The sequence below is a fragment of the Hyperolius riggenbachi genome, chromosome 2, assembly GCF_040937935.1.
Source record: "Hyperolius riggenbachi isolate aHypRig1 chromosome 2, aHypRig1.pri, whole genome shotgun sequence".
Lineage (NCBI taxonomy): Eukaryota > Metazoa > Chordata > Amphibia > Anura > Hyperoliidae > Hyperolius > Hyperolius riggenbachi.
The window spans coordinates 329967397-330039485 of NC_090647.1; the positions used below are offsets into that span (position 1 = coordinate 329967397).

The 72089-nt window shown below is 45.3% G+C and overlaps 1 protein-coding gene across 1 annotated transcript; it reads right to left on the reverse strand.

Annotated features, from left to right (window-relative positions):
- Nucleotides 1-1314: 1314 nt before the first annotated feature.
- Nucleotides 1315-40549, reverse strand: C2H3orf85 (chromosome 2 C3orf85 homolog). The gene is made up of 4 exons (XM_068265496.1): nt 40327-40549; nt 18312-18445; nt 12254-12342; nt 1315-1475 (listed from the first exon to the last, which is right to left on the reverse strand). Exons 1-4 carry the CDS (start codon nt 40373-40375, stop codon nt 1403-1405), a joined length of 345 nt encoding a protein of 114 aa, XP_068121597.1. The 5' UTR covers nt 40376-40549; the 3' UTR covers nt 1315-1402.
- Nucleotides 40550-72089: the final 31540 nt, after the last annotated feature.

The window sequence follows — 72089 nt, forward strand, 5'->3', positions numbered from 1 at the left end:
TTGGCAGATGAGCTTTTTGTCCCTAGTGTTGTATGGCGGACAAGGGGACACGATTTGCGTGTGGAGGAAAAACGTTTTTGCCATCTATTTAGAAATGTAGGGTCCTTCACAGTATTTCTGCATTTAAAGAGGGCTTGGATGCTTTCATTTCATTGAAGGGCATCCATGGCTATAATTGTTAAGGAAATTCCCAGAAGAGTTGATCCAGGGATTTATCTGACTGCCATCTGGACTCGGGAAGGAATTTTTCCCCTTTAAAGGCTAATGGGCCCAGGCCTTGTGAGGTTTTTTTTTTGCCTTCCCCTGGATCAACTGGGATATGTGCAGGTTCAGGTTTATTTATTTTTTTAATTTATTATTATTTTATTTTTTTCTGGTTGAACTTGATGGATGAATGTCATTTTTCAACCAAACTAACTATGTAACTATGTAAGGTCATATGAAGACTTATTTCTGAGGTGCTCTATAGGATCCAGAGCCTTCCCTGTCCATAGGTAAGTATCTATCTTTTTTTTTGGCTTTACACTCACTTTAAATATACACAGTTTTTGAAGTAAATTTGCAGAATGAATACATTTACAATCCATCTCTAAATAAAACCCATGGCTAGATAAGTGCAGTATAAACATGGATTCTTAGTTCCACGTATTACAGCAAATGTTAAGCTTGTCACAGGGATCTCCTTAGATCAGGCTTTCTCAACCAGGGTTCCCTGCAACCCCGGGGTTCCTTGAGTACACTGCAGGGGTTCCTTAGCATTTTCCTCCATCATGGGGAAGTATGAAAGAGCACATTTAAATAGGGGATACTGTAAAAACAAGCACTAAATTGGGGGTTAAAATAATAACGAGCACATAAATAAAAAGCACCAGAATAAGGAGACTGTATAATGAGGGACATTGTGATAGGTGGTAGTGAAATAAACAGCCACACCTATTTTTAATGTCCATGCCTCTTGCAAAATAAATGCAGGGGTTCCTTGAAATCCCAAAAATATTTGCAGGAGTTCCTTGAGATCAAAAAATATTGGCAGGGTTCCTTTAGGTTAGAAAGGATTGAGAAAGGCTGCTTTAGATACTCATAGAAAACAATACAATTATAAAAGCATACAGTCAAGTTAACTGACTCCCCCTAGAATTATCCTTGGATTAATACAGGGGCATATGATTATGGTAGGGATTAGATTGTGAGCTTCTCTGAGGGACATCTAATGAAAAGACTTTATACTCTGTAACGCTCTGCAGAACATGTCCGCATTGTTTAAATACTATATAAAAAACGTAACTAATAAAAAAATCTCCAATGACAAAAAAGTGCATTCGGTGTCAGAGTACATTTATTTATTATAAATTAGCACAACTAAACACAACTGATAAAACATACAGCTATTGTTATTAATTGGTTAGTGTTTACATGTCTTCTCGTATTTGTTTTCTGAAGGCCAAAACGCGCCAATGTAAGCTTTCATTTTCTCTCTGTGGGGAAAGTAGAATGCATTATTACAATGTCTCCACAATCAAATTTGGACAAGTTTCAAAGAGAACATAATATGTGGCATCAATTTAAAGTGTACCTTAGGCGGCATTAAAAAAGGAAATAAATAAGAAGAGGGAAGCCTCTGGATCCTGGCCTCCTATGCCCTCCTGCTCCCCACCATTGGCACACGTGGGCGCTGGAACATATGCTACAAGAGCTTGCCAGATTTGTTACGTGACCACACACCTTTCATGCATGAGCATAAAGGGTGGCTGTACTGCGTCTGTGCAGTGAGCTGGAGCTGTTCATCCATGATATAGCAATGCTTGTGCATGAAGAGAGAGAAGCACATGATCTTGGGCAGCGGGGGTGGTCTGGAGGAGGACTTAGATAAGTATTGCAACTCGGGTTTACTTTAAAAATATCAGTTGCCTGGCTGTCATGCTAATCTTATAGCTTGAGTTACTTTTGAATAACTTACTAGGACTCCTACCCCAGCCAGCACTGATAGGAGCAACTTTATCAAACAACCTTTTCTTTATTTTTATATTGCATCTTCCCTCTATTTTCCCTCTATTTTCCTCTGTGCTGGTGAATCCTGATCTGCCGTTCCATGTGCCTCTAGCTTACTTCAGTGAGTTCATTAATTATCAGTGCGGGCCGTTTCAGCACAGGATGAAGCCGAAAAACGGCTCACCATTCTCCTGCACAAACTCTGGGCCCGCACTGATTACTATTCCCCCTCTGAGTTGTAGCAAATCAGGGGGACACGTAATTCAGGTACCGTTCACTTTAACCCACTGGATTGACAACTAAATCTAACTGATACTCACCTTTCATTATCTGAGTTTCAGCTTTGGTGCCCAATCCACCACCCCTTTGTCAATAATCTTCTCACCTGAAGAACTGGAGCCCAAACCACTGCTGTACTAAAATGACAGAACTGTAGCTGAGGCCTTCATTGTCTGGTGTCCATTCTTCCTGCAACTCCTACTAACCTATTGTACTGTGTTAGCTAGTGGTTGAAAAAGTCAAATGAAGAGCTAAATTATACATTTTACTGTCTAAGTAAATGGATTACAATAGGAAGCATTTGAGACAGCTCAGGTGTATTGCACAGGAATGTGATCATCCATCTTCAAAATGTTGCAGTTAGCCAATAAATGTATCATTTAACTCTTCAGTTTCTAATCTCAGCGCAGAACTGGTCACGCTCCATCTTTATCTACAGTAGATATAAAATTGAAATCTCCTGAAAACAATTGATGCTTGTTGGCGTTAAAAGGGTAGTTTAAGAATTAATTCACTTAAAAACAAAATTGAATAACCCTGCAGCTATTTTGTAATATTGTAATCCTTTCCTACATTAGGGGAGTCTGCTAAGCACTTTCTTTATATGGCAACAGTCTGAATGAAACTGAGAATATTTTCTGCTGTTTATCATCAGCATCTTCATTTATATTCAAAGTAAGCAGCTGTTACAGAGTTCTCATTAGAATATGTGTTGCAAATTGATGGGTGTTACATTAACATTACTGGAACAATGATACAAGGGCATTGCAGCTATTCCTAAGAATAAACTTCACATACTGCTTTCTTAATTTTACCACAGCTCATTACATGTGTCCATATATGTTATTATATGTATAGAAATGTCAGTATGTTCTTAAAGGGAATGTATAGGGATTTTCTTTTGATCTATGTTTTATTGATTAGGTTTCATATAAAAAATATTTTAAAACACGTTTTACAAATGACATATTGCAAATGAAGGCTTTACTGTTAGGGATCCACCAGCTGGTTCAATTGGCACATTTTTTTTCTATAAAACATTTTTGATTTAAAGAGGGATTGTCAGCCACAACATCAAATTCCACTTACCCACTGCTCTGTGTTTATTATGCAGCCTACAACCTTACCCTGCATTGCAAGCATTTCAATCTATCCAGAAATGTTTCTGCTGTAATAAATCTTATCTCAGTCAGCCTGGCTCTATTTGGTAGATTGGTGATGAGTAGGCAGCTTCTCATCTGCCCCCCATATTCCTGCTCCTCACTGATAACCTGAGGGCAGTTCAGTGAGCTGCTGAAATAAGATCTATGCTGTGTTCACATGTGTCTACAAAGCAAGATAACTATGACAGTGCAGTTTCTAGAAGAAAAAACATAAGAGAGGAAATTACATCAGGATTGCCTTCAGTCAGAGGGAGTTAAGATGGAAAATTATTTATGTATTTACTGTATAAAATTCACTGGAATCAAAACGTGGACAGTACAATACATCTTTTATGTAAGTAGAACAATTAGTTATCTACTTATATATGTTTTTATTTCCTTGGATACTATGGCTGTCTCTACTGCTTTAAAGCTACATACAAAGATTTGATGTAGTCAAAGTAAACAAAACTTTTCCTGACACCTTAACAGAAGTTTTGGAATCTGTAGAGACCAGGGTGCTTTTTAACTTAGACAACCTGTCAGTCAAACCAGCAGGTGAGATAAAGGAAGCAAAAGAAGGAGCATTTATCTAAAATATTTTAGATCTTCTTTTATTTTATATATATATATATATATATATATATATATATATATATATATATATATATATATATATATATATATATATATATATATATATATATATATACTGTATATATTTACAGTGGGATGCAAACGTTTGGGTAACCTTGTTAATCGCCATGATTTACCTGTATAAAGCATTGGTTGTTTTGATAAAAAATGTCAGTTAAATACAGGAGACACACACAGTGAGATTTGAGAAGTGAAATGAAGTTTATTGGATTTACAGAAAGTGTGCAATAATTGTTTAAACAAAATTAGGCAGGTGCATAATTTTGGGCACCACAAAAAATAAATGAAATCAATATTTAGTAGAGCCTCCTTTCGCAGAAATTACAGCCTCTAAACACTTCCTGTAGGTTTCAATGAGGTCTGGATTCTGGTTGAAGATATTTTGGACCATTCCTCTTTTCAAAACATCTTCAGTTCATTCAGGTTTGATGGCTTCCGAGCATGGACAGTTCTCTAACTCAAACCACAGATTTTCAATTATATTCAGGTCTGGGGAATGAGATGGCCATTCCAGAATGCTATACTTGTCCCTCTGCATGAATGCCTTAGTGGATTTTGAGCAGTGTTTAGGGTCGTTATCTTGTTGAAAGATCCAGCCCCTGGCGCAGCTTCAGCTTTGTCACTGATTCCTGGACATTGGTCTCCTGAATCTGCTGATACTGAGTGAAATCCATGCGTCCCTCAACTTTGACAATATTCCCAGTGCCTGCACTGGCCACACAGCCCCACAGCATGATGGAACCACCACCATATTTTACTGTAGGTAGAAGGTGTTTTTCATGGAATGCTGTGTTATTTTCCTCCATGCATAACTTTCCTTGTTATGCCCAAACAACTCAATTTTAGTTTCAGTCCATAGCACCTAATTCCAAAAGGACGTTGGCTTGTCCAAATTGCTTTAGCATACGGCTCTGTTTGTGTTGTGGGCAGAGAAAAGGCTTCCTCTGCATCACTCTTGCATACAGCATCTCAGTGTGTAAAGTTCTCTGAATGGTTGAATGATGCACAGTGACTCCATCTGCAGCAAGATGATGTTGTAGGTCTTTGGTGCTGGTCTGTGGGTTGACTCTGGCTGTTCTCACCATTCGTCACCTTTGTCTATCCGAAATTTTTCTTGGTCTGCCACTTCGAGCCTTAACTTGAACTGAGCCTATGGTCTTCCATTTCCTCAATATGTTCCTAACTGTGGAAACAGACAGCTGAAATCTCTGAGACAGCTTTCTGTATCCTTCCCCTAAACCATGATGGTGAACAATCTTTGTCTTTAGGTCATTTGAGAGTTATTTTGAGATCCCCATGTTGCTACTCTTCAGAGAACATTAAAAGAGGAGGGGAACTTACAATTGACCCCCTTAAATACTCTTTCTCATAATTGGATTCACCTATGTATGTAGGTCAGGGGTCACTAAGCTTATTAAGCGAATTTGAGCTCCAATAATTTATAAAGGTTTTGGAATCTATAAAATGACAACAGTGCCCAAATTTATGCATCTGCCTAATTTTATTTAAACAATTATTGCGCACTTTCTGTAAATTCAATTAACTTCATTTCACTTCTCAAATATCACTGTGTGTGTCTCTCCTATATGATATATTTAACTGACATTTTTATTGTAACAACCATCAATTTATACAGGAAAATCATGACGATTAACAAGGTTGCCCAAACTTTCGCATCCCCTGTATATATATATATATATATATATATATATATATATATATATATATATACCATATTTTTCGGACTATAAGACGCTCCGGACTATAAGACGCACCTAGGTTTAGAGGGCAAAAATCAGGGAAAAAAATAAAATAAACCTGGTGCATCCATGGTGCAGGAGTGTCCTGTAGAGCTTCAGACACTAACATCAGCAGCAGGTAACAATATAAATAGAGTAGTGTATATACAGTATATACTGTGCTAGTGCTCCACAGGTAAATAAACAAGGTGCTGTAGAGATAAATGGCTGCAAAAAAAAAATGTGCAAGATGAAGTGCAAGATCAACAGCTTACCCATTAGGAAGACTCCAGAGGGGCACACTACACTCGTTGCCAGATCCTGATGTACCAGGGGTGAAGCATGTATGTCTCCATCCACCACTCCTACCAGCTAGTGTTCAGAGTGGGGAGAGACATAACACAGACTTCGGGAGTGGGGAAGTGCTGTCTGCAAAAGTGGCTCTCGTCCTCAGCTTTTGACTTCTGTAGCGCTGTTACAAGTGGAAAAGCACCTCTGTATTTCCTGTGATGCATGTGTCCGCATACAGGATGCTTACTTCTGCCAAGCTTTGCCTGCTCTGCCTCTTAAATGCTGCCGCCTGAATGATGCGATCACCCTGGACTGACTGGCGATCCACTGCGGCGATCGGCGATCCCCCACTGCGCCGCTGCTGCTGACCTGATGGTTTAGAAGATGCTTAAGTGAAGTCCTGCTGGCTCCCAAGGCATTTGCCAATCATCGCTAATAGCCGGTGCCCGGTAAAATCCTCCGGCATGCAAGATACATACTTCCGTTTAGGAAGTGACTGGAGACGCATTTGATTGGTCGCGCTAGTCCTGCGGGCGGGATGAAGGTACCGCTCCTGAACCAATCACAACCCTCCTTCCCTGACACCAATCAGAGAGGAAGGATTGTGATTGGTTCAGGAACGGTACCTTCATCCCGCCCGCAGGACTAGCGCGACCAATCAGATGCGTCTCCAGTCACTTCCTAAGCGGAAGTATGTATCTTGCATGCCGGAGGATTTTACCGGGCACCGGCTATTAGCGATGATTGGCAAATGCCTTGGGAGCCAGCAGGACTTCACTTAAGCATCTTCTAAACCATCAGGTCAGCAGCAGCGGCGCAGTGGGGGATCGCCGATCGCCGCAGTGGATCGCCAGTCAGTCCAGGGTGATCGCAGCATTCAGGCGGCAGCATTTAAGAAGCAGAGCAGGCAAAGCTGGGCAGAAGTAAGCATCCTGTATGCGGACAGCCGGACACATGCATCGCAGGAAATACAGAGGTGCTTTTCCACTTGTAACATTGTACATTCGGACTATAAGACGCACCAGCTTTTTCACCCCAACTTTGGGGGAGAAAAAGTGCGTCTTATAGTCCGAAAAATACGGTATATATATATATATATATATATATATATATATATATATATATATATATATATACAGTGGTGTGAAAAACTATTTGCCCCCTTCCTGATTTCTTATTCTTTTGCATGTTTGTCACACTTAAATGTTTCTGCTCATCAAAAACTGTTAACTATTAGTCAAAGATAACATAATTGAACACAAAATGCAGTTTTAAATTATGGTTTTTATGATTTAGTGAGAAAAAAAAACTCCAAACCTACATGGCCCTGTGTGAAAAAGAAATTGCCCCCTGAACCTAATAACTGGTTGGGCCACCTTTAGCAGCAATAACTGCAATCAAGCGTTTGCGATAACTTGCAACGAGTCTTTTACAGCGCTCTGGAGGAATTTTGGCCCACTCATCTTTGCAGAATTGTTGTAATTCAGCTTTATTTGAGGGTTTTCTAGCATGAACCGCCTTTTTAAGGTCATGCCACAACATCTCAATAGGATTCAGGTCAGGACTTTGACTAGGCCACTCCAAAGTCTTCATTTTGTTTTTCTTCAGCCATTCAGAGGTGGATTTGATGTTGTGTTTTGGGTCATTGTCCTGCTGCAGCACCCAAGATCGCTTCAGCTTGAGTTGACGAACAGATGGCCAGACATTCTCCTTCAGGATTTTTTGGTAGACAGTAGAATTCATGGTTCCATCTATCACAGCAAGCCTTTCAGGTCCTGAAGCAGCAAAACAACCCCAGACCACCACACTACCACCACCATATTTTACTGTTGGTATGATGTTCTTTTGCTGAAATGCTGTGTTACTTCTACGCCAGATGTAACGGGACACGCACCTTCCAAAAAGTTCAACTTTTGTCTCGTCGGTGCACAAGGTATTTTCCCAAAAGTCTTGGCAATCATTGAGATGTTTTTTTAGCAAAATTGAGATGAGCCTTAATGTTCTTTTTGCTTAAAAGTGGTTTGCGCCTTGGATATCTGCCATGCAGACCGTTTTTGCCAAGTCTCTTTCTTATGTTGGAGTCATGAACACTGACCTTAATTGAGGCAAGTGAGGCCTCCAGTTCTTTAGATGTTGTCCTGGGGTCTTTTGTGGCCTCTCGGATGAGTTTTCTCTGCGCTCTTGGGGTAATTTTGGCCGGCCGGCCACTCCTGGGAAGGTTCATCACTGTTCCATGTTTTGCCATTTGTGGATAATGGCTCTCACTGTGGTTCGCTGGAGTCCCAAAGCTTAAGAAATGGCTTTATAACCTTTACAAGACTGATAGATCTCAATTACTTTTGTTCTCATTTGTTCCTGAGTTTCTTTGGATCTTGGCATGATGTCTAGCTTTTGAGGTGCTTTTGGTCTACTTCTCTGTGTCAGATAGCTCCTATTTAAGTGATTTCTTGATTGAAACAGGTGTGGCAGTAATCAGGCCTGGGGGTGACTACAGAAATTGAACTCAGGTGTGATAAACCACAGTTAAGTTATTTTTTAACAAGGGGGGGGGGGGGGGCAATCACTTTTTCACACAGGGCCATGTAGATTTGGAGTTTTTATTCTCACTAAATAATTAAAACCGTCATTTAAAACTGCATCTTGTGTTCAATTATGTTATCTTTGACTAATAGTTAACAGTTTTTGATGAGCAGAAACATTTAAGTGTGACAAACATGCAAAAGAATAAGAAATCAGGAAGGGGGCAAATAGTTTTTCACACCACTGTGTGTATATATATATATATATACATATATATATATATATATATATATATATATATATATATATATATATATATATATATTACATATTACAATACCCATACAGAAGGATGGGATTAAAAACATTACACATTTACATTCAATGGTAGCCCTAGTAATAACAACTAGATGTTTATATTTTGCACATACAGAGAAACATGCTCTGAAGGTGAAATGCTAGAACTTTGTGCAAGTGTCTAATTTGTTGAATTGTGCACTTTAATTCCTTATTTACCATTAGTAACTCAGGCATATTCTCTGAATCAAAGTAAGATTTCATGTTGAAGTTCTGAAGGAAAATTAAATAGCATCTACATATTTCATGCACTCCGCTCATAGGAACTGATAACTCTTGTAAATAATTGATATTTTCCAGCAAGGCAAATAATTAAAATGGCTTATAAAGTATTTAAAATACCATGCTTCCTTCTAATGGCTAAAGCTATTTCTGAAATTATAAGTCAAATATATTTTGCTGCTTTGCCTCAGTAAAGGCACAAAAAGATTACACGCATATATATATATATATATATATAGTATATATATATATATATATATATATATATATATATATACTCAATGTTTTTCAGTTTTATATTCAAATGGATTTTGACAGGGTTAGCACAATTTAATTTACACAGCATGCCTACCATTTTACACTATGCTAAATATTTTTTTTATTGTGATACAAACAATCACTATGACATTTGTATTACTGTACATTCATAGCCCCACCTCCTTCCCCAAAGTCAATACTTTTCATAGCCAACCTTTGCTGCAATTAAACCAGCAAGCCTCCTCGGTTATACCTCTATTGGCTTAGCACATTTAGTCAGTGGGATTTTTGGACATTCCTCAAGGCAAACCTGATTCAACTCCTTCAAGTTAGATGTTTTGCCATGTGTATAGAAACCTTCAAATCATGTCTCAAATTCTCAGTTGGAATGAGGTCTGAATTTTGCTGTGTCATTCTTATTGTGTCCATACACGATACAATAAAAACGTTCGATTTTCCCGTTTATTCGATATAAATGATCGAATCGAATGAACGTTGAAAATATTTTTTTGTTTTGATCAAGAAATTCATACGATTATCCTGTTTTTTCGCGAAAAATCTGATCGGACATGCTGGAAAAATCTTTATATTCGATCTAACAGAATAATCGAACTAAATTATCTAATTGAAAAAAAAATGAAAAATTGTACCATGTATGGGCACCTTTAGACATTTAAAAATGTCCTTTTACACCACCATCTCAGCAAACATTTACCAGTATGGTCTTTCCACTGATAAAATGTGAGCATTTGTCTCTGTCTCATATTTCTAGCAGACTGAAAAAAGGTTTTCCTCAAAAAATTCCCTGCATTTGGTGCCATCCATCTTTTCTTCAGCCATAACCTAATCTCCTGTTCCTGTCAATGAAAAACATTCACACTACAAATTGTACAAGCAAAGAAAATCAAAGACCATTGGGTGGTAGCATTTTGTAAATAATCTACACCTTCTGTATACTAACCGTCCTTAATCCATCCCAGTGCACTCAGTACATCCGGTAGAACAAGGCTGACAAAATAGGAAAATACATACACATCCCCAGCCTTTACCTCTCATCTCTGTTGAGAGTGAGAGAAAGAAGGGGCCTACAATCTCCTCACTTTTACTCTCCAGAAAATAATGTTCGAGATCTTGGCCAATCTCAGCACATATTAATGCGTCTGACAATAAGGAATAATTTGGTCTCCTACAAGAGTTGGTTGAGTTACTGAGGTCCAATGATGTAGCAAACAATTTGTCCAAATCTGGCATACAAATTGTAAGTGTGAAACTCTTGTGTGTATTCCCATGCTCCCATGTTATGAGATTTCCACACATCTTGAATTAGTAATCATTTTCAAATGCTTGATGTGATAAACCGGTGCTGAGTGGGAAACCCTTTAAAAATGACCCTGTTTCCAACAGGGAATGTATGTTATAAAGAGTTCTTCAGTCCCTAAAAAAAACTATGAACCTACTCTCCGGGTCCCCGTGTACTTGAGAACCTGTAAAGGAAACTTCATTATGAATAAATAAAGGTTCCCATCCCCTGGTTTTCTTTAAACAGTTGTATAATTGGCCCTTGAAAGTCCCCTGTCGAAATGTGTTGGTCACCTAATTTCAAAGTGCAACATCTGGATTAACACAATATCAGGGTTTAATCTTCAAATGCACAAATGTTCTTCTTTAGTGGCGGGCAATAAATTCCTACACATTTTCCAATATCTTTCATCCTAATGCATTTTATCCAGTATAACTAAGGAGACAGCTGAATAAATGTCCAAAACATTCCTCCCATAAGACAACCTAGTGCTGTTGCATGCTGGTACACAGAGGTATGGTCATACAGGATCCACATGAGGGCCGGTCCGAAGGCAGAGGCGAGAGAGGCTTTAGCCTCAGGGCACAGTGTGAGAGGGGGCGCACAACTCACTCAGCTATTATACCCCTATTGTGTATGAAGCAGAGAGAAATAAGAAAAGGGGATACATGGCAATAACTGCATGCCAGATAACTAGAGATTAAGATGTGTGTGTGGGGGGGGGGGAGGGGAGTTTGGGGCCCTGGGGCGCCTCTTAGTCTAATAGCAATCAGTGTATGATGGCTGGGGAGGGGGGATGGAGGGGCGCACTTTGGTGTCTCAGCCTTGAGTGCTGGAGGACCTTGTCCCAGCTCTGATCCGCATACCTCAGTGCAATGTCCCCTCCTCTGTCCCCTAGTTTTCGTAATAACTCCTTGAAAAACCTGACAAAAGTCAAATTTTTCAGATTGAAAGAGGCAGGTTTGCTGCAATGATTCCTCCTATAACCTTTCAATCCCCTCTTTTAAAGAAAATGAATGGGACGGGGAAAAGGAGAAAGGGGGAGATTGGAGTAAAATTGCCGCAAGCCTGTCTCCTGTCTGAAAGTTAGATTTTCAACAAAATACACATTTTTTCAAGGAGTGATTATGGGGAGAGGTACGGACAACACACAGAGGTATGTGAATCTAGTATGAACATACCTCTGTTCTTATCTTAGGTATCTCAGGTGTGCTTAATGTAGGTGTGCTTAATACACGGTCCGATCTCCCACCCGATCGTTTCCACGCTCGATTCTGCATTGAGGACAATTGAAAAAGATAAGTAAAACGAGCGGAAGATAAGAGAATCGCCTGCGGAATCGAGCGGGGAATCAATCGAGCGGGAGAATCAACGGGCAAAATCAAGTCGTGTATGCCCAGCATTAAATGAAATTAGAAGCTCCCTAAAGCCTAACACTTGCTTTATAAAACAAGCATAAAAAGGAATAAATGAAAAACAAAGATGAATACAAAACGTACCTGGTAGTAGGATAGTTTGATAAATCAGCTGACTCCATATTCAAGTAATAGTGTGCAGCATCCATCATTGATTTCCATGTATCACTTGCCTTAAGGTAAAGATATCCAATATGTATTAACAGTTAATGAATTTATTACATATGATTTTATGATAAAGCACTTATTCAGTCTGTGTTTCTATTTTAATTTCCTTCCAAAAAGATTTACTTTACATTTATCATTACAGTATACATTAGCTAAAAAAAGTCTTCCTTTTTGTATTTTTTAATGTATTCGGTTGTATAATTTTCTTTAAGTGAGGTGGAGTTTTCTTTCTGTATTCTACTGGCTGCCCATTTTATTGATTATAAACCTGGTACATTTAACAGCTACTAGAGTTAATGTTACAACAATAAAACCAAAAAATGGAAGACCACAATATAGAAAAGAATGGCCATTGAATGACAGCATCAAAGGCCATTGTTGTTATTGCACCATTCTGCTGACCCAGCACAACCTTGCTGTGAATTTTGAATGACAAAGATTATTTCCTTTGGAACTAGTGCCTTGGTTTTGCATTGTCTTGGTTTTTTAATCCTAATGTTCTATTTCATTGTTTTTAAAGAATTAAGGATTATTCTACTTCATAGATGTCATACGTGCAAACAATGTTGACAGAATTAGCACATATGCCTAATATATTATGAATTAAGGCATACCTAAGACCTTTTTTTTTTAGAACACCATGGGATTGATTTCTTAGACTTTCCCGAGCTGTAGAACAGTGGAGAACTCTAGAGAATATAAGTGATCCAGAAAAGCTGTACTGTATTTTTTTTTTATAGGCTGTCTTCTATTAGGCGGCCACAACTGAGCTAAAAACAAATCAATTTATTAAATGAAATGTAACAAAAAATAAGCCAATACTCTCCCGGATAACTAAATATATAAATACATGAAAATAACAAAGCACCACTCTAAGTTCATAAGGGTTTTTGCATCGTTTGCATTCACAAAGTTCATAAAGGCTTCTAAAACCAAAAGGTACCAAATGCTTGCTTACTTCAGTCCAGCTCCAGATGTGTTGTCTGCTGCCTACTAATGCAACACTCATTGGATAAACTGACCACTCAAAACTCATTGGATAAACAGACCACCTAGGTCTATAGGCACTTATGATCAAGTCACAGATCCAAGGATAACATCACCACTATGCAATGGTTCTTCTATAGTAAATTATCCTTATAGAACGTAAAAGTCAAAAAAGTGAAAGAAGAACCAATCAAAAAAGGGTAAGTAGAACCCTCATAGTGCAGATATATAAAAAAGGTCAACTGGCATTGCTATATCCACCAGACAGGATACAATAGATACAATAGATGGTATGATTTACACTTTTAACACACCTTAGGGCGTAGACCACTGGCCCCACATTGTGCCAGTTTCATCCAATACTTGGACTTGTGGGATTTGATCTTAAGTGTTTATTTACCTAGGCAGTCAGTTTATGCAGTGAATGTTGTGTTAGCGAGGGAGCACAGGACACATTGATTAATATTCAGTAAACATTATGCATCTGGTCAGGGATGTAACATTAGACCCTGCAAGGTATGCAGCTGCAGGGGGTCCAGAAGCCACAGGGGGCCCCTTGTTTATTTTCTCTGTCCTTTGTTGGGTGCGGAGAGAAAAAACTTTCTGCTCTCTGCACAGTTGTTCTAATGGCTGCATCTGCTCTGCCACTGATAACGGACAATACAAAGTTTTGCAGACAAAGTTTTGTAGAGAGTCCCTATTCAGTGTGCAGCAGGATCTTGTGTACAGCGCCCAGTCCCCAACCTCTTTACCCCTCCCCAAGTGCTCTGTAATGTAATGATGTTGGAGAAGTCTGCAGAGCTAGTTCTGCTCCATCAGAGATGAACAGAGTGAGTGTAATAACTAAGCTAAGGCTGGGAGTACACTTGTCTGTCAGTTTTCTGTATGTGTATGTTTCTGCACACCAGGGCCCATATGCAATTCACCTTTTCTCCCAAGTTTTCTCCTACGTCACATATTCACCCCTTGTCATAAAATGCCTTTTAAACCACATGCAAGTAAGAAAATACTCAAAATAATTTTGACATTACTTTTCACTTACTTTTAGATACTTTTTCAATTGGAAGGTGCTTAAAAGTTATTTTAACCACTTCACTTCAGGACTCAGCCTTTATCCCCCCCCCTCCCCCCCTCTAAAGCCCCCAGCACAAATCAAATAACAGGCAGAGTGACCAGATCGCCCCCTTTTTTTCCCCACTAGGGGGATGATGTGCTGGGGGGGTCTGATCGCTCCTGCATGCTGTGGGTGGCGGGGGGGGGGGCACCTCAAAGCCCCCTCCACGGCAGGATTCCCCCTCTCCCTCTTCTCCCTCACTGCCCCGGAGATCGGAGTCTGCACAGGAACGGATCTGTCCTGTGCAGCCTCTAACAGGCTCCTGCCTGTCATGTGACAGCGATCCCCGGCCAATCAGCGGCCATAGAAGCAATAATGCACTGCTGTTTGGCTGGAGTCTTTCTACATTATGATCAAGTGGCTATTGCCTACTGGAATACCAACACTGGCGGCCTAAATTAATAAAGTGTCAGATACAGGTTTTAATTTCAGATTTGGTCTGCCTCAAGTGGGCACACTAATGTGCTTGCACAGGGGCGTAGCAATATCCATAGCAACCATAGCATCTGCTATGGGGACCTGGAGCAGAGGGGGTCCAGGTGGTTCTTGATGTATTCACTATTAACTTTTTTTGTGTTCTTCCACACTCTCAGTGCCAATACACTATATGCAGTGTAGATTGCATGAGAATGTAAATTGCCAATGAATTCATATCTATAGGGTAGGGACAGGTGGCATAGCTAAAGAGTGCCTACATTAGAGGGCCCCATGAAAGGTTTGCAATGGGGCCCCATAATCTCTAGCTATACCACTGTGCTCACGTGTGACCTGAGCTTACACATCAGCAATTTACCATGTGATTCCTGGTCATTGCTGGGATAGCCTTCTATTTAACCATCCTATCATCTTCTGCATTAGGCTATACTATACTACATAAGTATTTAAAGGTGAAGTTTTTTTTCTTGTCTTGAATTTTATATGTTGTTTGGGTCAATGACCACACTCTACCCTTGAGATGTAGGCTTTAATTCATCAGCATACGCTAATGCTGAAAACAGCTGACTTTACCAAGCACAATTCATCAAGGTTTATTAACACATGAAAAGTTGAAATTACCAAGCAGTGAGGTAAATTACCGATTTGTTTGGTAAATACCTCAGCAAATGTCAGTAAATGTCAATTCATCAAGGTTACAGCATTTGGTAACACACAGGAATATGTTGGATCATTACCGGCTGTTCTGATTTTGCGATAACCAGCTTAGAAAGGCTTCCGTGTGGATATCCCTCTGACTGACAACTGCAGAGAACCAATAGAGACAGTTCTCTCTTCTGCAAGCCCCTGTCTCCTCCCTGATAGGAAGCAAAGGCTAGTTTCCTACCCCCCCCCCCCCCCCCCCGGCAGCAAGCAGAGAGAAAAGAACATAATATGTTTTCCTGCCACCCTTCGGCAGTGTAACCCCTGTTACTTTCCTGTTTGAATATGTGGTGGAGCTAGTGGGAACTGGTGGGGAAATGACCTAAGAAGGGCATGTGTAATGTTTCTTGGCAGTTTATCTAAGCTGTGGCAAGTAAATAGAATGTTAAGACTAGTGGGACAGATTCAGAGCAGATTCAGAGCGCATGCGCATGCACATCTAAAGGGATGTTGTGGATGCCTCTTTTCTATTGTACTGCCCTCACTGCACGGAGAAAAGCGTAACAACACAGAGACACACAGAACTGCTGTTAGCGAACAAGGATTTTGTCAATGGGCTTTGGTAAATTACCGAACATCTACTGCACCTGTGAAAATATCGATGAATTAGCACACACTAGTCTAAAATACCGAATTCTGTATTTTATCAACTTGGTTTTTGTTATCGAACAGCCTTTGATGTATTGAAGCCATAGTGTTACCCAATATGAAACTATAGATTATTGATCTAGTGGCTTTTTCTTTGCTCGTTTAGTAGTGTTTTGTATAGCTGCAACTATGACAGAGAGCACACCTGCCAATTCTTTAAGCAGGTAATCCCCTGCTGGACTACAGTAGAGGCCCATTGGCAGTCCAGTGAAGGAGATCGAAAAGGCAACAGCTTTTACCTGTCAAAGTTCATTTAGTTTACTGACACTGATTTAAGGTTAAAGTATGGTGGACACAGATAGCCAAATATTCTGAATGTACAGGATGGCACATTACTGTAGATAATTTGAACATTGTAGTTTGATGTTTAGAGTACATAGTATATTTGTAATATCCCCTCCTATATTATCAACTCAGGCTTCTAACCTAATTTATAGCTGCCATCATCTGACACCCAGGACTAGTACTATTTCCAAAGCATGTGCATCACAGCGTGAAGCTGCACAAGTGCCCAATCTTGCAGAAATAGTACCATTTCCAGAGGGCAGCCTCTAAGGCCCGGTTCACATTAGCGGTGGCTATCCGGAATAGCCGTGCCGGAGCCGCACCGCATGCTGGCCGGACGAAACGGACGCACGGCATAGCAATGTAAGTCTATGCCAGGGTTCACATGTGTCCGTTTCGTCCGGACCGGAGCCGGACCGGATCCGGACTCCGGTGTCCGTTCCAACATGCGCTATTTTTTGGTCCGGCTCCTCCGGGAGCCGTATCCGGGGCGGAGCAGGACTGCACCATCCGGCCAATGGAAACCAATGAGAACCGGAGAGCGCACAACACACTGGCAAAAAATCCGGATGTTCTACCCCACTTCCTATGAGGATTGTTGCGGCGATATTGTATCGGGGACACATGGGCAACCATTTTGGAGTGGAGCAGCACGAGCTGGAGATGTTGGCAGCATGTTGGAGGTGGAGGTGAGTGCTAAACAGCGGAGGGCCTGATTCCACAGGTCCCCCTTCTGCTGACCTCCCAGACCCCAACATTTTTTGTTGTTTTTATACAGGTTGTTATCTCTTTAAGAATCCGGATCCGGACCGCAACCGTGTTCATACCGCACGGAAACCGTATGCAACCGGACCGGATCCGGACAGGAACCGTACGGTTCAGGTCCGATCCGGCTCCGGTGCGGTCCGGACATCCGGTGCGGTTTTTGCAAAACCGCAAGTGTGAACCGGGCCTTAGTTAGGCTTGAAGCCACAGCTTAATAAGGTATTATTGGTGTTGGTCTTTTTTTTTTCTCTTTTCTTTTATGTCTCTGTTTCTCTTTCTCCAATTTTATAGTAATAAGAGGTCTGTGTAGGTTTTGGAGTACACAATCAGCTAATGTACCTAATGGTGTATTGGGGTTACCCTCTTCAAATTAGTATTGGGTGACTTGATGTGATTTTTGTATAGGTACTATGGGATTAAACCCATTGTAATAATAATGTATATTTTTCTATGTGATTGACCTAATACAAATTTTGTATACAAAAAAAAATAAAAAAAATTAAGTATTAAACGATGACACAGGTTCCCTTGCAAAAGGATCTGTATTTTATTTTGAAAAATTGACCTCTCCTTTCCCCTCCTTTTGCCTGGCATTACGCAAACTATGCCATGGGCTTGTTTGTGTAACTAGTGTTCCACACACACACAATGCATACGTTAATTATTTCTGATAACTAATTACAAGTCATAAAACATCTGGCTGAGACAAGTCCTGACAGCCAGGAATATAGAAAAAAAGCTTAGTAGGTCTTTAGTTGGGAGCTGAATAAACAGAAATTACAGAAGCACATGCCAAAGACACAGCTACATCTTTAAACCTAGATTTTATCTATTAAAACCAAAATAAAAACATAAGATTCCAGTCCTATTTAGGAAAAGATTATTATTTATCGACGTTTATTTTAATTTCAGGTTCCCTTAAAATACTGGGCAGTACATATCAATTAAGGAGATAGAAATAAAAAATAAAAGGTAAAATAAAACCTAATCTAATTTGAAATAATATTTCTCTATTTAAATTTGATTTGATGATATTACCATTTCTGCAATTTGTGAACTCCATGAACTCTCTATGGGATTTGGTTCCCAAAAGTGCTTGGAAAATGCCTGTCTTTTGAGCTTCAAGAACTGATTTGTAGCTTCCTCTGTAAAGAACGCAGCTCCTAAAATACCTAATAAGAAAATGGAAGAAGCATAAAATTAAAATCAGTTTTAACTGCTCAGACAAACCACCATTTGTAAATAGAGCTACAATAGCATTTCTCAGCTGCAGCTTTCTTTATAAGGGCCAGTTGACATTTGCGTAAAAACCGTACGGGTTCGGGATGTTTTTTAAGGTCGTTTAGAGCAGGAAGCAGATCCTAATGTTAAAAATAGGATCCACTTACACTTGTTAAAAAAGAACTGATCCGTTTGCTGCATTGCAGTAAACGGAGCGGAGAGTCCGAATGCTGCACTTTTTGTCTGGACCAGCTTGGCAAACGTATGCATTGAAAACCTATGAGAACAGACAGTGTTCATTCTCACCAGGGTAGTCGCCATGTCCACTTCGCCCGCTTTGATCACCACCGTAATGTACAGTTGTGTTCAAAATTATTCAACCCTCACTGAAATTGAATGTTTTGGCCAGTTTGACATTGATTTTGATCATTTCAGTCATCTTGTTTACAATTAAATCAAAGAGGCACTTGTAAATCAGACAAATATAACGTAACATTTATAATGAAATAACCACAAATGTCTTTTCTGTGCTCACATCATTATCAGTTTTATTCAACCCCCAAGTGACATTCATTCTTAGTACTTAGTACAACATCCTTTTCCAGTTATAACAGCTTTTAAACATTAAGCATAGCTTGACACAAATGTCTTGCAGCAATCTACGGGTATCTTAGCCCATTCTTCATGGGCAAAAGCCTCCAGTTCAGACACATTCTTAGGCTTGCGCGCGGCAACTGCTTTCTTTAAGTCCCACCAGAGGTTCTCAATCGGATTTAAGTCTGGTGACTGCGATGGCCACTCCCAAGCCTCAGGTTTGTGACGGAGTGCATCACATTTTCATCCAATATTTCCTAGTACTGAAGAGAATTCATGGTACCTTGCACATGCTGAAGCTTCCCTGTACCCGCAGAAGCAAAACAGCCCCAAAGCATGATTGACCCCCCCTCCATGCTTCTCAGTAGGCAAGGTGTTCTTTTCTTCATAGGCCTTGTTCTTCCTTCTCCAAACATAGCATTGATCCATGGGCCCAAACAGTTCTAATTTTGTTTCATCAGTCCACAGAATACTATCCCAAAACTTTTGTGGTTTGTCCACATGACTTTAGGCATACTGGAGTAGACTCTTTTTATTCTTTGGAGACAGCAAGGGGGTGTGCCTGAGAGTTCTGGCATGGAGGCCTTCATTACGCAGTGTGCGCCTTATTGTCTGAGCTGAAACTTTAGTACCTGCATCGGACAAATCTTTTTTTCACACAGGGACATTTCTCCACTTTGCGCTTCAGGTAGCGCACAGCAGTCGAAGTCAGCATCTTCTTTCTGCCACGACCAGGTAGCTTTTCAACAGTGCCCTTTGCCTTGAATTTGCGAATGATGCTTCATGTGGTGTCTCTTGGTATGTTTAACATCTTTGAAATCTTCTTATAGCCATTGCCCTTCCTGTGAAGAGAAATCACCTCTTCTCTTGTCTTCCTGCACCATTCTCTTGACTTCACCATGTTTGTAAACACACCAGTAAATGTCTAGAAGGAGCTGAGTATCACAGTCATTTTAAATCTGCCTAATTGGTGCTTATTATGCTTGATTGCTGCTCGTTAACAACCACAGGTGTTTTCAATACCTGATTGAAAACACTTGAATAAACCTCTGTTCTTAAGAGTGGTAGTCCTTAAGTAGTTGAATAATTGTGTCAATGAAGAAATCACACAAAAAAATGTAATACTGTATTACAAAAACAATTGATGTAATTTTAGTTGCATTTGGTTTTTTAAAAAGTCCTCGTAAGATTTCATTCTGAACACAATTACAAATGTACACTAAATTCCCTAAAACCCTCTACAGCATTGGGGGTTGAATAATTTTGAACACAACTGTAAATACTCACGTGTTGAGTAATACTCACGATGCTGCTGACTCCTCCCCTCAGTCCCGGGACACAGATCGGTGCTGAACAGAAGCTTTGGGATCTCCATTGGGCTGCAAAAGACCAATGGGAATCCTCAGCCACAGGGAGAATTCTCGTTGGTCCACTGTAGACCAATGAGAATTCTCTCTATTGCTAGGACTAATTAATCTATTGTCTCCTATGGGGAACCCCATTATCCTACCAGCCTCCACGGTGTGTACCGAGGAAGTGAGTGTCGGTGATTAGTGGGGAATGGCGGCAGGATACATAAGCAGTGATCACGATCAGAGTGGACAGGCGGACATGGAGACAAGACAAGACAAGACAAATAACATTTATATTGCGCTTTTCTCCTTGCGGACTCAAAGCGCCAGAGCAGAGCAGCAGCCACTAGGGCGCGCTCTATTGGCAGTAGCAGTGTAAGGGAGACTTGCCAAAGGTCTCCTACTGAATTAGTGCTGGCTTACTTAACAGGCAGAGCCGAGATTCGAACCCTGGTCTCCTGTGTCAGAGGCAGAGCCATTACACCATCAGCCAGGCCGTTGGAGCAGTTGGCACAGATTATGCAAGCAGATGCAAAATGGACAGAGCGTTTAACATGCCTGTTTTGCATCCATTCAAGTGTGAACCGCCCCTAAGTCTTCATTCACACAAAAATCTGTTGCATTCCAGTCCTGTGCTGTGAGTTTTGCATCTGTTTTTTTATCAGTTTTAATGGACTGGAACGGAACTGTACGCATTATATGTGTGAACACAGTCATAGAAAACTGATGCAAACTTATGGAAACTGGAAAACTGACAGAACAGGACTGGAATAGAACTGTACACTTTCTAAGTGTGAACACAGACTAAACCTAAACTGTTTATGAGAGAATTATACAGTGGCTTGCAAAAGTATTCGGCCCCCTTGAAGTTTTCCACATTTTGTCACATTACTGCCATAAACATGAATCAATTTTATTGGAATTCCATGTGAAAGACCAATACAAAGTGGTGTACAAGTGAGAAGTGGAACGAAAATCATACATGGTTCCAAACATTTTTTACAAATAAATAACTGCAAAGATGGGTGTGCGTAATTATTTGGGCCCCTGAGTCAATACTTTGTAGAACCACCTTTTGCTGCAATTACAGCTGCCAGTCTTTTAGTGTATGTCTCTACCAGCTTTGCACATCTATAGACTGAAATCCTTGCCCATTCTTCTTTGCAAAACAGCTCCAGCTCAGTCAGATTAGATGGACAGCGTTTGTGAACAGCAGTTTTCAGATCTTGCCACAGATTTTCGATTGGATTTAGATCTGGACTTTGACTGGGCCATTCTAACACATAGATATGTTTTGTTTTAAACCATTCCATTCTTGCCCTGGCTTTATGTTTAAGGTCGTTGTCCTGCTGGAAGGTGAACCTCCGCCCCAGTCTCAAGTCTTTTGCAGACTCCAAGAGGTTTTCTTTCAAGATTGCCCTGTATTTGGCTCCATCCATCTTCCCATCAACTCTGACCAGCTTCCCTGTCTCTGCTGAAGAGAAGCACCCCCAGAGCATGATGCTGCCACCACCATATTTGACAGTGGGGATGGTGTGTTCAGAGTGATGTGCAGTGTTAGTTTTCCGCCACACATAGCGTTTTGCATTTTGGTCATAAAGTTCAGTTTTGGTCTCATCTGACCAGAGCACCTTCTTCCACATGTTTGCTGTGTCCCCCACATGGCTTGTGGCAAACTGCAAACAGGACTTCTTATGCTTTTCTGTTAACAATTGCTTTCTTCTTGCCACTCTTCCATAAAGGCCAATTTTGTGCAGTGCATGACTAATAGTTGTCCTATGGACAGATTCCCCCACCTAAGCTGTAGATCTTTGCAGTTCGTCACCATGGGCCTCTTGACTGCATTTCTGATCAGCGCTCTTCTTTTTCGGTCTGTGAGTTTAGGTGCACGGTCTTGTCTTGGTAGGTTTACAGTTGTGCCATACTCCTTCCATTTCTGAATGATCGCTTGAACAGTGCTCCGTGGGATGTTCAAGGCTTTGGAAATCTTTTTGTAGCCTAAGCCTGCTTTAAATTTCTTAATAACTTTATCCCTGACCTGTCTGGTGTGTTCTTTAGACTTCATGGTGTTGTTGCTCCCAATATTCGCTTAGACAACCTCTGAGGTCATCAAGGAGCAGCTGTATTTGTACTGACATTAGATTACACACATGTGCACTCTATTTTGCCATTAGCACTCATCAGGCAATGTCTATGGGCAACTGACTGCACTCAGACCAAAGGGGGCTGAATAATTACGCACATCCCACTTTGCAGTTATTGGTTTGTAAAAAATGTTTGGAATCATGTATGCCACAATTCGCGCGATTTTCAGCAATTTGCGTGCGCAAAAGTCAGCGAACGGCACTTCACATGTTAACTGTTTAGCACATTCGTGCTAAACAGTTAACACGGATTTGTGAATCAAGCCCATGGTATTAACAAAAGCACTGTACAGTTATTTGTAGTATATCAAAAATTCCTATTTAGATCAATTGAGATAAATAGACCAGGAAAATCAGCTAATAATGAGGTAACCGCTGGGTGCGGGAGCGTACCGCACGCTCGGACCAGCAGTCCTCATTGCCAGTGCTCCATGCGACCAAAACTAATTGCTGAAGACCATGCTTCAACATAACAAACCTAAAAATAAGTAGAAAAAAGAGAGAAGAAATGGAAAGAAAAGACGGAAAAGTAAAAAAGGAAAAGAAGATAAGATGATATGGAGTACCCGACTCCACATCAAGAAGGAGAAGAGAAAAAGTGAGTCAGGGTGAGTCTACAGCCGAGTATCCTAATGCCGTTACTGGAAGGTGAGAATAATACAGGGGACTAACTGAGCTCCCCTTTCAGATAGATGCCTGGAAACTAGAGGCACCCCATATTTTATCAAACAGGAATTGTTTATCTGTTAGTCTGGCAGTAAGCAATTCCATCTTATAAACATGGGACAATTTAGCCAAAACCTCAGCTCTAGATGGGGTTTTAGGGTCCCTCCAATGTTTAGCAATTAAACATCTGGCAGCTGTAAGATAGTGGTTGAGAAATCGTTGAGTGTGTGATTTTACTTTTGGAATGGGAACTATTAGATTAGTATGTTAAAAAATATGTTGAATAACATCCGCCCAGAAGTTCTTAATATGGGGACAATACCAGAAAATATGAAATAAAGAGCCAGACTGGTCACACTCCCTCCAACACAGTGGAGAGATAGCTGGAAACCATTTATGCAACTTCACTGAGTCCTATACCACAACAACATTATTTTGTGTATATTTTCCTTTATAATTACACAAATAGAGGTTTTGGCTGCATTGACCCATATTTTAGACCATGTTTCCAGAGTAGGTTGAGTACCACATTCATCATCCCAATATTTCATATATTTATGACAGAAATTAACTGTTTTATGAGTAGAAGCAGGTGTATAAGCTTGAAATTAGCACTTTTTGTTGAGGGCCCAGTTCCCATATTGCCTCTAATTCCGACTTTTTGGGGAATGTTAAGGTTGGTGAAAGAGAATGAAGAAAATTCCTTATTTGCATATATTGCAGAAAATATGTATTGTCCAAATGAAGCTTCTCTTTGAGAGATTCAAATGAGAGTAATCGATTTTCCCCCTGCCTCCATGGCAACACATCGGGTATTGGTTCCCGCCCCCAATACCCCACAGGACATGATTAGTATAAGTGTTTTGATTACAGCCCCGCCCGCTGTCTTTTTTTCCTGGTCCATCACCTCACAGGACGGCAGGCTTTTGTCCTGCAAAACATTTTTATTTTTACCCCCTTGCCGGTCTCATTATGGGACCCTCGCACAGGCTGCCTCCCCTGTTGCTACCCATTACACAGGCTCTAAATGGGCCTAAACATGGGGGACCCCGTTCTGCTGGTCTTGGGGGTCATGTCCGCTCGCTCGCTCTGGATATAGAGGCCCTAACAGTGCCTGGTGGATGAGGGGCTGGAGCAACTTACTTTCTGCCGCTCTAAATGGGTGGTTTCGGCCGGCATCCATTTCCTCTTTTCGGCCTGTCGGGTTCTGCATATGGGAGTATTCATCGCAGGGTAGCGTGCGCTCCACCGTCTTGTACCTGGCGGAGTGGCCAAATGAAACGCAAGGACGAGATCCGGAAGAACGCCGGGATCGCGTCATTTCCGCCGCTTTGGATTGGCTGGATGCATGGCGGGGCCTCCGACCCGGTAGTAATGCGTCTGGTAGCGCGCACAGTCTATTTAAACAGCTGACACTGGCTACAATGTGTCTGGAGGCTGTGCGCGCAGGGGGAAAACGCCGCTGGCTATTGCGGACAGTTGGATGCAGCGCAACCCGGACGCATGTATATATAATATATATATTTTCCTGCAGAACACCAGGTGGGTTTTTTTACTTGAATGGATTGAAGTTTTTTTATATCCCTATGCTCTATAGTTTAGGGATGCTTTCTCTTGTTTTCCACTTTGATCCTTATACTGTCATTCTGTTTCCTCTTTGCAGCTGACTTTGCTGCCTAACTATGGATGCCTATAGGCCTCACACAGACCAGCAATACTATCAAAGGTAAGGGGGGTACAAGGTAAGTTAGTAAGAACAAGGACAGAATGGAGTGCTCATTACTGCATTCTCTTTTGCAGTTCCAGATCACGTAACAAAAGACGTGCTTCAAGGTCGCCTCCTCGCAACAGGGCAAGACGCAGATCGAGTTCGGCGGACAGATCAAGGAGAAGAAAATCGAAGCATACAAAGTCTCACAAAAGGGATAAATCAAGGTCAAGGTCCCCGGATTATCGGAATCAGGACAAACTTTGTTGGGCTTGTTCTCAGCCGGCAGTTCCAGGGAAGACGGTCTGCGCGGACTGTTTTCGAGAAATGGGGAAACAGACAAACGAAGAACCTATAGATGTTACAGAAATTGTTCAAAAGGCTGTACAGGAATCAGTGCAGGATTATATGTCTAAGATTCCACTACAGATGTCACAGCAGCAACAACTGCATATGCCGGATCAGCCGTCGACATCAGCGATGGAGGCGCAGGAAAACGATTTGGAGATCGGTTTCGATTTTGCTCTTGTAGAGCCGTATGTAAGGGCGGTGAGAGAAGCGATTGGGTGGGAGGACCCAGTTCAAGAACCGCAGGAAACATCAAAGAAACCGAAGAAATATTACGCACATTTATCTAAGTCTAGAACTACTTTCCCGATTATGGATGAAATTCAAGATCTAATAGATCAGGAATGGCAAAAAATAGAAAAGAAGACTCCTATTGCTAACAGGCTGTCAAAGTTATATCCATTGCCAGAAGACGGAGTAAGTTCTTTGGAGAATGCACCATCAGTAGATGCCTCAGTGGTTCGCCTGGCGAAACACGTTACTCTTCCAATAGAAGACTCTATCGCGTTTAAGGATCCGCTTGACAGAAAGCTGGACTTAGACTTAAAGAAAATTTATGTGGGCTGTGGCGGAGCTTGTAAACCAGCAATCGCTCTTACCTCTGTAGGTCAAGCCATCAGAGCATGGACAGACAACTTAGAACAGAAGATTAGAGATGATGCTGAAAAGGAAGATCTAATTACAGCATTAGAGGACCTAAAGATTACCGGGGACTTCGTGGGCGAAGCGGCTATAGACATCATCCGCTCCTCAGCTAGGTCTATGTTAGTATCTGTAACAGCCAAAAGAGCCTTATGGTTAAGATCTTGGGTGGCGGACCCGGCTTCCCGGTTGCTATGGTGTAAGATTCCATATGATGGAAAATCTTTATTTGGAGACAAAATGGATACTGCCATCACCCGAGTGACTGGGGGTAAGTCGGGTCTTATACCTCAAGATCGACGACCTATGAGGCAATTCGCACCGTCACAAGGACAGCAACAGTCGTCCAGATACAGGAACGCAAGAAACTACAAGCCCGGCAGGAGCTATAGAAAAAATTGGCAAATGGGCCAAACTAACTATGGGAGAGCTAACAAACAGAAAGCTAATTCAGCACCAACCCCCAAAAAGTCTTTTTGACAACTATCAAGGCCAGGAATGCCCGGTTGGGGCGAGGTTAATGAACTACGCTCAGATATGGAAATCTCACATACATGCCCCTTGGGTAGTAAGAACAGTGACCACGGGGCATTTCTGGACCTTCGCAAGTACACCACCAGCAAATCATTTCAGACGAACAAAGTTACCAGTTACAACGGACAAAAGGGAGATACTGGACACCTATCTGCAAGAATTGATTCAGAAAAAGGCAATAATACCGGTTCCACAGCAGCAAGAAAAGCAAGGATTCTACTCGAGCCTATTTTTCGTTCAGAAAAAGTCGGGGGACTGGCGACCCGTGCTCGACCTCAAACTGCTCAATTCATATATACGTCTAGAAAAGTTCAAAATGGAATCATTGAACACAATAATAGCAGCTGTAAGACCGGACGATTTCCTGTTGTCCATCGATCTGGAAGATGCTTACTTGCATATACCAATACAGGAATCATTCCAAAAGTTTCTCCGGTTCGCGGTAGGAAATCAACACTTTCAATTTGTATGCCTCCCGTTCGGGATCTGTACAGCCCCAAGGACTTTTACCAAGGTTCTGATAGAAGTGATTGCTCTCCTGAGACTAAAAGGGCTACGTTGTCACCATTATTTAGACGACATTCTTCTACTGGCAGATTCAGAAGGGCAGATAGAACTCCACAAGCAGTTACTAATCCAAACCCTTGTAAGATTCGGCTGGTTAATCAATTATCACAAAAGTCATCTAGCTCCAACAAAAGATTTGATATATCTGGGAGCGAGATTTATCACAGAGGAGAATGCAGTGGGGTTACCACAGGAGAAGTTACTGACAGTGAAGCAGAGAGTCTTACAGGTATTACTGGCACAGCATGCACAGGCAAGGGTATGTCTAAAAGTCATAGGGACAATGTCATCTACCATACCAATGGTGCCATGGGCACATTGGCACCTGAGAAATTTCCAACAAGGCTTTCTCCAGCAATGGGATGGTCTGAATCTGACGCAGACCATATTGTTAACAACTTTCATGAAAACAGATTTAAGTTGGTGGCTAACAGACAGCAATCTTCTGAGGAGAGTCCAACTGAAGCAAGAGAGACCGATTATTGTGCAAACAGACGCAAGCACAAAGGGATGGGGAGCATCCTGCGCAGGAACTATAGCACAGGGAGTGTGGCCTCGATTCATGAGCAGTTGGCCAGCAAACAGGCTAGAATTGAGAGCAGCCTTTTGTGCCCTGAGAGCCTTTCACCACATAGTCAAGGGCAGAGTAGTGACTCTCAGGATGGACAATATGACAGCTGTGGCATACGTCAGAAATCAGGGTGGCACTCGGAGCCACTCTCTTTTGCAGGAGGCAAGGTTAATATTCGAGTATGCAGTCAGTCATCTAGTCTCAATTTCAGCGACGCATATTCCGGGGACTCTGAACATAGTACCGGATTACCTCAGTCGTACGCAGCTATCCAACAACGAGTGGGAACTGCAAGATACAGTATTCCAGTGGATCTGTTCACAGATGGGGACTCCAGAACTGGACTTAATGGCCACGAGGAAGAACAGCAAATGCAAGAGATTCTACAGTCGATACCGGGAGCCGGGGGCGGAGGAATTGGATGCGTTGACAGCCCCTTGGAGCTTCCAATTAGCTTACGTGTTTCCTCCAGTACCCCTAATTATGCATCTCTTGAGAAGACTCAGGTCGGAAGCTGTGACGTTAATAGCAATCCTCCCACACTGGCCCAGAAGGCCTTGGTTCCCTACAGCTCTTCAGATGGCGATGACCCAGCCCCTCCAGCTGCCATGCAACAGGGAATTACTATCTCAGGGACCGATATATCATCCAGATCCGACCCGATTGAAATTGATGGCCTGGAAATTGAGAGGGGGAAGTTAAGGAACCTAGGATGTTCAGAAACAGTAATAGAGACCTTACAGAAGGCTCGGAAGCTCTCCACGAACACAACCTATCAAAGAATCTGGAAGGTTTTTTTGGAATTCTCAAGATCTCAGAGCTTCAGTCCCCTCAATCCATCGGTGAGCGACATTCTAGCTTTTCTGCAGACAGGAGTGGAGAAGGGACTAAGTGTACACTCTATTAAAGTGCAAATTTCTGCTATCTCAGCCTTGACCAGTAAGAAATGGGCAGACAATCCGCTAATTAAGCAATTTGTGTTGGCTGTGACCAAACTACGCCCTCCCATAAAACCAGTCTTTGCTTCATGGGACTTACCGTTAGTTCTAGAATATCTTACTAGACCACCCTTTGAGCCTATCGAACAATGTTCGTTATGGGACTTGACTCTGAAGACAATCTTTCTAGTTGCCATCTCTTCGGCTCGTAGGGTCTCGGAATTACAAGCATTGAGCTATCGAGAGCCGTATTTAGTCTTCTATCCTGATAGGGTGCAACTTAGGCCAATTCAGGGGTTTCTTCCAAAAGTTTCTTCCAGTCATCATCTAAATCAGGAGTGGTCACTACCGAACTTCACGCAGGAAGGTTCATCCACCCTACACTCCTTAGACGTATCCAGGGCTCTAAAAACCTATGTTCAGGCTACAAAGGAAATCCGGAAATCCGAAAGATTGTTCATCATACAATCAGGTTACAGGAAAGGACAGGCAGCCTCGAGCAGGACAATTGCATCGTGGTTAGTCCGACTAATACAAAACGCATACAAGGCACGGGGGATAAACCCACCGAAAGAAATCAGGGCACACTCGACTCGCAGTGTAGCCACGTCCTGGGCATCTCAGGCTAGAGTTATGCCTGAAAAAATTTGCCAAGCGGCAAACTGGACTAATATAAATACTTTTGTTAACCATTACAAAGTTGATACGTCAACCGCGACTCCCGTAGAATTCGGAAGGGCGGTCATAATGTGTGCATCTGCATCTCTGTAGTTTGTAGAATAAATGTTTTGCCGTGATTTGCACCTGCCACAGTCTCCCTCCCGTTGTTTTCTTATAGTTAGATCCCGATGTGTTGCCATGGAGGCAGGGGGAAAAGTGAAAATTGTATACTTACCTACCGGTAATTTTCCTTTCCCCATGCATCCATGGCAACACAGCGGTCCCTCCCACTGTTCGGTGATGTACTAGTTACTGGACAGCGGGCGGGGCTGTAATCAAAACACTTATACTAATCATGTCCTGTGGGGTATTGGGGGCGGGAACCAATACCCGATGTGTTGCCATGGATGCATGGGGAAAGGAAAATTACCGGTAGGTAAGTATACAATTTTCACTTATCTGATGGGTCCAAAAGATCTTCTATGAATCTAATATGATTTGAGTGCCATTTGGAGTTTGACATGAAAGTAAGTCCAGGACTGAAATCCGGAGAACCTAAAACAGGACGAAGAATGGAATTCGGAGTAAAGAGTTCCAACCTTTTTTGAAGAGACTGCCATAAATGGATGTTCGTGGTGATTGAAGAAAAGATCTTTGCAGAGTGGGGAATGAGTTTGGTGTTTGACCAAAGAGCAGAGCTAGGGTGCCAAGGTGCAAAATGATTAAAATCTATCTGAGACCATATTGCATGTGGATATTTAGAAAGCCAGGTTACCATCTGTCGAAGTTGAGAGGCTACATAATAATTGTAGAGATTAGGCACTGATAGACCCCCAAATTGTCTTTGGAGCAATAAAACTGATCTAGCTATCCTAGGTGGTTTATGTTGCCAAATGAATTGAAACACTTTGCGCTGAAGAGGAACAAACATATGCTTGAGAATGTCTAGAGGCATCACTGACATTACATATAGTAACTTGGGGAGAGAGTTCATCTTAAAGAAAACCATTCGACCTATCCAAGAGAAGTCTGAACAAATTCTGGAAAATAAGGGAACAATATTACACTTAATCAGCTGAGAAGTATTTTTGGGGATTGTTATTCCCAGATATTTCAGAGAGTCCTGTTGGATTCTATACTAATAGCCTGTCAGCAGGGGCGGCGCCAGGGGGGTGCTTGGGGGTGCTCGAGCACCCCCTAGAATTGTCCAAGCACCCCCAAAGCACCCCCTGGAGTGAACTGACTTCAGGCGTCTAAAAGACGCCAAGTCAGTTCACACACCGGCAGCACGGAGCAGCAGGCAGGGCTACGGTAAGATGGCCGCCCGGAGCCCTGTTCTGCAGACTTCGGGCGGCCATTTTCCCGTAGCCCTGCTCTCTGCATGCAGGCAGGAAGTCTCGTGGTGACGTCGGGAAGGAAGAGGATCGTGGGCGCGCGGGCGCTGCGCGCCACAATGAGGTCGGGACTCGGGACAGGAGGTCGGGAAAGAAGGTCTTCTGGCTGTAGGTGAGTAAATGGGTTTTTCTTTTCTTTTTCAGGTGATGCGGATTGTGCATATTGGGGTCATATCTGCTACGGATTGTGCATATTGGGGTCATATCTGCTACGGATTGTGCATATTGGGGTCATATCTGCTACGGATTGTGCATATTGGGGCGATATCTGCTACCGATTGTGCATATTGGGGTCATTTCTGCTACCGATTGTGCATATTGGGGTCATTTCTGCTACCGATTGTGCATATTGGGGTCATTTCTGCTACCGATTGTGCATATTGGGGTCATATCTGCTACCGATTGTGCATATTGGGGTCATATCTGCTACCGATTGTGCATATTGGGGTCATATCTGCTACCGATTGTGCATATTGGGGTCATATCTGCTACCGATTGTGCATATTGGGGTCATATCTGCTACCGATTGTGCATATTGGGGTCATTTCTGCTACGGATTGTGCATATTGGGGTCATATCTGCTACCGATTGTGCATATTGGGGCCATATCTGCTACCGATTGTGCATATTGGGACCATATCTGCCACCGATTGTGCATATTGGGACCATATCTGCCACCGATTGTGCATATTGGGACCATATCTGCTACCGATTGTGCATATTGGGACCATATCTGCCACCGATTGTGCATATTGGGACCATATCTGCTACCGATTGTGCATATTGGGACCATATCTGCTACCGATTGTGCATATTGGGACCATATCTGCTACCGATTGTGCATATTGGGACCATATCTGCTACCGATTGTGCATATTGGGACCATATCTGCTACCGATTGTGCATATTGGGACCATATCTGCTACCGATTGTGCATATTGGGACCATATCTGATAACGATTGTGCATATTGGGGCCATATCTGATAACGATTGTGCATATTGGGGCCATATCTGATAACGATTGTGCATATTGGGGCCATATCTGATAACGATTGTGCATATTGGGGCCATATCTGATAACGATTGTGCATATTGGGGCCATATCTGATAACGATTGTGCATATTGGGGCCATATCTGATAACGATTGTGCATATTGGGGCCATATCTGATAACGATTGTGCATATTGGGGCCATATCTGATAACGATTGTGCATATTGGGGTCATATCTGATAACGATTGTGCATATTGGGGTCATTGGACGTGTTTTTTGTTAAAATCTGCTCACATTACGTGTATTTTCTTGAGAAAACCTGCACAATTATGTGAATTTTCTGGGAAAAGGGTCACCAAAACTTGGGCCCTCTGTCTTTGCGTTGCACTTTTAAAGGGAACCCGAGGTGAGAATAATATTGAGGCTGCCATATTTATCTCCCTTTAAGCAATACCAGTTGCCTGGCTGCCGTGCTGGTCCTCTGCCTCTTATTCTTTCAACCATAGACCCTGAACAAGCATGCAGCAGGTCAGGGGTTTCTGACAATATTGTCAGAACTGACAAGATTAGCTGCATGGCTTGTTTCTGGTGTAATTCAGTTCACTACTACAGCCAAATAGATCAGCAGGGCTGCCAGGCAACTAGTATTGTTTAAAAGGAAATAAATATGGCAGCCACCATATCACTCTCACCCTGGGTTCACTTTAAATTACAGTTAGCCCCGCCCTCATCCAGTCATGACCACGCCCATTTTTTCGCCGCGGCGCGCTTCGCGCGCCGCAGGTTGTAGCCACGCCCATTTTTGGCGCAGCGCGCTTCGCGCGCCGCAGGTCGTCAGCTCCCCTGGAAATTGGTCCAGCACCTGCATAGCACCCCCTAAAAAAATTTCCTGGAGCCGCCACTGCCTGTCAGAATTGAAGTTAGTTGGCAGTCAGGGATATTTAGGGAGAGAACCTCAGATTTAGAATTGATGATTTTGTAGTTAGATAGAGAGCCAAATATGTTAATTTCAGACTTCAAAGAAGCCAACGAGATTAAGGGTTGTGAAATGGTAAGTTAGACATCGTCAGCAAATAGAGACAGTTTATATTCCTGACTGCCAATCATGATGCCATGAATGTCAGGGTTGACCCTAATTCTAGCCGCCAAAGGTTCTATAGATAATGCAAAAAGCAGTGGGGACAAGGGGCAACCCTGACGTGTGCCATTGGAGATCCCAAAGAAATCATTGGGGTCTGTATATGGGACCTTCAATGCCACTTGTGGGTGTGAATATAGCTTTTGTAGAGTTTGAAAGTAAGAGCCAGTGAATCCCATATAGTTTAAACATTGAAAGAGAAAAGTCCAATTTAACCTGCTGGGCGTTTCAATCCCACGGGAGGGTTTTTTTCGCCCGATTTTTTTTACTATCATGTAGCTAGCCTAGCGCTAGCTACATGATTCTCCCCTTCCTCCTCTCTCCCTCCCACCCTTCTGATCGTCGCCGGCGATCACGCCCATAAGGAAATCCCATTCTAAACGGGATTTCCTTTAGGCCTTCCCCAGTCGCCATGGATGGAGTGATGTCATCGACGTCGTGACATCACTGGGACTCCCGATCCACCCCAAAGCGCAGCCTGGCGGCGATTGGCCAGGCTGCGCACGGGGTCTGCGGGGGGGGGGCCCTCTTTCGCGCGGGTAGCGGCGGATCGGCGGGGAGCGGCGGCGCTCGGGGCAAACATCGGGTTTGAAAAAAAAATTATCAAAATCGGCCCAGCGGGGCCTGAGCGGTGCCCTCTAGCGTCTCTGGACTAGCACAGCTCGTCCAGAACGCTAGGGAGGTTAAGCGATCAAACGCTTTTTCCGCGTCTAAACTTAATATAAGTGATTGAATCTTGTTATGATTAATATAATCAATAATATTTATGGATCGTCTAATATTATCCCCCGCATATCGGCCAGTGATAAAACCCACTTGGTCCAGATGGATCAACGACGGCATTAATCGGGAAAGGCGATTAGCCAAAAGTTTACAAAAAATTTTAAGATCCGTATCGATTAGTGAAATGGGTCTGTAGCTTTTGTAATCTAAAGGATATGTGAGGGAGCAGGCTGGTGTTGTACTTTATACTGGTTGAACTCGATGGACGTATGTCTTTTTTCAACCAAAATAACTATGTAACTATGTAACTATGTAACTTATTAGATTTGTGGATTACCACCATGTGCGAGTTCAGCATAGAGTTTGGAATTTGCTCACGGTCCATAAAGGCCCTAAATAGAATAGTTAATTTGGGAATAAGTTGGTCTGAGAATTTTTTTGTAATATGCTATCGTGAATCCATCTGGACCAGGAGCCTTATGGGGTTTAAGGGGTTTTAAGGTCTCTCTAATCTCCTCTTGCGTGATTACTGCATTTAACCATTTACCGACATCTTATCGTATTAAAACGTCATGCTTACCGCTATTAACGGCAACATGACGTTTTAATACGTCGCGCATTCCCGCCACTGCTACCGCTGTGTGTGCGCCGCTACCGCCGCTGTTTCCGTTGGGATCCCGTGCTGGGTGATTGGGGAAGAAGACCAAACGGTACTCTATCCAATCGCAGTGCCTGGAGTGAATGGACGTGACCGCGAACAGCCGATTCACAAAAACAGGAAATGTAACAATTAAATAAAGTGTAAAAAAAAAAAAAAAAAAAAAGGGAACACTTCCTATAACGAGTGTTCACTAGCGCCATCTTGTGGGCAAAAAGTATATTACACCTACAAAATACATACATTTTCAAGTACATACACATCATTAATAAAATTACACTTCCAACCCTCCCCCCCCCCCCAAAAAAAAAACACTTGTAAAAAAAGAAAATCAGCCTAAAAAAAAAAAATAGTTGCCTTAGGGACTCAGCTTTTTTATTCTATATTTTATGGGGGGAAATTAATTTTAATTTATTACATAGGGGCTTGTAATTATGGCCAGAACAAAAAAAAACAGAACAGAAAAATAACACTTATATTTCAAAACAATATACTGTCGCCATACATTGTGATAGGGACATAATTTAAACGTTTTAATAATCGGGACCACTGGGCAAATAAAACGTGTTTGTTTTATCCACAGGAGAATGTTTAATTTTAAAACTATAATGGCTGAAAACTGAGAAATAATGATTTTTTTCTTTTTTTTTCTGTTTTTCTCATTAAAACGCATTTAGAATAAAAAAATTCTTAGCAAAATGTACTATCCACAGAAAGCCTAATTGGTGGCGAAAAAAACGAGGTATAGATCATTTTCTTGTGATAAGTAGTAATAAAGTTATTAGGGAATAAAAGGAAGGAGCACTGACAACTGAAAATTGCTCTGGTCCGTTAGGATAAAAACCCTTGGAGGTGAACTGGTTAAGGAAGCTGCCTGACTCTGGGACAGCATGGATAGCCCACAGCTTCTCAGGTATTTATTAATCTCATCAGCATGAGAATTTGTGATTTCTCATCCTTTTCTTTCAAATTATACAGTGAGGAAAAGTATGACTTGAATATAGCAGCGATATCTCTTAGGTCATAATGAGGTATCTTTTAGAGCAAATACTGCATTACGGGCTTCTCAGTTTTTTAGCTAACAAAGTATGAGCCTTATTGCCTTTCTCATAGAATAATTGTTTAGTGAATGCTAAAGATTATTCATTTTTTTTCAAATGAAGCTCTGAGATAGACTTACGAATCTTCTCTAACTCTTTATATCTTTCAAGGGTGGGAGTTTTTTTAAATTGTTCATCCTTTAGGATCAATTTATTATAGAGTTCGGAGAGTTGCTTATTATATTCTTTCTATTATATTGCTATGAATTATAAGTCCTTACCCAGGGCCGGCCCTAGACTTTTTGCCGCCTGAGGCAAATTTTTAAAAAATTGCCACCGCCGCCCCTCCCCCCCTCGGGGGGGGGGGGGGGGCGCTTTCTGGGGGGCCGCCGAGCTGGAGGGGTAGCTGGCAGGACGGGGGTATTGGGCCAGCGGCGGGGAGGGGGGTCGGACCCCCCCCTCCCTCGCCTGGGTCCCCCATCCTCCGCTCCCCTCCAGCCTAAATAGACGCAGCCATATGTGTAAGAGGCACGGGCGGGGAGGACACTCACCTCTTCCCAGCATGCGCTCCACTGACGTCACTTCCTGCAGCGTTGCAGGAAGTGATGTCAGTGGAGCGCACGCTGGAGCGAGGAAGAGGTGAGTGTCCTCCCCACCCGTGCCTCTTACACATACGGCTGCGTCTATTTAGGCTGGAGGGGAGCGGAGGACGGGGGACCCAGGCGAGGGAGGGGGGGGGTCCGACCCCCCCTCCCCGCCGCTGGCCCAATACCCCCGTCCTGCCAGCTACCCCTCCAGCTCGGCGGGCCGGCTCCCCGCACCCACGGACGGGCGGGTGCCGCCCCTGGAAATTTGCCGCCTGAGGCAAAAGTTTCACCCCACCTCATGAGCGGGCCGGCCCTGTCCCTACCATATTTTAAAGTGGACCTGCACTCTTGCACAGGACAGATGGAATACATAGAGAAATGCACCCTATATGTATTAAGAGAGTTTAGCCTGTTTAATTCCCTCTCATTTGTGTCTAATCACAACTAATCTAATATCTTCCCTGTGTCACATGACTGCCAATGACAGAGATGGCAGATACAGGTAAGCTCATTTGAAAGCACAGGATGTTAACAATATGTCTGCTTCCATGAATCAGGAAGTAGAAACTGTGCAGATTTATTTTAAGATTTGTATCAGCTGTAACAAAGAAATGCTTTTTGTTTAAAGGTTATTATGCTGTTGTGTAGCTTTTAGAGCAGAGAGGTTGCTCTGAGTTCAGGTCCGCTTTAATTAAGACCACTATTGGGAAGAAGCCAATTAAACTGCCAATATGCTTAGGGGATATGAATTACACAAATGATTATATGGACCAAAATGGCACATTTGTTGTTTTATAGTAATAGATTCCAGTGGAAAGCATGCTATCCTGCATAATTCTTTATCTTTATGGTTTATGTTGAAAATATCAGTAGCCTCAACAGTAACGGGTAAAGGAAGAGAGTGTAAGTTAAAAAATGTATTTTATAATTAGTAGTATTATAATTAGTAGTTATTTGAAAAATGCCGACATCTTGCACGGCACTTTACAAAACCTTTTTGACAGGCATTCAGTGGGAAGGAGGAGGAGCTTTAAAATAATAAAAAAAAAAAAAGCAGTTTAAGATGGTGAGGATAGCTTACTTCGATGGCACATCACCATAAATGGGAAACAAAAGGGTAGTTTATTAAAACACTTGGACAACGGTGTGAAAAGCCTGATCCCTAGGCATTGGATGTATGACCAGGCACCTACTGCCAGGAAGTGATTTCGGTCTATAAATACCATTAGGAACCATAAAGACATCCCCTTTTTGCAGAAAGGTCATGTTGACAAATATTACCCAATATGGGCATTAAGAATTAATTATCCCATGATGATTATCCTGCTGTGATGACCTATCAGTAACGCTGTTCCTGGGAACAGATTTCTGGCGTCCATGCTTGTGACCATATTTTAAAGGCACTTGTATTAACCTGAAGTTAACTTCTGAGACCCGTGAAACGCAGTCCTTTAAATCTTGCTGAATAAATAATTTAATCTTTTTACATTTACCCTGTGGTTTTGGTTATTCTATCTTGAGTGGTAAAGACACCCTCCCTCCACCATATTTTTGTTTCATTACATTACCTATCTTTGGGCGCCTCCACCCCCCCCCCCCCCCCCCCCTCCAGTACTCTTCCTGGGAAGCTCTGTACTAGCACTCCTAGTTCTGTATTAGGTAGACATTGAGTCTCAAGCAGCCAGAAAGCACATTTATCCGGCATCAGCTAATCCCTGTCGGTGCTGAATAGCGGAGACTCTACTGTATTCATGTAATGTTCATTATTACAGGATTACCCAAAATTACCATCATTTAGGTCATTTTTTATTTTTTGCATCAGCAACTGATATGCCTTTTGTACCATGTAACTTCTGCATGTAATTTCTGCATAAGCAACTGATATGCCTTTTGTACCATGTGCTAAGTATTTCTTGAATAAAATTTGCTGCTAAAAGGAAAATAAAACACTTGGAAAAGGTGTTTCACTGGAATACTCCTGATTCCCCAGGTCAATGCAAATCCCTGAAAGTATAGGATGCAATAGGGGTGCCTATTAGGTATAACAATTGCAGTTTGAAGCTGCACCAGGACACTATCTGCATAGGATTTGTATGTTATCCCTTTGTATGGGTTTCCTCCAGGCACTTTGTTTTCTTCCCACATCCCAATAACATACAGGACATTAAACTAAGACTGATAGAGATTAGATTGTGAGCTCCTCTAAGAACAGTTGGATGGATGGATTCACAGTGGTGCTTTGCATAGCGCAGGCGTTAAAATGAGTGTGAGATGCAATGGAGACTGGACATAAACATTAATTCAGTGCCTGCACACAACAGAGATCCATTACAATGCAGAGATCTGAAAAATCTTCTTCACTCAGAGTGTCAAAGACTTGCCATGGTGGTACGGTAGTCGGCATATGCAAAGTCCAGTGGTCAATTGATGTTGTTGGTGTAATGCTGGCACGGATGGCAGACACCTTGTTTGTGAAGAAGGCAGAGAATTCTTCACACCTTTCCTTTCCCTGAAGAATGTGGTTGGGACTTTTAGGCAGGAAGGATTGCAGAGTGTTTCCACTGCGTAGAAGAGTTCAGCAGCTCTGTTGTTGGCTGTAGATATTTTGTGTGAGATGAAGTCTGATTTTTTTCTTGGTTATTGCTAATTAATAATAACAGTAATACTGTTACTATAGTGATACCAAGATGGGCCCAATCCAATTCATTTTTCCTCTTAAGTTTTCTCCTAGGAGATAATTTTTCATCTTCTGTTTCAAATAATAAATAATAAGAGTATTTTCTTGCTTGCTAGTTGCTTAAAAGGCATGTTATTGATGATAAGTTATAAAAATATAACTAGAAAAAAACTTTAAGGATATGCGAGGTGAATGGTGGAAATAAAGCTTTACTTATCTGAGGCTTCTTCCAGCCCCTAAGACGTCTGTGTGGTCCGTCGCCGCAGTTCCCCAATGCTCCACTGTCCAGCTGTCCCCACACATGCGCAGAAGCTGCCGACCCACCAATACAGCAATCTTTACAGAGGGGACCACTGGACAGTGGATCAATGCAGAACTGCGGCAAGGGACCACACAGACTTCTAGGGGCTAGAAGATGCCCCAGGTAAGTAAAGTTTTATTTCCACTATTCACCCTGCATATATCCTTTAAGATAAAATTTTGTGTACCTTATGTTGGCCATACTCTTATAAATTTCCACTCAATGTTCTAAAATGATCAATTCCTTTTAGAAAGGAATCGATGCAGAAGGGATCAATTCCTACCACACACAGCACATCAAATGTTTTATTATTTCCAGCAGGGAATGTATTGAAAATCAGTTGAACTGCAGCATTTCACTGCTAGATTCAATGCCATGCTATGGTCTATCAATCGTCTGCCACTCCTGCCCTGCTCCCAGTTGACCTACTGTAGAATTTCAGTCCTGTCCGATTAATAAGTTCAAAATTATCAAATCTGCAGGGAATCAAATAGGAAAATCGATGTGTGTTAATGGGCACCTTTAATGAAAGACTTATCTGCAAGCAACAATGAGCAATGTTTGGCTAAAATGGTTTAAATCAGATTATATTCTTTCCTAAAATGAGAATGAGAGTTTTTGGAACGTGTTTAAATTTTGGACAGTCAGGAATGCAAGAGGATGGAACAGATGTAGTAGAAGCAGAGGGATGGATTTGGGTGTTATTCACAAGTAACATTTTAAGTCAAAAGAGCGTATAACTTATTAACTGGCCAGGGTCTTAGGTTCTTATGGAGAATGGAAATGCTCAAAGGACTCAGCCCTGTGGTACCCCAACACAGAGGAGGCAAGAGCAGAGCAGGATCATCCACCAGGCAACCTAGGCAGGTGCCTGAGGCCTACGGGGGGGTCACCTGCCACCTTCTTTGACCTCTCTCCACTTCAGCTTACCAAAAGGACCACAAGGAGGCCCCAAATCTACTACCTTGCCCCATTACATCTTAATCCATCTCTGGGCAAGAGTAAGAGATGTTGTCGATGCAGTGACATAAGAGGAGTAACAAGGCAAAGCACGTTACTGTGAACCCTAGGGAGGAGAGAGATTAGGGTTATCAAGTATTGTCAACAGCGTTTAAGGCTGTAGACAGGATAGTAGCCATTAGATTTAACCATTAATAAATCATTGGTAATAAATCATTGGTTACTTTAGCAATGACAAGTTCAATGAAGTTATGAAAGTGGAAAGCAGACTGAAACTGATAAAAGAGATAGTTAGTAAATAAATGGTTATCCGTGTCTGAGTGAGCATGCTGTTTAAGCACTGGCCTTAGAATAGCCTGCAGTTGTGTTTTCTACATTAATGCTGTATACACAATTATTCAATTGAAATGTCTCTGGGATGAATATTAAAATGTATACAATTATAGACACTAAGTGGACAAGAATAACTGCTTTACAATTGTCTGCAATTGTTCTTCTAACATAACTGTGACATTAAATATAATTATTCAATTCATACATCCCATTAATGCTGCTAAACAATCACTCATTTGCATATTCCAGTGTTCTGTTAAATGCCTGAAAAAGAAAGTACTGTAATAATATATAATGTCTTACCTTGTATTAAAATAAGAAGCTGCAAGAACATAATTATTGCACGTCCCATGGCGATCGAAATAAAGCAACTTCTTCTAACAATATTGATAATTAAAATATATTCAAGTATCTGCAGACCTAGTTGTCTTTTGGATTTGATTTCTGTCCTTAACTTACTTTCTTTGACCTTCGAGCCTGAAAAACCTACGTACTGATTTACATGTCTGTGTTCTTGTAAGCTGAAACTGCCAAGCCTTTTTTGAACTTTACACCACAGATTAGAGAGATGCCACGCTGGATGATCAAAACAAGGGGAAAAAAAGAAGTATAAAAAAGTATGCCAGATAGACACACTTTCAGGGAGAAAATAAATGAAAATTCCAGTTCTGATCTGCAGTTTATTTTAAAAAACCACAATATATTAATGGACAATTCATTTCCTCCTGAATCATTGCTGATCTTGACATTTTAACTGTAAAATCAAAGAAAAGTAGTAAACTCTCTAATGGATGCCAAGGGTAAAAAAAATGTAAACATGCGCTGCACGCGTGCATGAAAAAAGGGCGCAGTAAATAAAAAGGGCTTGACTAGATAACGAAATGGCGCGGGTAGATAATGAAATCTGATAATGATATACATCTTTGTCAAACTTTTTAATGATAATTACCGCTGTTAAAAGAGACGGGAAATAATAACGAAAAGATATTAACGTTAAAGATCGTTACGTAATTCAACAATACAGCTTTACCCAACCCTACTCTCACATAGAACCCTCCCCTGGTGGTGCCGAAAACTAACCACTCCCCTGGTGGCGACTAACCCTAAGTACCCCCCCCCCCCCCCCCCCCGATGGTGCCTAACCCTAATTACCCTCCCGGTGGTGCCTAACCCTAACCACCCCCCTGGTGGTGCCTAACCCTAACCACCACCCCCCCCCCCCCCGCTGGTGTTTCCTAACCCTAACCATTCCCTCTGCAGAAACACTCTTTTACACATAGATATGATAGTATCTTTGATAACGTAAAATCTGTACATATAAACGAAATAATATGACAAAAACTATAAAGTTGCAAGCATCTAAAACGATAACTACTTTAAAAACTATAATGTTCTAATGTTGTTAACAATATTTTTTCTGCTTTTTTCACCCTATTAACGATAATTGCATTAAAGTCTATGATGGCGCCCTTTTCGTCCACCCTCGTCCTGCGCCCTTTTTTCCTGCTACCACTGCACAGTTAGTTAATACAAATGATGAAAAGAAATCCCATCTATTATTAAGCTATCAACATTTGTAAATAAAGAAGATTTCAGACCACTTATTTAACCACTACAGGACTGGCTCCCCCAGGACCGCCTAGCGCTGATCGGCGTAAAGTCTTGGGGGAGTGTTTTGCAGGAGATCGCGCACACCAATGCGCGCGCATCCCCGCTTGGATGATGGAGCTCCACCTTCAGTCTCCCAGCGGCGATCGCCACTCTGAGACTTTTAGATGGACAAAACCGCCGTGTTTTATTGCTGTATAGTGCTGCGATCTATGGCAGCACTGTACTGGGGACAGCCGTGTGACACCGCTGTCCCCCTGGTAGGCTCGGAGGGGATCCGTTTACATAGGCTGAAGCCTATGACAGCCGATCACAGTGATTGGCTGGCGGGGTAGGGAGGGAGCTATGGAAAATAAAATACACAAATTTATAAAAAAAAAAAAAAATATTTATAATTAAATAAACAAACATCTTGGGAGTGATCTTTGCCCACCAACAGAGAGCTGACCCTGGACACAACACGTGAACAAGCGCTGGACTAGCACGAAACGGCTGCCGTGCCATCCATCCATCCCCTGGTCACCACCCACCCTGGTTTGCCTTTTTTTTTGTATTAACACTGAGCATGTAACCCCACAGCAGGGCCGGGCCGAGGCATAGGCTGGAGAGGCTCCAGCCTCAGGGCGCAGTGTAGGAGGGGGCGCAGAATTCATTCAGCTGTCATTCCTAATTGTGTTTGAAGCAGAAAGAAATAAGAAAAGGGGATACATGGCAGTGACTGCAAGCCAGATAATTAGATATTAAGGTGTTGGGGAGGTTGTGGGCCCTGTGGCGCCTCTTAGTCTAATAGCAATCAGTGTGTGACGCTGGGGTGGGAGGGATGGAGGGGCGCACTTCGGTGTCTCAGCCTTGGGTGCTGGAGGACCTTGTCCCGGCTCTGCCCCACAGTGCTCAAAAGCATATTTCCACAGTGACCATCACCAGAAGTAAATCGAGATTTTGGATTTTAAATGTGTACTGGGTTACACTATATGCTTTTAACTACTAAGGGTCCCTGTCAAAAGGACCCTGGAAGTAAGTCATTGTATATGTGATGTACATTCAGCTTCTAATAAATGTTTATGTGATTTTTGGATGGAGAAGTGACCTTTCTCGATTTATTTCTGGTGATGGTCACTGTGGAAATATCCTTTTGAGCACTGTGGGGTTACTGCAGATGCAGATTTGAGTACCAAGTGCTGTGGATTTGTATGCATTTCCCTTGGAACCGATTGTGGATGTGGTTGATCCTGAGCAGCTGGTGGAACATACACATGAGATAAAGTTTGGATCAGCGCCTGTATATACTACAAAACACTGAGCATGTGTTTATACTTTCTCTGGCTAAAAACGGAATTAAAAGCAAGTTAAAGGGAAGGTTCAGGGACTAGCTACCGGAGACCACTGGGAGCCTGCGAAGCGGCGCCGAGGGCACCTCCTGCCTGCCACGGGCTGGAGGAAGCCCCAGGTAAGTGGAAATGGATTTTTATTTTTTTTAGCTAGTCCCTGAACCTTCCCTTTAAAGAAACTCTGTAACAAAATTTTCAGCCTTCTTTCTTCTATCTTATAAGTTCCTATACCTGTTCTAATGTGGTCTGCCTTACTGCAGCCTTTCCTAGTTACACAGTCGCTGTAATATCTCTGTTATCTAATCTAATCTTCTTTCCTTTGTCAGCTTTGTCGGCCCAGGCTGAATGTGCTGCTCTGCTTGTGATAGGGAGAAGCTATACACACCCTCTCCACGGCCCCTCCAGGCTCTGTATGAGTCACAGACTGAGCTTCTCTGAGCCTATCACAAGCTGGTTAGCAGCCATGTCTTTTGTTTTTAAACACTGCCTAAAACTGGCAATTACAAGCCAGGATTGCAGCAGGGAGTGGCAGAAACAACACAATGGGGCCCAGGAGAACATAATGAATAGAATAGTATGCTTTTTATTGTAAGAATTTTAGAGCACAGATTCTCTTTAAAGAGACAGTGCCTGGTCTACCTCCACTGTACTTTTTCATCACTTGTGTGCTGACCTGTACGGCTCTGCAGCAAGCCCTTAAAGCTGCGGTGCAATTAGTGAAAAATGGCCTGGTCTTTGGGGGGGGGGGGGGTAAAGCCTGTGGTCCTGAAGTGGTTGTTATTGATTTTAAAAAAAATGGTTTCCCATGTTTGTGATTAGGGATGCTTGTCGGATTCCGTGGAATTGAGATTTCCGCAATTCCGGTCGGAAATTGGCAATTCCGTTCCGGTGAGCCGGAATGGAAAAGCTATAGCGGTAATCGTAATTAGCGGAATTTCTATGCAGGATTCTGTCGGAATTTAATCAGAAGCGTGTAAAAGCTGCATTAGCCAATCAGAAGGATCGGAAGGGGATAGACCCATCACAGAAGCTTAAAATATGATGATTTCTGCATTAAAAACTGAATTTCTGCACCAATTAGAGTCTTAACAAAAACCAACCAATCCTACGTTCGCAACCAGCTCCTAGCTACCTATCATCAGCTATCCCACCCATTTTGTATATAAGAGAGGTGTGACAGGCACGAAAGCTTGTGGGTTTCAGTCTGGTGTTGGAGAGAGGAGAGACAGACCCATAAAAACAGTCTTTTTAAAGACTGTATATAAATCAAAAGTATTTTTAAAGACTGTGAGAGAGAATTAGATTGGTGTGAGCTATTATTAGTAGTAGCTAGGTGTATTTGTGAGAGAGTGACAGTAGATTGTTAGTTTGAGTGATAGATTGTAGTGTAGTGTACTAGTAGTTGCTGTGTGGAGAGGGTTAGACAGAGCCAGCCAGGCCGCAGGCTTAGTGTTTGACAGAGTGAGAGAGGTGATTGATTAGTTGAGTGTAGTGCAAGTTTTTGTTTTGTTTTCTAAGTTAATTTTTTTTTCTTTATTTTGCTTTTGATTTATTTTCTTTATTTCACCCCCTTATTTTCTTATCTGTTTTTTATTTCAAGTTAGTTGGATTTTACTTTGGTTCTGTCGCTCACACCCCTTCCCCAATAAAGTTTTCGTCCCCAAAAGAATGGAGCGAGAGCAGCAGCAATTTCCTGCCACTCCTAAAAGAAAATGGAGTGATGGTGTTGGTGGATCACGTCAAGTAGTGATCAGGTTGAGGGTGGCAGCAGCAGCAGGAAGTGTTCCCCCCTGATCAGAGATGTCTTCCCTGTGTTCGCACACAGGAAAATTTTGACAGAGCAGCAGGCGAACAGGGTAGTTGATTATTTTGATCAGGAACCCTCTACCCAGTGTGAGGAACTTGAAGCTAGTTGCAGCAGCACCAGTAGTGGCCAGGTTCCTCATCACCAGAACCCGACCGCAGCTGCTTCTCTTGGCGAGGTTGCTTCCTCCCAGTACTCTCCTCCAGAATTAAAGCACACCTATGTCGATGAGAGAGATGTGCAGAAGGATTGGGATGAGGCATTGGAGGAGACCATGGGACCAAGGTCCCAAGAAGTGGTGGGTTCTGTGGTGACAGAAATGGCCCCTGTGCTTTCTTCTTCATCCAGTAATCCATCACAACTGGGAGCTTGTGTCACCACCAATCTACATCACCACCAGTCAACTACAGAGGTGTTTCGTGGCCAGATGGAGGGTCCAGAAGAGTCACTTATGGGTTCCAGTGCTTTGGTTGAACTGGATGATGTTTTGGATGATGAGGTGGCTGATCCACCATGGTTGCCATCTGGTGGGTTAGGCACTAGCAGGCGTGAGCAGCATGGAGAAACAGAGCAGATGGTTGGCCAGCAGCCTGCAAGTGCTTTCCCATCTGTCAGTACCCACCAGTCCAATGCTGAGCATCGACGTGCTAGAACAGGTCGCAAAACTGCTCTACGTGCACGCACGTCCCCTGCATGGAATTATTTTACTGCTCTGGAAGAGGATGAATGCAGGGCAGTCTGTTCTGTGTGCCGTAAATCAGTGAGCAGAGGCAAATCGGGCACCGGGTTGGGCACTTCAGGGCTGATAAGCCATCTGCTCAACCACCACAGATGGGAGTTCAAATATGTAAAGAATTACAATAAGATGGGTGGAGGAAAAGCAGCAACAGGCCCCTTCTCTTCTTTTTCTACTCGTCCTGTCCCTATCCAACCTGCTCAGTCCCATTCTAGTTAAAATCCCTCTGTATGCCAGGCTGGAAGAGGACTCCAGACCTCGGCAAGCACCTCATCATCACCCTTGTTGGTTTCCTCTGAATCACCAGTGTTCCAGCGTCAGGCCTCTGAGCCAGAAATGTTGCAGAGGAATCGGATGCTCCCTGCAAGTGATCCTTTTGTTGTGAAAAATAATGCGCTCCTGGCAAGGCTGTTGGGCAAACAGCTGCTGCCCTACCAGTTTGTGGACTGCGCCCCCTTTCGCAGACTGATGAACAGTGTTGCTCCACAATGGCAGATCCCCAGCCGCCGTTATTTTGCCAGGAATGCTATCCCTGCCCTTCACCAGCATATTGTGGAGTGTGTCGGCCGGTCTATGGATCACACTGTCGGTGGAAAGGTGCACTTCACTATGGATGGCTGGAGCAGCAGGCATGGGCAGGGAAAGTATCTAACTTTTACCGCCCATTGGGTCACCCTCCATGGTGCTGCTGAGGAGGGTGCAAGAACTGGGGCATCTCAGCTGGTGGTGCCGCCACGCGGGGCCGGGCAGAGGCAGAGGCAAGAGAGGCTCCAGCCTCAGGGCGCAGTGTAGGAGGGGGCACACAACTCACTCAGCTATCATTCCCCTATTGTGTTTGAAGCAGAGAGAAATAAGAAAAGGGATACATGGCAGTGACTGCAAGCCAGATAACTAGAGATTAAGGTGTTGGTGGTGTTTGGGGGCCCTGGGGAGCCTCTTAGTGTAATAGTAATCAGTGTGTGATGGCTGGGGTGGGAGGGATGGAGGGGCGCATTTTGGTGTCTCAGACTTGGGTGCTGGAGGACCTTGTCCCGGCTCTGCCGCCACGTGGGTTGAAGGGGAGGCCTGTTCTACTTCCCTCTGCTACCTGTTCTGTCCAAGGCCAGTCCGCCGTTGCTGAGCCTCCCAGCAAGTGGTCCTGCTCCTACACTGGTCTGCAGCACCATCGATGCCAAGCAGTGCTGAAACTCGAATCCATGGGTGAGAACAGGCAAAGCGGATCTGTAATCCTTGCAGCCTTACAGGATCAGATTCGGCAGTGGCTTTTCCCCCGAAAACTGGAGACAGGTGTAGTGGTGTCTGATAATGGTGCCAACATGTTGGCCGCCATTTCGGAAGGTGGCTACACTCACTTACCTTGCTTGGCCCACGTCTTCAAGCTTGTGGTCCAGAAATTTCTACAAACTTTTGATGGGTTGAAGGACGCTGTGGCCTTAGCACGAAAAGTGTCAGCCCACATCCGTCGCTCCGCAACCGCCACCGCGGCCTTGAAACTGCTGCAGCGCCGCCATAGCCTGTTGCAGCACAGGCTTATTTTTTATTGTCCGATGCGGTGGAACTCCACCCTCCACATGCTGGAGAGGTTGTGGGCGCAGCGAATGGCGGTCAGGCTATACCTGTCTCAGACATCTTTCTCCAGAACAGGGCCACTGGACTACATTACTAGGGGCCAGTGGCAGCGGATTGGATAGGTCTGTAAAGTCTTGGAGCCACTTGAGCAGGCAACAAAATTGGTCAGTGAGGAGCACTGCAGCATATCAGAAGTGCTCCCTATTGTCTTCATGCTGGATAAGACTCTTGACAAAGTGATCGGACAGGGGGAGGAAGCCCTACTGAACAGTGGTCAGTCAAGTGGGGGAGTGAGTGAGCATGTTCAAGTCCTGGATGAGGAGGCAGAGCTTGTGGAAGTGGAAGAGCCCATTGTCCGGGGGTGGGAAGAAGATTCTGATGTGGAGCTGGAGCATGACAACAGTTCAGACAGCCAGGAAGAGGTGATTATTGGCAGACATCTCTTCCCTATGGCTGCGCATATGCTCCAGTGCCTCCGTAAGGACCCCCAGATTAAAACTTTAAAATCAAGGCTTGACATGTGGGTGGACACCATCTTAGATCCCCGGTGCAAGGGGAAAATGCGGCAGTTCATACACATCAGGAGGCCCTTCTTCGTTGGGTAGAAGATACGTTTCCTGAACCTGTATCCCGGGCCCAAGCTACCAAGCCTCATCATACTCAGCAAAGGTCTGGTGGTCCCACTCCCAGCAGCAGCACCAATAGCCAATCTGTGAACCTGCTGAGTATGTTGAAGGAATTTTATCAGCCAATGCCAGATACTCCTTGTAGTAGCAGCAGCACCACCAGCAGGTAAAGTAGTCACCGCCAGCGGCTGGCCCGTATGGTGAATGATTACTTAAGGTCAGCCAGTGCTCCAGACAATATGGAGAGTAATGACGACTGTGACGAACATTACGAAAAAGTCGTGCGCAAAATCGCGAACGATTTTCGTATGGTCGTGCACAGTTCCTGTCAGTCCTGGGTAAATGCACAATAGATGTCAATTTCCCTTTCTCTTACTGAGTACAGTAACTTTCCCCCCACATCCTGTGTCAGGAAAGAATTTCACAAGTGGCTCGCTTCCCTGGGGAGCAGCCATGTGGTCACTCAGCTCATCTCCACCAAACCAGCTCAAACTGGTTAAGATTCAAATTTCCCTCCAAGCTCATAGCTTCACACAATGGGAACATTTACTTTATTAATAATTCAAAATAGGTTTGGCACAGCAAGACCAAAATTACATTTTCTGATACCTAGGAAACAGTTCTATCGTTCACCTAAAGTGCACGTTTCTAGCTATCAGGAATCCATTTAGAAACCACTTTATCCGGCCTGCGTAGAGCGAATGCAACAGACTAGGCATGCATAGCCTCGTTTAATAGAGGGTCGCGAGCCGTGTACGAATATAGTCTCGGATTTGCGATACACTAATCTTGGGCCGAGTCACACAAATTATTAATAAATTTGTACATTTCTTGCTCTAAGTCTGAGGGTGGCAACCTGGCTTCCAGGAGGTAACCCTGGCTTAAACACACCTACTTTCCAGGTAGTGACCGCCCCAAAACTGAGGTCAGTAAAAAGTGTTTGCGAGGAACTCCTCCTCAGTTCTCCAAATTCCATTGACTAAGGAACGTCTATGCAGGCGCTAAGGAGAGCCAGCGCCTGCAGTGTTCAAAGACTTAACCTGAATGCCTACCTTTAAACTGGACTATTTTCTTCATGTTTCAAATGGACTGCTCAGCTAACTAAGTAAGAACTTTCTGATTTTATTCCTTTTTATTTTTTAAGCTCTGTGTTTATGTGTTAATAGGTGTATATAACTGTATGTAATGCATTTTTGTTATTAAACGTTTAAAAATCATTTAGCGGTTATGACCTGTTGCTGAACATACACAATCGTACCTATTCTCCTGAAATCGCTACCCTGTGTTTAATAGAAGTATACACTTATACCCCGTATGCGAGAACCTGGCCCAGATATAACGATCTGACCCAGGTTCCTGCATACTGCTAAGGGTTAATAGAGCGTTCTCCAAGTCCTAGTAAAATTACAGTAGCGGGCTGTGTAACTCGCTTGGTGGCAGATCTTTGAATTGTATGTGTGTGGTGAATCGGTTGGTATCAGAATGCTCCCTTCACGAGTCAGTTCATCAAATTGCGAACGCGGGTTACCCTTCGTGATGAACAAATGACCGTGTGAGAGGATTTCTGACGCTGATCGACTGACCCACCCGCAGACTGGCCTTGCGGTCAGTGACATTGTTTGGCAGCTTATTGGGATTTGTGTATGTTCAGAACATTAACGGCAACGTTATTTGATTAACCTGCCAGAACAGATCAAAAATCTGTGGTCGATAACCGGTGCATTACCATTTATATAGACTAAACGTGTAGCACAGAGTTCCCCCCCCCCAATCTCTTTGGCTATCCTATCTTTTATTTGGCAAAAATGGCTGCAGCAAGATACAAGAAAATGTTAGTGGCAGACCTAGTAAACTTGTGTGAGGAAAAAGGCATTGTGACTTATAGAAAAAAGAAATCGCAATTGATCGAGGACTTGTTGCGACTGAATACCCAGCCGGAGCAGATGCTGGGAGAGCACACTCCTGGTTCAGACGGTGCTGTAACTGGGGCAGAGGGAAGTGAGCGGTTGGAGCAAAGCAACCCACTTCCAGACCCAGAGGAAAACGAGACCGCGTCTGAACCGGGCGCTGTAACTGCAGAGGAGCATGGTGGCCGGCAGGAGCCCGGCCATGCCAACCTGTTCTGTGTTCCTGATGCTGGAATGCAACCTGGATTACAAAGGCTGTTGGAGACAAATCCTGAGCTGTACATGCAGATTGTCAGAGAAAATGCTGACCGTGCAGAACGCCAGCGCCAGGCGGAAATGGAAGCCTCAGAACGCCAGGAGCAGGCAGAACGGGAAGCCTCCGAACGCAGGTGGCTTGCCGAGAAAGAAGCGGAAAGAGAGGAGAGAGCAGCCGCACGCAGACATGACCTTGAAATGGCCAGACTGCGAGCACCAGGCCAAAATCCCTCGCAAAGTGCTCCGGAACCCCGGCCCACAGCAGGCCCGTTTGGGACTCTAAAGTTTAAATTCCCAGAAATGGAGAAGGGAACCGACCCGGACACTTATTTACACTCCTTTGAAAAGACTTGTCGTCAGCATCATCTGCCCCAGGAGCAGTGGGCAAGATATCGGACACCCAACTTGCGGGACAAAGCGCTTGAGGCGTTTGTGGACTTACCCGCTGAGAAAGACAATGACTATGAGGCGATAAAAGCTGCAATTATCGCCAAATACCAGCTGACCCCAGAGGTCTATCGCAAAAAGTTTCGCTCCCTGCAGAAAGGCCACACCGACTCTTACACCGACCTGGAGAGTCGCCTGCTGACCGTGTTCAGGCAGTGGTCGCGGGGCCTCAAAAAAGACTCTCACCAAGGTCTGGAGGACCTCATCGTGCAGGAGCAGTTGCTGAACTGCTGCACTCCAGATTAGTGTTGGGCGAACATCTAGATGTTCGGGTTCGGGCCGAACAGGCCGAACATGGCCGCGATGTTCGGGTGTTCGACCCGAACTCCGAACATAATGGAAGTCAAAGGGGACCCGAACTTTTGTGCTTTGTAAAGCCTCCTTACATGCTACATACCCCAAATTTACAGGGTATGTGCACCTTGGGAGTGGGTACAAGAGGAAAAAATTTTTTAGCAAAAAGAGCTTATAGTTTTTGAGAAAATCAATTTTAAAGTTTCAAAGGGAAAACTGTCTTTTAAATGCGGGAAATGTCTGTTTTCTTTGCACAGGTAACATGCTTTTTGTCGGCATGCAGTCATAAATGTAATACATATAAGAGGTTCCAGGAAAAGGGACCGGTAACGCTAACCCAGCAGCAGCACACGTGATGGAACAGGAGGAGGGTGGCGCAGGAGGAGAAGGCCACACTTTGTGAGACACAACAACCCAGGCCTTGCATGAGGACAAGAAGCGTGCGGATAGCATGCTTTGTACCGCCATGCAGTCATAAATGTAATAAAGATAAGTGGTTCAATAAACAGGGACCACGCGGCAACGCTAACCCAGCAGCAGCAGACGTGATGGAACAGGAGGAGGTGCAGGAGGAGAAGGCCACGCTTTGTGAGACACAACAACCCAGGCCTTGCATGAGGACAAGAAGCGTGCGGATAGCATGCTTTGTACCGCCATGCAGTCATAAATGTAATAAAGATAAGTGGTTCAATAAACAGGGACCACGCGGCAACGCTAACCCAGCAGCAGCAGACGTGATGGAACAGGAGGAGGCGCAGGAGGAGAAGGCCACGCTTTGTGAGACACAACAACCCAGGCCTTGCATGAGGTACCGCCATGCAGTCATAAATGTAATAAAGATAAGTGGTTCAATAAACAGGGACCACGCGGCAACGCTAACCCAGCAGCAGCAGACGTGATGGAACAGGAGGAGGCGCAGGAGGAGAAGGCCACGCTTTGTGAGACACAACAACCCAGGCCTTGCATGAGGTACCGCCATGCAGTCATAAATGTAATAAAGATAAGTGGTTCAATAAACAGGGACCACGCGGCAACGCTAACCCAGCAGCAGCAGACGTGATGGAACAGGAGGAGGCGCAGGAGGAGAAGGCCACGCTTTGTGAGACACAACAACCCAGGCCTTGCATGAGGACAATAAGCGTGCGGATAGCATGCTTTGTACCGCCATGCAGTCATAAATGTAATAAAGATAAGTGGTTCAATAAACAGGGACCACGCGGCAACACTAACCCAGCAGCAGCAGACGTGATGGAACAGGAGGAGGCGCAGGAGGAGAAGGCCACGCTTTGTGAGACACAACAACCCAGGCCTTGCATGAGGACAAGAAGCGTGCGGATAGCATGCTTTGTACCGCCATGCAGTCATAAATGTAATAAAGATAAGAGGTTCCATAAACAGGGACCGGCAACGCTAACCCAGCAGCAGCAGCAGCACACGTGATGGAACAGGAGCAGGCGCAGGAGGAGAAGGCCATGCTTTTTGAGACACAACAACCCAGGCCTTGCATGAGGACAAAAAGCGTGCGGATATAGCAGCAATGCTTTTTGCCGCCATGCAGTCATAAATGTAATACAGATGAGAGGTTCAATAAACAGGGACCGGAAACGCTACACCATCCCAGATGTTCATTGGTCATGTTACTTGGTTGGGGTCCTGGAGTGTTGCGTAGTCATTTCCAATCCAGGATTGATTTATTTTAATTTGAGTCAGACGGTCTGCATTTTCTGTGGAGAGGCGGATACGCCGATCTGTGACGATGCCTCCGGCAGCACTGAAACAGCGTTCCGACATAACGCTGGCTGCCGGGCAAGCCAGCACCTCTATTGCGTACATTGCCAGTTCGTGCCAGGTGTCTAGCTTCGATACCCAATAGTTGAAGGGTGCAGATGGATTGTTCGACACAGCTACGTCATCTGACATGTAGTCCTTGACCATCTTCTCCAGGCGATCGGTGTTGGAGGTGGATCTGCACGCTTGCTGTTCAGTGGGCTGCTGCTGCATGGGTGTCAGAAAATTTTCCCACTCCAAGGACACTGCCGATACCATTCCCTTTTGGGCACTAGCTGCGGCTTGCGTTGTTTGCTGCCCTCCTGGTCGTCCTGGGTTTGCGGAAGTCAGTCTGTCGGCGTACAACTGGCTAGAGGAGGGGGAGGATGTCAATCTCCTCTCTAAAGTCTCCACAAGGGCCTGCTGGTATTCTTCCATTTTGACCTGTCTGACTCTTTCTTCAAGCAGTTTTGGAACATTGTGTTTGTACCGTGGATCCAGAAGGGTATAAACCCAGTAATTGGTGTTGTCCAGAATGCGCACAATGCGTGGGTCGCGTTCAATGCAGTCTAGCATGAATTGAGCCATGTGTGCCAGAGTCCTACCAGAATCCTCATCATCCTCTTGTGAGCGTTGTGATAGTTGTTGTGATGCATCATAGTCGTCACCTTCCTCCTGGTCTGCTTCTGCTGACCATTCGCGCTGAATTGTGGAAGTCCAACGTGCACCGCTCTGGCCCTCGTCAGTGGTGGCATGAAATTCCTGCTCCAACTCCAGCTGTTCCTCCTCCTCTTCTTCGTCATAGCTGCTGGGGCCAGCGTTCCCTGAGGCGGATGGCCTGATGTTGGTACCATCACGCTGATCGTTTTCTCCTTCAGATTCCCCCAGTTGCATCATGACAGCTGTTTCCTTGATTTTCAACATTGACCTCTTCAGTAAACACAGCAGTGGTATGGTAATGCTGACTGAAGAGTTGTCACTGCTCACAAGCAACGTGGATTGCTCAAAATTTTGGAGGACTTGGCAGAGGTCCAACATGTTGGCCCAATCGGATCCACAGAAGCTTGGCAGCTGTCCGGATGCGCCTCGGTACTGCGCCGTCATGTACTGGACCACTGCACTCTTCTGCTCACAAAAGCGTGCTAGCATGTGCAGCGTAGAATTCCAGCGCGTAGGGACATCACACAGCAAGCGATGGTGGGGGAGATTGAAGCGCTCCTGCATCTTGGCGAGTGCCCCCGAAGCAGTACTGGAATTTCTACAATGTTTGGCCACTCGACGCACCTTCAACAGAAGATCGGCCACGCCTGGGTATGTCCTCAGGAACCGCTGAACTACTAGGTTCATCACGTGCGCCAGGCAAGGGATGTGTGTCAGCTTAGCCAACCTTAAAGCGCGAATGAGATTACTCCCATTATCACACACAACCATGCCCGGTTTCAGGTCCAGCGGTGCCAGCCACAAATCCGTCTGTTCCTTTATTCCCTTCCAAATTTCCTCCCCTGTGTGCTGCTTATCCCCAAGGCAGATCAGCTTCAGCAACGCTTGCTGACGCATGCCAACAGCTGTGCTGCACTGCTTCCACGATCCTACTGCTGCTGGGTTAGCGTTTCCGGATGAGGTACAGCTTTGAGATGCGTTGGAGGAGAAGGAGTTAGAGAGGTAGGTGCTGCTGTTGTTATCCAGTGGGAGGGACGGCGGTGCAGCTGTTTGCGGCGTGGGCAACACCCGCGCCGTAGCAGGTGAGGAATCGCTGCCAGGCTCCACAAGGTTCACCCAGTGCGCGGTAAGGGAGATGTAGCGACCCTGTCCGAACGCACTCGTCCAAGTGTCAGTGGTGAGGTGAACCTTGCAGGCAACGGCATTCTTCAAGCTTCGGGTTATTTTGCTGACCACGTGCTCATGCAACTCAGGCACTGCAGAGCGCGCAAAGTGGTAGCGGCTGGGAACCACGTAACGTGGGATGGTCACTGACATCATGCCCTTGAAGCTGTTTGTCTCCACCACTCGATATGGCAGCATTTCGCAGGCCAGAAGCTTGGCTATGCTGGCTGTTACTGCTACGGCCCGGGGGTCATTTGCTGGCAATTTCCTCTTGCGCTCAAACATCTCCGACACAGACAACTGAACCGTAGCGCTGCACACGGAAGGGCTGTTGGTTGTTGTGTTTGATAAACACTGGGAGACCTCAAGAGCACTACTCCGGAAAGTGACAGTGTCAGCGTCGTCTGATGTTTGTGAATGTTGTGAACCACGCAATGGCTGGGCTACTGCTGCTGCTGAGGCGGGTCTGGTGGTGAGTCTGGTGAACCCAAGGGAGGCAGTGTTGCTGGTACCCTGTCCTGCCGCGTTTGCCCACAGAGTGGGATGTTTGGATAGCATGTGGCGGCTCATGCTGGTGGTGGAGAGGTTGTTAATACTTTTCTCTCTGCTCAGGCGGGTCTTGCACACCTTGCAAATCGCCATGGTAACATCCTCAGTGCAGTCTTCAAAGAAAGCCCAGACTTTGGAGCACCTGCCTCCTTGCTGGCGATTTCTGTTTGCTCCTCTTTTGCCTCTCACTTGAACTTCCACGCTTGTGGTGCCTGAAATTGCGCGCCGCCTACCTTGTGGCACAAGGCGAACTCGTGCAGCAGTGGGTTCTTCAACAGACTCATCTGTGCTGCTGCTACGACGGCGATGTTCTCGTTCAGAAACAAAATCTGGGTCTATGTCCACATTGTCCATACCCTCCTCTTCCATCTCCTCAAACTCGTCATATGTCATTGTGGGGGGCCGCCGCCGTGGAGTAGAGCTCCCCAGAACAACCTCTGCGCAGCTCACTCCAACGTCGTCTTCCAGATCTTGTCGGCCGACCTCCTGCAATTGCAACCCCTCCTGCCCAACTTGCTCTGGGATTTGGGTTTCCGAGTCCTCCTCGGACTCGCCTTGTATTTCAGTGCGCGGTGCATTTCCCACAGTTAATGGTTGTGAATCCGGGCACAACATTTCTGGCTGTTCCTCCATTGACCTTTGAAAGGTGGAAGTTTGTTGGGCTGGGAATAGCTCCTGCGAATACCCCATTGTGTCCTGAGGTAATTCATCGGACTGGTTATCTGGCAGTTGTGTGCGTGGTGTCGCTGCCGGTTGTGTCAGCTTTGTGCCCACTGGCTCCTTGTAACTGGCTGAGGACTCGGACCTCGTGCGTGATGTGCTGGTGCTGCTTAACCCACTGCTGGACGCTTGAGAGGTCATCCAAGTAATTATCTGGTCCTGTTCTTTTGCATCTGTGAGGGTTGTTGTCCTGGACAACATGGGCGGTATTGAGTGGGTTTTCTTGGGTGCTCCCCTGTGGCCTGTACGTGAACCGTCAGGGGAAACACCTCTTCCCTTGCCCCTTCCTCTTTCACCGGATTTCTTCCTCATTTCACTTATCCTTACAGTACACGCTGACTGGCAGCAGTACAGTGGCAGTACAGAAATGCTATACAGTACCACTATTCCCAGCAGCGACACAGAGCACAATGCTATACAGTGGCGGGTGAGCGGTGTCCACTATTCCCAGCAGCGACACAGAGCACAATGCTATACAGTGGCAGGTGAGCGGTGTACTACTGTTCCCAGGCCCAGCAGACACAGAGTGGAAGTAAACACAATGCTATATAGTCTGGCTGAGCGGTGTACACAGAGTGGCAGTACACACAATGCTATATAGTCTGGCTGAGCGGTGTACACAGAGTGGCAGTACACACAATGCTATATAGTCTGGCTGAGCCGTGTACACAGAGTGTCAGTAAACAATGCTATATATAGCGTGGCTGAGCGAGGTACACAGTGGCAGTACACACAATGCTATATAGTCTGGCTGAGCGGTGTACACACAGTGTCAGTAAACAATGGTATATAGTCTGGCTGAGCGGTGTACACAGAGTGTCAGTAAACAATGGTATATAGTCTGGCTGAGCGGTGTACACAGAGTGGCAGTACACACAATGCTATATAGTCTGGCTGAGCGGTGTACACAGAGTGGCAGTACACACAATGCTATATAGTCTGGCTGAGCGGTGTACACAGAGTGGCAGTACACACAATGCTATATAGTCCGGCTGAGCGGTGTACACAGAGTGGCAGTACACACAATGATATATAGTCTGGCTGAGCCGTGTACACAGAGTGGCAGTACACACAATGCTATATAGTCTGGCTGACCCGTGTACACAGAGTGTCAGTAAACAATGCTATATATAGCGTGGCTGAGCGAGGTACACAGTGGCAGTACACACAATGCTATATAGTCAGGCTGAGCCGTGTACACAGAGTGTCAGTAAACAATGTTATATAGTCTGGCTGAGCGGTGTACACAGAGTGTCAGTAAACAATGGTATATAGTCTGGCTGAGCGGTGTACACAGAGTGGCAGTAAACACAATGCTATATATAGCGTGGCTGAGCGAGGTGCACAGTGGCAGTACACACAATGCTATATAGTCAGGCTAAGCCGTGTACACAGAGTGTCAGAAAACACAATGCTATATATAGCGTGGCTGAGCGAGGTGCACAGTGGCAGTACACACAATGCTATATAGTCAGGCTGAGCCGTGTACACAGAGTGTCAGTAAACAATGGTATATAGTCTGGCTGAGCGGTGTACACAGAGTGTCAGTAAACAATGGTATATAGTCTGGCTGAGCGGTGTACACAGAGTGGCAGTAAACACAATGCTATATATAGCGTGGCTGAGCGAGGTGCACAGTGGCAGTACACACAATGCTATATAGTCAGGCTGAGCCGTGTACACAGAGTGTCAGTAAACAATGGTATATAGTCTGGCTGAGCGGTGTACACAGAGTGTCAGTAAACAATGGTATATAGTCTGGCTGAGCGGTGTACACAGAGTGGCAGTAAACACAATGCTATATATAGCGTGGCTGAGCGAGGTGCACAGTGGCAGTACACACAATGCTATATAGTCAGGCTAAGCCGTGTACACAGAGTGTCAGAAAACACAATGCTATATATAGCGTGGCTGAGGGAGGTGCACAGTGGCAGTACACACAATGCTATATAGTCCGGCTGAGCCGTGTACACAGAGTGTCAGTAAACAATGGTATATAGTCTGGCTGAGCGGTGTACACAGAGTGTCAGTAAACAATGGTATATAGTCTGGCTGAGCGGTGTACACAGAGTGGCAGTAAACACAATGCTATATATAGCGTGGCTGAGCGAGGTGCACAGTGGCAGTACACACAATGCTATATAGTCAGGCTAAGCCGTGTACACAGAGTGTCAGAAAACACAATGCTATATATAGCGTGGCTGAGCGAGGTGCACAGTGGCAGTACACACAATGCTATATAGTCAGGCTAAGCCGTGTACACAGAGTGTCAGAAAACACAATGCTATATATAGCGTGGCTGAGCGAGGTGCACAGTGGCAGTACACACAATGCTATATAGCCAGGCTAAGCCGTGTACACAGAGTGTCAGAAAACACAATGCTATATATAGCGTGGCTGAGCGAGGTACACAGTGGCAGTAAACAATGCTATATATATAGTGTGGCTGAGCGAGCGGTGTACTACTGTTCCCAGCAGCGACACACAATGACTGGGGCGGACCCTGGCTAGCGTGGCTGGAGAGCGAACTACCCTGCCTGCCTACCCAAAGCTAAACCCACAGAGAAATGGCGGAGATATGACGTGGTTCGGGTATTTATTTACCCGAACCACGTGACCGTTCGGCCAATCAGAGCGCGTTCGGGCCCGAACCATGTGACCCGTTCGGCCAATCACAGCGCTAGCCGAACGTTCAGGGAACGTTCGGCCATGCGCTCTTAGTTCGGCCATGTGGCCGAACGGTTTGGCCGAGCACCGTCAGGTGTTCGGCCGAACTCGAACATCACCCGAACAGGGTGATGTTCTGCAGAACCCGAACAGTGGCGAACACTGTTCGCCCAACACTACTCCAGATGTCCGGCAGTTTGTCTTGGAGCGGAAGCCTGAATCCGCCAAAACTGCCGCAGAACTTGCAGACACTTTTGTGGCCACCTGTGTGCCGGACAGCCGCAAACCTCCAGCCCAGAGCTGGAAAGGGGGGAGGCCTATGCAACCCAGCTCTCCTCCCCCTGCTAACCGTGGGAATCGGGTCCCACAGCCACAGAGGCCGGATGCTGCACCTGCTACTCATCCACCTGATGCCACCTATGTTCCGAAGTGTTACCACTGTGGACAGCGAGGACACCTCAAGTCTGCCTGCCCCGAGGTGAGGACGCCATCTCCAGAGCCTAGCGCAGAAGTGGCTAGCGCATCCTCTACTGCACACGCCTACCTCGTCATGGGAGCAGCAAATCCTCGACTTTCCGGAAATCATCAAGTCGTGGAAGTAAACGACCAGATCGCTGTCGGTTTCCGCGACACAGGCGCAGAGCTTACCTTGGTTCGCTCTCATCTTGTAGCCAGGGAGAATTTCCTGCCTAATGAGTGTGTCACCCTTGTGGGAGTTGGTGGCACTCACGCACGCATTGCCAAAGCTCGTGTTGTTCTCAATTGGGGAAGGGGACGCCAGACAAAAGTTGTGGGGGTGACAGATGACATCCCAGTGCCTGTGCTGTTGGGCACCGATCTTGGCACCCTACGATCCTTTTATGAACCTGTTATCAACACCCCGGATTGCCAGTCTGGACCCACTCAGGTACTGTACAAGCTTGGGGTGGGACAGAGGGAGGCAGCCAGGGTAATGGTACCTAGCCCTCCTAGGGAAGGAGGCAAGGAAGCGGTACCTGTTTCTAAGGGACAGCTGTCTAATCACGGTTTGTCTGATTCTAAACCTGTCACTGTTGTTCCAGATACCTGTGTACATGATGTGAAAAATGAACGTAACTGTGATGTTAATGTTGTACCAGATGTTGCCAATAGATTTCATGCTGAATCTCCTATTACTAAAAATGATTTATGTTTAAGTGTGATTGCCTCTAACCTAAGAGGTAACAGTCTTGTGTTGCCTGGGTCATATCCGTGCATGGCAGTGGAAGCAGGCCAGGTGTCAGAGCAGGCAGCTGGGGGCCTAGACCTCCCCTCCTGCTATGACAGCCAGAGTGCTCCACCATTGCCTGCTGTTAACAAACAGCTGGTGGAGACAGGCCGCACCTTCCCTGTTTCACCCTTGCATGTTTTCCCCTTGCAGAAGCAACCCAGTGCAAAACTGCCCAGAGGTCCACCCTCTATCCTTCCTGGAGAAGGGGCAAGCCTCGCCACCCCGGTGAAGGCTACTTCATTTTTTAAAATGTGCTCTAATGACCACCTAGGTTGTGCTGACCAAAATGTTGTGCCAAGGTGTAGTCAGTTAGAGCAGGGGTATGCCACGCTGCTTCCAGATTCGCAGGCTGACACCCGAGAGTCAGAAAGTGACCCGGATGTCAACCAACGACTCTCTCCCTTACAGGAAGCGCTACGCAAACCCAGCCAAGCCTTTAGAGGTAAGCCTGTTGGTGTGCATCACACCGTCCGCAAAGCGGACACTGGGACACACCGGACCATGAGGCCTTATGCTTCTGGTGAGTTGTCTAAAGGGCAGTCAGATAAGAAGTCGAGAACCCGTTCAGTAGCTAAGCGGCGCGTAGAGCGGGTCTTGCAGACCCACTCTGTGCGTCCGACTGGTAGGGGGGAGATGTGACGAACATTACGGAAAGTCGTGCGCAAAATCACGAACGATTTTCGTATGGTCGTGCACAGTTCCTGTCAGTCCTGGGTAAATGCACAATAGATGTCAATTTCCCTCTCTCTTACTGAGTACAGTAACCTTCCCCCCACATCCTGTGTCAGGAAAGAATTTCACAAGTGGCTCGCTTCCCTGGGGAGCAGCCATGTGGTCACTCAGCTCATCTCCACCAAACCAGCTCAAACTGGTTGAGATTCAAATTTCCCTCCAAGCTCATAGCTTCACACAATGGGAACATTTACTTTATTAATAATTCAAAATAGGTTTGGCACAGCAAGACCAAAATTACATTTTCTGATACCTAGGAAACAGTTCTATCGTTCACCTAAAGTGCACGTTTCTAGCTATCAGGAATCCATATAGAAACCACTTTATCCGGCCTGCGTAGAGCGAATGCAACAGACTAGGCATGCATAGCCTCGTTTAATAGAGGGTCGCGAGCCGTGTACGAATATAGTCTCAGATTTGCGATACACTAATCTTGGGCCGAGTCACACAAATTATTAATAAATTGGTACATTTCTTGCTCTAAGTCTGAGGGTGGCAACCTGGCTTCCAGGAGGTAACCCTGGCTTAAACACACCTACTTTCCAGGTAGTGACCGCCCCAAAACTGAGGTCAGTAAAAAGTGTTTGCGAGGAACTCCTCCTCAGTTCTCCAAATTCCATCGACTAAGAAACGTCTATGCAGGCGCTAAGGAGAGCCAGCGCCTGCAGTGTTCAAAGACTTAACCTGAATGCCTACCTTTAAACTGGACTATTTTCTTCATGTTTCAAATGGACTGCTCAGCTAACTAAGTAAGAACTTTCTGATTTTATTCCTTTTTATTTTTTAAGCTCTGTGTTTCTGTGTTAATAGGTGTATATAACTGTATGTAATGCATTTTTGTTATTAAACGTTTAAAAATTGTTTAGCGGTTATGACCTGTTGCTGAACATACACAATCGTACCTATTCTCCTGAAATTGCTACCCTGTGTTTAATAGAAGTATACACTTATACCCCGTATGCGAGAACCCGGCCCAGATATAACGATCTGACCCAGGTTCCTGCATACTGCTAAGGGTTAATAGAGCGTTCTCCAAGTCCTAGTAAAATTACAGTAGCGGGCTGTGTAACTCGCTTGGTGGCAGATCTTTGAATTGTATGTGTGTGGTGAATCGGTTGGTATCAGAACGCTCCCTTCACGAGTCAGTTTATCAAATTGCGAACGCGGGTTACCCTACGTGATGAACAAATGACCGTATGAGAGGATTTCTGACGCTGATCGACTGACCCACCCGCAGACCGGCCTTGCGGTCAGTGACAACGACTCCATGGAGTATTGGACAAAACAACTGGATACCTGGCTTGAACTCGCTTAGTATGCACTGGAGGTTCTTGCATGCCCTGCCGCCAGTGTTCTTTCTGAGCGAGTACTTAGTGCTGCAGGTGGGGTGGTCACTGACCAATGGACCAGTCTGTCACGATGAAGATTGGACAGACTAAATTAAAATTTTGCTGTAATGACTGCCGTGGAACCACCTCTAGGTCGCCTGGCCTACAACAACTCCTGCTGCTCCCAAAAAAAAATTGTGATGACCGCCGTGAAACTACCTCTAGGTCCCATGGCCTACGACAACTCCTGTTGCTCCAAACAAAAAATTATAATGACTGCTGTGAAACCACCTCTAGGTCCCATGGCCTACAACAACTCCTGCTGCTCCAAACAAAAATTGTAATGACTGCCGTGGAACCACCTCTAGGTCCCATGGCCTACGACAACTCCTGCTGCTCCAAACAAAAATTGTAATAACTGCCGTGGAACCACCTCTAGTTCCCATGGCCTACGATAACTCCTGCTGCTCCAAAAAAATATTGTGATGACTGCCGTGAAACCACCTCTAGGTCCCATGGCCTACGACAACTCCTGCTGCTCCAAAAAAAAAATTGTAATCAGGATTGTGATTCAGCCACCACTAAAGCCAAAGTTATCAGCAGGACTGCCAGGGAACTGGTATTTGTTTAAAAGGAAACATCCATTACGTTCCATTTAACATTGTGGAATTGGTTCCGCAAGATTGCAGAATTCCACGGAATACCACGGGGATCCGCCGGAATGTAACGGTGATGGAATTCCGTTACCACGGAATGCGGAATTACCGTGATATCAGAATTCGCCTGTTCCGATCATCCCTATTTGTGATATTGCTTGAATGTATAAGAACTATGCAAGGATTCTTGCTACCTCTGTCATGACATGTTACATACTTATTAAAATCTTTTATTAAATAATATATGAAACAGTTGCTTTAAACCCTGCATTAGAGAGCTATGGAAGCTTCCACCTCCTTCTCCTTCTAAAAATGGTAGTTTCCTGTCTAATGCTGACACTCTAAGGCTTACTAAATAATTGCCCTGGAGCAAGTACATAGATCAGGTGCTCTGACTTTCCTGGTCTGCATGCTTGTTACAGGGGAGTAATTCTCAGGCAGGGCTGGATATCTGGACAGGCCACAAAGGCCAGGGCCTAGGGCGGTTACAGCCCAAGGGGGCACCTGGAAATGAAAGAGGGGTTGCTACATATGAAAGAGGAGGCTGAAAATGGGGACCAACACTTAAAAAAGGGAAACTGGTGCTCAAGGGAAATGTTCATGAAAGAGAGGGGCTACAAACATGGATGATTCATTCCATGTGCAGCCCCCTCTTCTATGTGTGAGGGGCAGTGCTGCTCATCAGGATTCCGGATATCCAGGTAACCCGGATAGCCAAACTTTTTTCAACTATCCGACCGGATTCGGATTCCGGATACCTGGTAGTGTTGGGCGAACACCTAGATGTTCGGGTTCGCGAACGTTCGCCGAACATCGCCGCGATGTTCGGGTGTTCGCGCCGAACTCCGAACATAATAGAAGTCAATGGGGACCCGAACTTTCGTGCTTTGTAAAGCTTCCTTACATGCTACATACCCCAAATTAGCAGGGTATGTGCACCTTGGGAGTGGGTACAAGAGGAAAAAGAAATATTTGAAAAAGAGCTTATAGTTTTTGAGAAAATTGATTGTAAAGTTTCAAAGGAAAAACTGTCTTTTAAATGTGGAAAATGTCATGTTTCTTTGCACAGGTAACATGCTTTTTGTCGCCATGCAGTCATAAATGTAATACAGAGAAGAGGTTCCAGGAAAAGGGACCGGTAACGCTAACCCAGCACCAGCAGCAGCACACGTGATGGAACAGGAGGAGGCGCAGGAGGAGAAGGCCACGCTTTGAGACACAACAACCCAGGCCTTGCATGAGGACAAGAAGCGTGCGGATAGCATGCTTTGTACCGCCATGCAGTCATAAATGTAATAAAGATAGGTGGTTCAATAAACAGGGACCACGCGGCAACGCTAACCCAGCAGCAGCAGACGTGATGGAACAGGAGGAGGCGCAGGAGGAGAAGGCCACGCTTTGTGAGACACAACAACCCAGGCCTTGCATGAGGACAAGAAGCGTGCGGATAGCATGCTTTGTACCGCCATGCAGTCATAAATGTAATAAAGATAAGTGGTTCAATAAACAGGGACCACGCGGCAACGCTAACCCAGCAGCAGCAGACGTGATGGAACAGGAGGAGGCGCAGGAGGAGAAGGCCACGCTTTGTGAGACACAACAACCCAGGCCTTGCATGAGGACAAGAAGCGTGCGGATAGCATGCTTTGTACCGCCATGCAGTCATAAATGTAATAAAGATAAGAGGTTCCATAAACAGGGACCGGAAACGCTAACCCAGCAGCAGCAGCAGCAGCAGCAGCACACGTGATGGAACAGGAGGAGGCACAGGAGGAGAAGGCCACGCTTTGAGACACAACAACCCAGGCCTTGCATGAGGACAAGAAGCGTGCGGATAGCATGCTTTGTACCGCCATGCAGTCATAAATGTAATAAAGATAAGTGGTTCAATAAACAGGGACCACGCGGCAACGCTAACCCAGCAGCAGCAGACGTGATGGAACAGGAGGAGGCGCAGGAGGAGAAGGGCACGCTTTGTGAGACACAACAACCCAGGCCTTGCATGAGGACAAAAAGCGTGCGGATAGCATGCTTTGTACCGCCATGCAGTCATAAATGTAATAAAGATAAGTGGTTCAATAAACAGGTACAACGCGGCAACGCTAACCCAGCAGCAGCAGACGTGATGGAACAGGAGCAGGCGCAGGAGGAGAAGGCCATGCTTTTTGAGACACAACAACCCAGGCCTTGCATGAGGACAAAAAGCGTGCGGATATAGCAGCAATGCTTTTTGCCGCCATGCAGTCATAAATGTAATAAAGATAAGTGGTTCAATAAACAGGGACCACGCGGCAACGCTAACCCAGCAGCAGCAGACGTGATGGAACAGGAGCAGGCGCAGGAGGAGAAGGCCATGCTTTTTGAGACACAACAACCCAGGCCTTGCATGAGGACAAAAAGCGTGCGGATATAGCAGCAGCAATGCTTTTTGCCGCCATGCAGTCATAAATGTAATACAGATGAGAGGTTCAATAAACAGGGACCGGAAACGCTAAACCATCCCAGATGTTCATTGGTCATGTTACTTGGTTGGGGTCCTGAAGTGTTGCGTAGTCGTTTCCAATCCAGGATTGATTCATTTTAATTTGAGTCAGACGGTCTGCATTTTCTGTGGAGAGGCGGATACGCCGATCTGTGACGATGCCTCCGGCAGCACTGAAACATCGTTCCGACATAACGCTGGCTGCCGGGCAAGCCAGCACCTCTATTGCGTACATTGCCAGTTCGTGCCAGGTGTCTAGCTTTGATACCCAATAGTTGAAGGGTGCAGATGGATTGTTCGACACAGCTACGTCATCTGACATGTAGTCCTTGACCATCTTCTCCAGGCGATCGGTGTTGGAGGTGGATCTGCACGCTTGCTGTTCAGTGGGCTGCTGCTGCATGGGTGTCAGAAAATTTTCCCACTCCAAGGACACTGCCGATACCATTCCCTTTTGGGCACTAGCTGCGGCTTGCGTTGTTTGCTGCCCTCCTGGTCGTCCTGGGTTTGCGGAAGTCAGTCTGTCGGCGTACAACTGGCTAGAGGAGGGGGAGGATGTCAATCTCCTCTCTAAAGTCTCCACAAGGGCCTGCTGGTATTCTTCCATTTTGACCTGTCTGACTCTTTCTTCAAGCAGTTTTGGAACATTGTGTTTGTACCGTGGATCCAGAAGGGTATAAACCCAGTAATTGGTGTTGTCCAGAATGCGCACAATGCGTGGGTCGCGTTCAATGCAGTCTAGCATGAATTGAGCCATGTGTGCCAGAGTCCTACCAGAATCCTCATCATCCTCTTGTGAGCGTTGTGATAGTTGTTGTGATGCATCATAGTCGTCACCTTCCTCCTGGTCTGCTTCTGCTGACCATTCGCGCTGAATTGTGGAAGTCCAACGTGCACCGCTCTGGCCCTCGTCAGTGGTGGCATGAAATTCCTGCTTCAACTCCAGCTGTTCCTCCTCCTCTTCTTCGTCATAGCTGCTGGGGCCAGCGTTCCCTGAGGCGGATGGCCTGATGTTGGTACCATCACGCTGATCGTTTTCTCCTTCAGATTCCCCCAGTTGCATCATGACAGCTGTTTCCTTGATTTTCAACATCGACCTCTTCAGTAAACACAGCAGTGGTATGGTAATGTTGACTGAAGAGTTGTCACTGCTCACAAGCAACGTGGATTGCTCAAAATTTTGGAGGACTTGGCAGAGGTCCAACATGTTGGCCCAATCGGATCCACAGAAGCTTGGCAGCTGTCCGGATGCGCCTAGGTACTGTGCCGTCATGTACTGGACCACTGCACTCTTCTGCTCACAAAATCGGGCTAGCATGTGCAGCGTAGAATTCCAGCGCGTAGGGACATCACACAGCAAGCGATGGTGGGGGAGATTGAAGCGCTCCTGCATCTTGGCGAGTGCCCCCGAAGCAGTACTGGAATTTCTACAATGTTTGGCCACTCGACGCACCTTCAACAAAAGATCGGCCACGCCTGGGTATGTCCTCAGGAACGGCTGAACTACTAGGTTCATCACGTGCGCCAGGCAAGGGATGTGTGTTAGCTTAGCCAACCTTAAAGCGCGAATTAAATTACTCCCATTATCACACACAACCATGCCCGGTTTCAGGTCCAGCGGTGCCAGCCACAAATCCGTCTGTTCCTTTATTCCCTTCCAAATTTCCTCCCCTGTGTGCTGCTTATCCTCAAGGCAGATCAGCTTCAGCAACGATTGCTGACGCATGCCAACAGCTGTGCTGCACTGCTTCCACGATCCTACTGCTGCTGGTGCTGGGTTAGTGTTTCCGGATGAGGTACAGCTTTGAGATGCGTTGGAGGAGAAGGAGTCAGAGAGGTAGGTGCTGCTGTTGTTATCCAGTGGGAGGGACGGCGGTGCAGCTGTTTGCGGCGTAGGCAACACCCGCGCCGTAGCAGGTGAGGAATCGCTGCCAGGCTCCACAAGGTTCACCCAGTGCGCGGTAAGGGAGATGTATCGACCCTGGCCGAATGCACTCGTCCAGGTGTCAGTGGTGAGGTGAACCTTGCAGGCAACGGCATTCTTCAAGCTTCGGGTTATTTTGCTGACCACGTGCTCATGCAACTCAGGCACTGCAGAGCGCGCAAAGTGGTAGCGGCTGGGAACCACGTAACGTGGGATGGCCACTGACATCATGCCCTTGAAGCTGTTTGTCTCCACCACTCGATATGGCAGCATTTCGCAGGCCAGAAGCTTGGCTATGCTGGCTGTTACTGCCACGGCCCGGGGGTCATTTGCTGGCAATTTCCTCTTGCGCTCAAACATCTCCGACACAGACAACTGAACCGTAGCGCTGCACACGGAAGGGCTGTTGGTTGTTGTGTTTGATGAACACTGGGAGACCTCAAGAGCACTACTCCGAAAAGTGACAGTGTCAGCGTCGTCTGATGTTTGTGAATGTTGTGAACCACGCAATGGCTGGGCTACTGCTGCTGCTGAGGCGGGTCTGGTGGTGAGTCTGGTGAACCCAAGGGAGGCAGTGTTGCTGGTACCCTGTCCTGACGTGTTTGCCCACAGAGTGGGATGTTTGGATAGCATGTGGCGCCTCATGCTGGTGGTGGAGAGGTTGTTAATACTTTTCCCCCTGCTCAGGCGGGTCTTGCACACCTTGCAAATCGCCATGGTAACATCCTCAGTGCAGTCTTCAAAGAAAGCCCAGACTTTGGAGCACCTGCCTTGCTGGCGATTTCTGTTTGCTCCTCTTTTGCCTCTCACTTGAACTTCCACGCTTGTGGTGCCTGAAATTGCGCGCCGCCTACCTTGTGGCACAAGGCGAACTCGTGCAGCAGTGGGTTCTTCAACAGACTCATCTGTGCTGCTGCTACGACGGCGATGTTCTCGTTCACAAACAAAATCTGGGTCTATCTCCACATTGTCCATACCCTCCTCTTCCATCTCCTGAAACTCGTCATATGTCATTGTGGGGGGCCGCCGCCGTGGAGTAGAGCTCCCCAGAACAACCTCTGCGCAGCTCACTCCAACGTCGTCTTCCAGATCTTGTCGGCCGACCTCCTACAATTGCAACCCCTCCTGCCCAACTTGCTCTGGGATTTGGGTTTCCGAGTCCTCCTCGGACTCGCCTTGTATTTCAGTGCGCGGTGCATTTCCCACAGTTAATGGTTGTGAATCCGGGCACAACATTTCTGGCTGTTCCTCCATTGACCTTTGAAAGGTGGAAGTTTGTTGGGCTGGGAATAGCTCCTGCGAATACCCCATTGTGTCCTGAGGTAATTCATCGGACTGGTTATCTGGCAGTTGTGTGCGTGGTGTCGCTGCCGGTTGTGTCAGCTTTGTGCCCACTGGCTCCTTGTAACTGGCTGAGGACTCGGACCTCGTGCGTGATGTGCTGGTGCTGCTTAACCCACTGCTGGACGCTTGAGAGGTCATCCAAGTAATTATCTGGTCCTGTTCTTTTGGATCTGTGAGGGTTGTTGTCCTGGACAACATGGGCGGTATTGAGTGGGTTTTCTTGGGTGCTCCCCTGTGGCCTGTACGTGAACCGTCAGGGGAAACACCTCTTCCCTTGCCCCTCCCTCTTTCACCGGATTTCTTCCTCATTTCACTTATCCTTACAGTACACGCTGACTGGCAGCAGTACAGTGGCAGTACAGAAATGCTATACAGTGGTGGGTGAGCGGTGTACCACTATTGCCAGCAGCGACACAGAGCACAATGATATACAGTGGCGGGTGAGCGGTGTACTACTGTTCCCAGCAGACACAGAGTGGCAGTACACACAATGCTATATAGTCTGGCTGAGCGGTGTACACAGAGTGGCAGTAAACAATGCTATATAGTCTGGCTGAGCAAGGTACACAGTGGCAGTACACACAATGCTATATAGTCTGGCTGAGCGGTGTACACAGAGTGGCAGTAAACAATGCTATATAGTCTGGCTGAGCGAGGTACACAGTGGCAGTACACACAATGCTATATAGTCTGGCTGAGCCGTGTACACAGAGTGGCAGTAAACAATGCTATATAGTCTGGCTGAGCGGTGTACACAGAGTGGCAGTACACACAATGCTATATAGTCTGGCTGAGCGGTGTACACAGAGTGGCAGTAAACAATGGTATATAGTCTGGCTGAGCGAGGTACACAGTGGCAGTACACGAAATGCTATATAGTCTGGCTGAGCGGTGTACACAGAGTGGCAGTAAACAATGCTATATAGTGTGGCTGAGCCGTGTACACAGAGTGGCAGTAAACAATGCTATATAGTCTGGCTGAGCGGTGTACACAGAGTGGCAGTACACACAATGCTATATAGTCTGGCTGAGCGGTGTACACAGAGTGGCAGTACACACAATGCTATATAGTCTGGCTGAGCGGTGTACACAGAGTGGCAGTACACACAATGCTATATAGTCTGGCTGAGCGGTGTACACAGAGTGGCAGTAAACAATGCTATATAGTCTGGCTGAGCGAGGTACACAGTGGCAGTACACACAATGCTATATAGTCTGGCTGAGCCGTGTACACAGAGTGGCAGTAAACAATGCTATATAGTCTGGCTGAGCGGTGTACACAGAGTGGCAGTAAACACAATGCTATATAGTCTGGCTGAGCGGTGTACACAGAGTGGCAGTAAACAATGGTATATAGTCTGGCTGAGCGAGGTACTCAGTGGCAGTACACACAATGCTATATAGTCTGGCTGAGCGGTGTACACAGAGTGGCAGTAAACAATGCTATATAGTCTGGCTGAGCCGTGTACACAGAGTGGCAGTAAACAATGCTATATAGTCTGGCTGAGCGGTGTACACAGAATGGCAGTACACACAATGCTATATAGTCTGGCTGAGCGGTGTACACAGAGTGGCAGTAAACAATGGTATATAGTCTGGCTGAGCGAGGTACACAGTGGCAGTACACACAATGCTATATAGTCTGGCTGAGCGGTGTACACAGAGTGGCAGTAAACAATGCTATATAGTGTGGCTGAGCCGTGTACACAGAGTGGCAGTAAACAATGCTATATAGTCTGGCTGAGCGGTGTACACAGAGTGGCAGTACACACAATGCTATATAGTCTGGCTGAGCGGTGTACACAGAGTGGCAGTACACACAATGCTATATAGTCTGGCTGAGCCGTGTACACAGAGTGGCAGTAAACAATGCTATATAGTCTGGCTGAGCGAGGTACACAGTGGCAGTACACACAATGCTATATAGTCTGGCTGAGCGGTGTACACAGAGTGGCAGTAAACAATGCTATATAGTCTGGCTGAGCGGTGTACACAGAGTGGCAGTACACACAATGCTATATAGTCTGGCTGAGCGGTGTACACAGAGTGGCAGTAAACAATGGTATATAGTCTGGCTGAGCGAGGTACTCAGTGGCAGTACACACAATGCTATATAGTCTGGCTGAGCGGTGTACACAGAGTGGCAGTAAACAATGCTATATAGTGTGGCTGAGCCGTGTACACAGAGTGGCAGTAAACAATGCTATATAGTCTGGCTGAGCGGTGTACACAGAGTGGCAGTACACACAATGCTATATAGTCTGGCTGAGCGGTGTACACAGAGTGGCAGTACACACAATGCTATATAGTCTGGCTGAGCGGTGTACACAGAGTGGCAGTACACACAATGCTATATAGTCTGGCTGAGCCGTGTACACAGAGTGGCAGTAAACAATGCTATATAGTCTGGCTGAGCGGTGTACACAGAGTGGCAGTACACACAATGCTATATAGTCTGGCTGAGCGGTGTACACAGAGTGGCAGTAAACAATGGTATATAGTCTGGCTGAGCGAGGTACTCAGTGGCAGTACACACAATGCTATATAGTCTGGCTGAGCGGTGTGCACAGAGTGGCAGTAAACAATGCTATATAGTGTGGCTGAGCCATGTACACAGAGTGGCAGTAAACAATGCTATATAGTCTGGCTGAGCGGTGTACACAGAGTGGCAGTACACACAATGCTATATAGTCTGGCAGAGCGGTGTACACAGAGTGGCAGTAAACAATGCTATATAGTGTGGCTGAGCCGTGTACACAGAGTGGCAGTAAACAATGCTATATAGTCTGGCTGAGCGGTGTACACAGAGTGGCAGTACACACAATGCTATATAGTCTGGCTGAGCGGCGTACACAGAGTGGCAGTACACACAATGCTATATAGTCTGGCTGAGCGGTGTACACAGAGTGGCAGTACACACAATGCTATATAGTCTGGCTGAGCCGTGTACACAGAGTGGCAGTAAACAATGCTATATAGTCTGGCTGAGTGGTGTACACAGAGTGGCAGTACACACAATGCTATATAGTCTGGCTGAGCGGTGTACACAGAGTGGCAGTAAACAATGGTATATAGTCTGGCTGAGCAAGGTACACAGTGGTAGTACACACAATGCTATATAGTCTGGCTGAGCGGTGTACACAGAGTGGCAGTAAACAATGCTATATAGTGTGGCTGAGCGAGGTACACAGTGGCAGTAAACAATGCTATATATAGTGTGGCTGAGCGAGCGGTCTACTACTGTTCCCAGCAGCGACACACAATGACTGGGGGGGACCCTGGCTAGCGTGGCTGGAGAGCGAACTACCCTGCCTGCCTACCCAAAGCTAAACCCACAGAGAAATGGCGGAGATATGACGTGGTTCGGGTATTTAAATACCCGAACCACGTGACCGTTCGGCCAATCAGAGCGCGTTCGGGTCCGAACCACGTGACCCGTTCGGCCAATCACAGCGCTAGCCGAACGTTCGGGGAACGTTCGGCCATGCGCTCTTAGTTCGGCCATGCGGCCGAACGGTTTGGCCGAGCACCATCAGGTGTTCGGCCGAACTCGAACATCACCCGAACAGGGTGATGTTCTGCAGAACCCGAACAGTGGCGAACACTGTTCGCCCAACACTAATACCTGGGCCCAAATCCGGATAGCTATCTGCGGATATTTGGGCGCATAACGCGGATATCCACGGATATTGTGGATATCCAGATCCGAAATACTGTAACTAAGGAGATGACATCCTGGAGCCAATCAGAGAGCTCCCAGCAGAAGCCCTTGCAAGTAGCAACCAATCACAGAGGGGAACTGTGAGAGATCGCGGAAAAGCCGCCGCGTGTGCTACTGAGCTGGCGGCTGATTCCGTGTCCAGCGCGGCGGTTTGCACGCGGAAACGTGTGTCAAGTGGCAGGGCGGAACGCGGAAAAGCCGCCGCATGCAACAACAGTCAGGCGGCTGGTTCCGCGTCTAGCGCGGCGGTTTGCACGCAGCAGCATGTGTCTGGTGTGGCTGGGTCTGTTAGTGCACACAGGCTTAGGAATACACGCGCGCGCGCTGAGAGGCAGAATTCTTATACTAGGCAGGGAGAGTCAGCTGACCACACCGATCAGCCGATCAGCTGACTCCTGAGCAGGATACTATTGGTTGAGCAATTAGGGAAGTGCTGGAGAGTACTACTCCATATATAGTTTCTGCTGGCCAGTTGCAAGTTGTCTGCCGTTGCGATCACTACGTGGAAGCACTCAGACCTCAGTCAGAT

Coding starts and splice junctions, on each gene's coding strand:
- C2H3orf85 (XM_068265496.1), bottom strand. CDS start 40,375: ATGGGACGTGCAATAATTATGTTCTTGCAGCTTCTTATTTTAATACAA. Junction 12,343..18,311: donor GTTCACAAATTGCAGAAATG/GTAATATCATCA, acceptor CTTTACCTTAAG/GCAAGTGATACATGGAAATC. Junction 1,476..12,253: donor TCAAACTATCCTACTACCAG/GTACGTTTTGTA, acceptor CTTTCCCCACAG/AGAGAAAATGAAAGCTTACA.